The sequence below is a fragment of the Marmota marmota genome, unplaced genomic scaffold (assembly GCF_001458135.2).
Source record: "Marmota marmota marmota unplaced genomic scaffold, marMar, whole genome shotgun sequence".
NCBI lineage: Eukaryota > Metazoa > Chordata > Mammalia > Rodentia > Sciuridae > Marmota > Marmota marmota.
In genome coordinates, this window is record NW_026000075.1 from 10,070,578 (window position 1) to 10,132,475 (window position 61,898).

Below are 61,898 nucleotides of genomic sequence, written 5' to 3' on the forward strand. Positions count from 1 at the left end.
CTCATGATCCTCCTACCTCAGGCTCCCCAGAGCTGGGATTACAGGTGTGTGCCAACATGCTCAGCTCCAATATTTTTTAATGAACATCTTTTTCTTCCTTTCACAACTCAAGTGTGTTCTGCATTTTTCTTAACAGTGAGATTTCTGCTATGTTGAATAAACTGTTTCAAATGCCCCCAAAGAATGATCTATATAATGTTTCACAAGTGTTTCACGGAAATCAACTGAAAGAGTTTGAGAAATTTTAATCAAAGAAATTCTCTCCCTTTTAGGAGGCTACCTTCCCTCTGTTTTTTGTTGTTATTTGTTTGTTTGTTTGTGCTTTGAATAAGAACACTGAACTACACTGCCAACCCTTTTTATTTTTTAATTTTGAGACGGAGTCTCACTGAAAGGAAAGTGAGGGAGACAGGCAAGAGAGAAATGAAAGACAGAGACCAGGCAGAGGTAGACATGAGAGTTTATTTGTCAGAGCTGACAAATAAAGGCCATCTCTCCATAGACAGAGGCAACACAGGCTTGGGGTTCGTAACTTTTATGTGGCAGGTTCAGGGATTAGAGCAGGGTGGTTAAGGGTGGGGTTGGTATGAGGGAGTGGTGAGCCTTTCTCAGAAAGGCTCTTGGGCAGGAAAGTGAAATTTTTTCTTAAGATGGTGGCTGTCACTTAAGATGGCCATACAGATGCTAAGCAAGGACCTTATGCTCACTAAGTTGCTGAGGCTAGTCTTGAATTTGTGATCCTCCTGCCTCAGCCTCCTAAATTGCTGGGATTACAGGTGTGCGCCACTGTACCTGGCTATATTTTCTACGTGTCTGATGATATGGATAATTTTCCACAGATTTTTTCTGGCCCCGTACATTTTTAACCTTATTGTTTCCTCCATTCCCTTCAAACTTCCAGTGCTGGATGCCAAAGAGGAAGTTCATCCTACAATATATCCGGCCTTGCCTTCTGTAGAGAATAGGATGTGGGTTTTCCCAGAGACTCCTCGCTGGCTGAGCCAGCAATAACTTAGATGTAGCAGCTGCAAATTGCATAAATGTTTTCTACTGAAACAAAACTAAACGTATCTCCAGCTCAATTTTCCCTTGACAGGCCCTCCAAAATGCCTGCAGCTGCCTCCAGCCAGCGCCACGTGAGGAGTCCTGATAGAGGGGAAGCTGAGATGGAGAGAGTCATCAATATTAGCCCACTGCAGGTAAAAGCTATTCTGATTTTTGTGTATTTTTAAAAATCAATATTCTTTTTTTTTTCTTTCTATCTTTGGTGCCTCATGCATACTAGGTAAGTACCCTCCCACAGAGCTTACTCTCCCAGCCCAAGAAAAGAACTAACCTTGAGTACCTATGAAGGGGGTCTCTCCCATTCCTTGATAAAAGTCTATGCAAATGAGGGACCCTTAAACTCAAGTTTTATGGTAAGTCTGTCCCTGTCACAATTCTTTGGATTCGTATGTTCAGCCTCCTGTGCTTCCTGTGGGCATCCTAGAGCCCCACCAGCGCAGCAAGTCTCAAACCTAGTGCACTACCCTCTCCCTGCTGCTGGCAGTGATATTGTCCCTGTAGCATTTGATTGTCCACTTTCTCCCCAGTTACCCAAGTTAAAATTATGACAGAATTCCCTTATTTTTTTTTTTTTTTTGGACCAGGGATTGAACCCAGGGGCACTTAACCATGGAGCTACATTCCCAGACCTTTTTTTGTATTATTTACTTAGAGATATGGCTTTGCTGAGTTGCTTAGGGCCTCCCTAAATTGCTGAGACTGGCTTTGAACTCACAATCCCCCTCTCCCCTCGTCTCCTGAGCCGCTGGGATTACAGGTGTACGCCACGGCACCTGGCAGATGCATTTTTTTTAAAAATGGTGTATCATAATTATATAGTGGGACTCTTTGTAACATATCCTTGCCTGCACATAATTTGATCAATTTCATTTGACAATTGCCTTTATCTCCTCCAGTTCTCCAACCTCTAATCACAAAGTCCCATAACTTAATTCCTGTTTCCTGAATCTATTCTCTTCTTTCCATCATCCACTACTCTTGTTGAGTCTCTCATCATTCTTTTGCCCAAATAATTGCAATAACTAACTGCTTTTCTTCTCTCCCTCCATCTCGCGTCCCTCAATTTCATCCACTCCACAACTGCATACTCAATGAATTAAAACTCAAACCTAACTATTTATTTCTTTTTAAAAATTTATTTGTGTCTTGTTTTGTTTTGGGGGTGTTAGAGATAGAACCCAATGCCTAGGCAAATACTCTACCACTGAGATACAACCCCAGCCCCTAATCATATAATTCTAAGCCTGAAATCTTTCAGTCTGCTGGCAAGGTTTAGGTCACTTAATATGACACACACAGCTGTCCATCATGACACTGCGGCTGCTGTGATAGCTCCTCAAGCGTGGATTGGGAATCCACTAACTCGAAACTGCTTTCATATTGCTAATGGAATTATTTGCCTTTGCACCATCTTTCTTTCATGAGCATACAGTGGAGTCTTCAGCAGTGACAGACACACGGTGTCCAGTGCAGGAGCAGATAAGAGAAGCCAGCTATTCCTACTGTGTACAGTAAAAAGACTCGTGAAGATGTTGACCACCACCACACTTCTCATTAAGTCATATTCAAGAAAATTATTTTCCCCATAAAATAGAAATTAAGGTAATACGTATTTAAATAAATAACTGTTTTATGTTTCTCAGTTTTTATTTCTAACATGAAAACATAAATAAATGAGGTTTATATAATCAAAAACTCTTGAGAAGGAGTCCTCAATAATTATTTTTAAGAGAGAGAGAGAGAATTTTTTTTTTTAATATTTAGTTTTTAGTTTTCAGCGGACACAACATCTTTGTCTGTGGTGCTGAGGATCGACTTGAGCCACATCTCTAGCCTCCTCAATAATTTTCTTTCTTTTTTTTTTTAATTTTTTATTGTTGGCTGTTCAAAACATTACATAGTTCTTGATATATCATATTTCACACTTTGATTCAAGTGGGTTATGAGCTCCCATTTTTACCCCATATACAGATTGCAGAATCACATCAGTTACACATCCATTGATTTACATATTGCCATACTAGTGTCTGTTGTGTTCTGCTGCCTTTCCTATCCTCTACTATCCCCCCTCCCCTCCCCTCTTCTCTCTCTGCCCCCTCTACTGACATTCATTTGTCCCCCTTGTATTATTTTTCCCTTTCCCCTCACTTCCTCTTGTATGTACTTTTGTATAACTCTGAGGGTCTCCTTCCATTTCCATGCAATTTCCCTTCTCTCTCCCTTTCCCTCCCACCTCTCATCCCTGTTTAATGTTAATCTTCTTCTCATGCTCTTCGACCCTACTCTGTTCTTAGTTACTCTCCTTATATCAAAGAAGACATTTGGCATTTGTTTTTTAGGGATTGGCTAGCTTCACTTAGCATAATCAATAATTTTCACGATTATGAAGTCCAATACTAAAATGGTAGAGAGCTGCTACTCTGCAGCGCCCTCTCTTGGCCACCCCTGCATATTATGCTCTGCTCTAGCCTGCCAACGCTGAGCTTATTACTATGGTTCTGCACACATCCTGCACATGCACCATGTTTTCTCCCCCCTCCTCCCCCTCCTCTTCCTCCTCCTCATAATTTTTTAAATACCTTGCTTTTATTTATTTTTATGTGGTGCTGAGGATCATCGAAGCCAGCACCTCACACGTGCTAGGAGAGGACTCTATCGCTAAGCTACAACCTCAGCCCTTGTTTTCTCTTCTTTCTGGAGCCATTTGTAACTCTTCAGGATGATTTAGGTTTCACATTGCATTCAACACATAGTATGATATATCTGTTGATGGATCTGACTCCTCATAAAACTGGGATTTTTTTTTAAACTAGGGATTGAACTCAGAAGTGTTCTTCCACTGTTCTTCTACACCTGCATCCCTTTGTATTTTTTATTACAAGTTGCTAAGGCTAGCCTCAAACTTGGAATCTCCCAACTCAGCCTCCTGAGTCACTGAGATTACAGGTGTACATCACTGCACCAGGAAAAACAGGATCCTTGAATGAGGTATTATGTCAGTATCACAGAGATGACCCCTGTGCCTGACGTGGTGCCTCTTACCAAATAAGCACTCTGTAGTCTTTGGCAAAAAAACTAGTTGTCTTGTTCTTTGGTTCCCACAAATAAAAAAAAATTATGCCTGATGCTATATTATGTTTATAATATATTTGATTTTTTTTTATTTCATTAAGATAAAATCTCTGGAAATTTTCCCACAAATACTTTCTTTCTACTAATGCATTGAAGAATCTCATTTGATCAAAGAATGAAATCCCAGCCTGGGGATTTAGCTCAGCTGGTAGAGTGCTTGCCTCACATGCGCAAAGCCCTGGGTTCAATCCCCATCACAAGGAAAGGAAAGGAAAGGAAAGGGGGAGGGAGGGAGGGAGGGAGGAAGGAAGGAAGGAAGGAAGAAGAAAAGAAAGAAAATCCCTGTCTACAATGGAGGTTTGAAATTCAAAGCTTTCGCCTGTAGAGGGCGTCCTTAAGAGTCGATGCCATTAGTCACATCCTACACTGCTGTTTTCTCTGGAATTAAAAAAAAAAAAAAGGAAAGAAAAGATTTCTCAACAGCTTTCTGATACTTACTATAAAAAGTGAATGTGCTGTTTCAACGCAGAATAAATTAAATTTGTTGGTTTTTTAAGTAGAGAAAATTTAAAATTTAAAATCCTCATGAGGACCTGAAAGAAAAGTGAATTCTCAGACAAAACAGAACTCCTGTTGACCCTTTGTTAAAACATGACTCATCTTTGTTAAAACATTACTCATCACTAGCTGCTCTAGTGTTTTGTCTTTTTTTTTTTAACATGCTTTTATTCAAGACCTATATTTGTTACCTATTTGGAGAAAGACTGACAGAAAAACAGTGTTCCGCATTTTAAAGGACCATTTAGTGCAGCAGGAAATATAGGACCTTCATCTTTTTACTGTGTGTGCAGGCAAACCCCATGCACCCAGCAGTGCACAATGCTAGATATGAAGAAACTGCCTTTGGAAACAATGAGTAATGTAGGGCTAGATGGCCTTTAAAAGCCGAAGCACATGTCCAATTCAAACAATATTCAGCAGGGCCGTTTGTGAGACTGCCATGCTTTAAACAATAGATACAATACGGTCCATGACTGAGAGAGAAACTCATGGCACTCAGCTCACATGGAATACAGGCAACTGCATGAACTAAAATTTGGCAAACTAATCCAAGTTCCAGCTTTGCCAGCAAACATCTCAGTACATTTAGGTAAAGTCTTCATCAGTGCCTCACTTTCCCTATTTTTAAAGTTACATTTATCAAAATCTCTTCCTTATACCACAAAAATGCTTAAAACAGCTTATAATTAAAATATACAATGAAGGTGTGACATAAAAACATCAGCTCGTAGCCAAGAGAAAGAACAAAAAACTGTCAACTGAAGAAATCAGCTTCTATGGAGAGACTTCTGGTTTGGATCTAAGCACTTGCCAGTCAAGGAATAAAGTAAAAGCAAACAAACAAGCTGGACACTGTGGTGCACACCTGTAATCCCAGCAACTAGGGAGGCTGAGGTCAGGAGGATTGCAAGTTTGAGGCCAGCCTCAGCAACTTAGTGGGGACCTAAGCAATTTAGCGACACCCTGTCTCAAAAAAAGAAGATTCAAAGAGCTGGGAATGTAGCTCAGTGTTAAAGTGTCACTGGGTTCAATTAAAAAGAAGCAAAAATATGGGGCTGGGGTTATGGCTCAGTGGTAGAGTGCCTGCCTCGAAAGTACGAGGCCCTGGGTTCGATCCTCAGCCCCACATAAAAATAAATAAAGTAAAGGTATTGTGTCCAACTACAACTACAAAAAATAAATATTAAAAAAAGAAGCAAAAATATCACCACTGATCTATCCTGTATTTCAGAAGACATCTTCCAGTTTCTCAGGAGTGACGGTCTTTCTTTAGCACTGAATTCTAAAAGAAAATTCCTACATGTCACTTAATAAATAATGTCTTCAATTATGTTAAAGCAAATGCAGCAGGAACTTTCCCATAACGACTTATTTGATGAACTTCAATGAGAACTAAGACCTGACCTTAAACCTCCGTGTATCATACATTAAATCAAATGGAAATAATAGTGCTCATCGGCCTGCCTGAAAGATCATTAAAAACAAAGACAGAGAAGGGCAGTATTACAAGTGCTATCAAATGTATCCCTCCAGGTGGATGATAACAAGATCTGCTTTCTGTTCTTTTATGGGTGCTAACTGGAGGGGAAAGGCGACGTTTTAAGTACACAGGAAAATTACTAAAGGTTATTTAAGAAACTATTATCTAGTTATCTGTGGGGAACGGGAACAGAATCCTGGGAAAGAAAATCTTTTTCCCTACCTTTGCTCCCCTCTAAAATATTTAAATTTTTGATAATGGCAATGTATTATTATTTAATACTTTTTAAATGGGAAAGAAAAGCCCATAAGTACTATCCTTTCACTGTTATTTTAGTCATGATATAGTTTGTCTCTTTGCAGGTTAGCTCTTGCCGAAAACAGACTTTTAGTAAAGAGGGAGTTTAACTGTAAAGGTACAATCAGGAATCTCCTGGATACCCAACATCAAAAAAAGAAGACAGTCTGCCCTCAGAGAGCTCAATACAGAAAATTCAAGAACCCAATATACTTCCTCTTTCTTTGTTTATATTCTTTCTGCTTCTTTCTTTTTATCTTCCCAAATTCTGTCAGCTGATAGCTGACTTCAGCCGGATACCAAGACTGTGTGATCAAATATGACCACGGATGCCGGGTGTGGTGGCACCCTCCTGTGATCCCAGTGACTCAGGAGACTGAGGCAAGTTTGAGACCAACCAGGGCAACTCATCAAGACCCTCTCTTATATCAAATAAATAAATAAAAGGTCTGTGGATATAGCTTAGAGATAAAGTGCCCCTGATTCAATCCCCAGTATGGGGGGCGGGGATGGGGTGAGAGAGAAAGTGAGGCACATTCGGGTGGGAAAGCACCTCAAAATACAGTTCAATCATCCATCCTTATCTGCATCCAAATTGGCCACAAACATGATCCAGCTACATACAGCAGAAACCTCTCTCTCCCTGTTCCAAATACGCAACCTTCCAATGTCAGGTCCAAAGGCAGCCCTGCTTCCCTCAGACCTGCTTCCTCCAGGAGGTGCACAGTCTACCTCCAGATTCCTAGATTCCTATCCAGGTGTAACTTCTCACTATCTCGAGCTGATGCAGTAATCAAAGGTTTTCGATTTTTAGATGCTGCCCCAGAGATTCTGATTCAGGGTCCACTGTGGGACCTGGGCATTGGGAATTTGAACAGGCCCCTGGTCATTTAGTGGCAATGAAAAAGAAAAGATTACTCAGCATTGGGGTGGGGACTGGGGTTATGGAGGATGAAGCTCCTTACAACAAAATGAATATGTAATAAACGGTTTTCAGACTTTAGTGTGTACTAGAATTTCCTTGAAATACAGATTGTTAGCTTACTCCTGAAGCTGCAGAATCATTGCGTCTGGGGTGCGTTCAGCAGTCCTTCACACTTTAACAGGGTCCCAAGTGGTGGTGGTGCTGCTGCTCCTGAGCCAATTGCTATGTGACACTATTACTGATGATCACCTACCTCACAGAGAGGCTTGAAAGGATGTAAATATTCAGGGAATAATTTAGGGCTATACAAATGTCACACAGCAAGGGGGATTACTCAGAGAAGTGGATAGAAGATGGTTTCCATTCTGGCCTTTGCTAATTTTTAAGGATCTGCCACACAAAGGCCAGATTGCGCTGCAAAAGTACTAGACATGGACTCTCTGCGCATGTAGCATGTCGGTCAGGCCCTGACAGGAGAGAAAGGGGTTCGTCTGAGGAGCATTTAACAAAGGGGCAGGGTTTGCAGAAATCAGCAAGAGAGTGAACAATGCCCTGGGTCTGAGAGTAGCCACAGGGAGCTGTTAGCTCATCTAGATAGGAGAGGAGTTTCCCACACTAAGAGAAGGTAGCCTTGTGAAGAAAGCCTGGCATCAACTTCATCCTCTGGTGGTTCAGCAGAGAAGGAGCCAGGGGAAGAATTTCCCCAACTCCATTCTCTGCTGTTCTTCATTCTCCTGCCTGTGCCTCCCACCTTCTGAACTGGAAGTGAGAGAATCCTTCTGAGCCAGATGTAAGGTCAGACCCTGGGCCCACAGCAGGGTAGAGAGGGTGAAAAATGTAACTGGAGGGCAAAGAAAGACACCAGAACTCAGGGTCTGGTGACTGAGTCCCACACCTAGAGTATTTGCAGCCTCGGATGTAGCAGTACATATAATGAGGGGAGGCAGATGGTGTTCATTTCCATTTCATACAGGTAAATTGTAGCTCTTCCTGCTGTCTGACGTACTTACATTAAAAAACAAAATAATAATAGAAGTGATGTTTAATTTAAAATGATACCAAGCAGGAATAATTGGTGTAGTTCTATTACAACATCTATGTCCAGTGGTTGTCCTGGCTCAAATTCATAACCATAGTAACTAAAAATACACTACTAGCTTTCTCTCTTTCTCTCTCTCTGTACAGGGGATTGAACTCAGGAGCACTCTGCCACTGAACTACATTCTTTACCCTTTGTATTTTTTCATTTCGAGACTGGTACTTGCTAAGTTTCTGAACTCTAACTTGTGATCCTCTTGCCTCAGCCTTCTGAATAGCTAGAATCACAGGCATATGCCACTGTATCTGGCTAGCTTGCCCCTTTTTTTAGGAGTTTTAGGTTCAAATAATCTTTCATGCCTAGTTCTGAGCACTAATTTTGACTTTGGGAGGGCAATAAAGGACTTCATAAATAGCATTTATACAGATGAAAACTTCACATAAACTAAGAGTCTATTATTGGTCAATCAAGGAAGATAATTGTACTTCTCTTACATGTCCAGGCAGAGAAGAGAGACAAGGATGATACAATGGGTAAAGTATTGAATCTCAGAATTCCCATTGCCCCCATGGTCTGTCATTCAGACATTTGTTCACTTAATAAGTGTTGTTGTGTCCCTACTAAATGCCTGACCCAGGGCCAGTGTCTGGGGGAACCAGTGCTAAGCAAGGCACATCCATGCTCTCAAGGAGATTATAATCCTTTGAGGACTATGGAAAACAGAAAACTTAATGACAATGATCTAATTATGAAAAAACTGTGAAAAGTGTTTATAACAAGCCAAGGTTCACTGGAGTATTTTAAAAAATAGTCTTTTTACTTTAGAGCAGTTTTATTTAGGTTTACAGAAAATTTGAGCAGAAGGTACAGATATTCCAAAATTTTCCGTCTTACATATGCACAATGTGTTAGTCAGTTTTTCATCAATGTGACCAAAATACCTGAAAAGAACTACTCTTTTGGACTTGTGGTCTCAGCAGATTTCTTTGCTCTGGGCCAGAAGTGAGGCAGGATATCATGGCAGAAAGTCATGGTGGAGTAAAGGTACTCAGCTCATGGCAATTGGGAAACAGAGAGAGAGAGAGAGAGAGAGCTCAAGGAGCCAGAGACAAGATATAATCCTCAAGGACACACCCAGTTGCCCATCCACCTCAGCCATGTCTTACCTGCCTAGTTACCACCCAGTAGTTCATTCATCAAACAGATTAATCCACCAAATGGATTAATCCACTGATGAGGTTACAGCTCCCATAACCCAGTCTTTTCACTTCTGCACATTGCCACCCACGTTGCCTAGCACGTGAGCTTTTGGGGGGACATTTTTAGTTCCATCTATAACACACAGCTTCTCCCAATATGGTTATCCCATCCTAGGGTGATACATTTGCTATAGCTCATGAGCCTATGTCAACACCTTATTAATACCCCAAATCTACAGTTTACATAAGGGTTTACTTTGGTGTTGTATGTTCTATGGGTTTCCACAAATGTGTAATGCCAGGTATCCACCATTATAGCATTACACAGAGCAGTTTCATTACCTAAAGCATCGTCTTTGCCCATTCTTTCCTCCTTTCCCACCAAATCCTTGTAATCACTGATCTTTTTACCATCTCCACAGTTTTTATTTTTCCAGAACATCATATTGTTGGAGGCTTTTTAGTCTGGCTTCTTTGACTTAGTAATAAACATTTAAATTTCCTTCTTATATTGAGAGCCATAGTGAAAGGGCCCTCATAACCGGGCCTCCCTCAATTTTTTAATTCTCAGAGTTGTCCACACTGAGCCTCCAGCAATTTCCCTACCCTGGTTATGGTTCCTATGGAGGTTGATGAGTGCTGACCTGGCAAACTGTGATTCTCTGTATTTGCTCATTGGTTTCTTCAGTTTGGAGGGGACAACAATTTACCCTGTAACTTCTTTATGGATCTAAGAGGAGTTGTTGATTTTAAGCTTTGTTCAGCTGTTTACTTGTTAGAATGGAGTGACTGGAGTGACCACTTGGTACACACCAGACCAGAAACTGGAAGTCCTACCAGAGCGTTTGTTACAGATGTTATTGTGGCACTGCAATTTAGGAAGTAATTTTTGTTGTCTTGATTTTACAGATAAGTAGCTGACACTCAGAAAGTTTAAGTACTATGAGAACAGGAAAGACAGTAGAATAAATCAGACATAATTTTCCCATGTTCATATGTAATAATATCACCAGTGAGACTCCACATCACATACACCACAAGAATGGGATTGTAATTAGAATAAGTCATACTCTGTCTACATAAAACATGTCAAAATACACTCTACTGTCATGTATTTCTAAAAGAACAAATAAAAAATTTTAAAAAGTTAAGTACTGAAACAATTGGTAGAGATGGAATTGAAACAATACATAGGTTATATATTCCTATGCAAGGCAATGCTCTATAACTGCCATCTTTATTTAAAAACCACATATATCTGGAAGGGTAAAATAGTAGGTTATTAATTTATGAATATAAATCATTTTTAACCCTGATAGGGAAAGAACATGTTCAGAGAACACAGAAAAACAAACAGGTATATAATAAAAGTTTTCCCGGAAAGGAGGAAATTAGTATAAAAATAGGAAATGAAGGTCAACATTCACGGCTCCGCGACTTGACTCGGGTCTGGCCCCATTTCCTACATGGGTTCTGTGACTGCTAGCCTCAAGATTTGTTTCCAGGGTTGAATCAATAGCCAGGTCATTTATGATCCAGCTTGGATTATTTGTTCCAGCTTTACAGAGAGGGAGCGGAATAACAGGATAATATAATAAAAAGTGTTCTATTTGCCCTCACGGTCAGCATTTGTTCTTTTCACTGGGGCCATAATAAATTTGTGCCCCAAACAGCACATGAAATTCTGTGTAGCCAAATAAAATGCCCTCTAGTCCCCACACCATGGGTTTTTTTTTTTTTTTTTTTTTTTTTTTAGTCCTTAAATTGGCATGACCTAATAGAGTGCTGTAAACAAGAGGGAACACTTTGTCGTCCATCAGTGGAGAGGCATGCCCTACTTCCTCCTTGGCTGGGCTGGCAAAGTGTGATACACCAGAAACCCCAGGAAGATTCAGGATGCCTCAAGATTAAAGCACCTAATAGAGGAATACAGCAAACATAAAGCAGGAATATCCCAGTGCATTTTAACTTTTATTTAAAGTCTTAGATACATTTTTGTGATTTTAAAAGAAGACCAAACACACCTTTAAGAAATATTACATTTAAGTTCTTTTGACTCATTTTCCATTTATAAACTCATTTCTGGGTTACCTGAAACACTAAGTAGAAAATAATTATAATTATTTTTTGGAAAATACCACGTAAATCCTGAAGGGAACACTAACAATAATAGATATGATGTATCAACTGCTTGTGAGTGTGACAAGCACATCACAAATGTCTTCCCTAACCGTCTGCAATATTTCATGCTTTGTGAATCAGGAAATGAAAGGTTAATTCACTTATCCAAGATGACACATGTTTTTAGCCTTCGTTCCTCAGGGAAAAGAGAAATATTCATTTAAAAATATTTATGATAAGGAATTGGCTCATGTAATTATGGAAGTAAGAAATCCCCAGGTCTGCAGTTGGCAAAGCTGGAGACCTAAGAGAGCTGATGATGTAAGTTTCAGTGTGAGTCTGAGTCTCTGAGCCTGCAGGCCAGAGAAGATTGATATCCCAACTCAAAGACAGTCACGCAGAGAGTTTCCCCTGACTCAGCACTTTGTTCTGTGGTGGATTTCAGTAGATTAAGGCTGGCACACATTGGGGAGAGCAGACTGCTTTACTCAGTTTACAGACTCAAATGTTACTCCCATCTAAAAACATCCTCACTACCCACCCACAATAAACAAATTATTTTTGTTTAAGCAAATAGATAGGCACCCCATAGCCCAGCCAGCTGGATACATAAAATTAACCATCACAGCATATCTAGAGAAAAGTGACTGAGACGGGGACTTTGAACACAGGTAAATTTAACTCCAGAGTCCTGTCTTTATCACATCACAATGTTCTTCCTGAAAGAAGGTGGCTTTTCTGATGTCAAGCTCCACTGAGCTCTGGGCATTGGGGAGGTCCTGATGAACAGTCCTTCTCACCACATATCTCAGATTCATCGGTTATTATTTCAGTAACATCTGGTCCAAATCCAAGCCTCTGACACACTCCTCTTTGATAATAGTCTGGAAATTCCCATTATATTTCCCTGTTGGCACATTTCACACCCATTTTCCCATGGTGTTACTAAGAATTTCAGGAAATAAATGGTAGCTCATTATGCAAAAAAAAAAAAAAAACTTCTTTTTAAATTAAAAACAAATTTAAACATAGCTTGGTACAGTGGCACATGCCTTTAATTCCAGCTTCTAGAGAGGCTGAGGCAGGAATATTACAAGTTGGAGGCCAGCCTGAGTAACTTAATGAGACCCTGTCTCAAAATAAGATATAAAGGGCTGGCAAATGTAGTGTCATGGTAGAGTGCTTGTTTAACATGTGCAAGGCCCTGGGTTCGATCCCCAGTACTGCCAAAAAAACCATTTTAAGCATAAAAATAATAATTTTTAAATTAATAACAATTTAATAATAATAAAAAATATATGATTTTTCAAATTATTTATTTCTTTAATTTTATTGTATATATTTTAGGTGTAAAATATTTTAATAGACATCTACATAGTGAAATGGTTACTACAGTGAGCAAATTTAACATATTCATCTTTTTCCATAGGTACTTTGTTTTTGTTGTTGTTGTTGTAAGAGCACCTAAAATCTACTCTCTTGGCAAATTACCAATATGCAACCCAATATTCTTAACCTATGACCTTCCTGTTAAATATGAGATCTCTAGATTTATTCATGCTAAATAACTTGTATACCCTTTGCGAGGTATATCTCCCCACTTCTCGCACCCCCATTCCTGAATTATTTTATAAAAACAGTTTTCTTTGATTCAAAATCCAAATTTAATTTTACATTTTTAGCTTGTTCAAGACGTCTTAACAGGTAAAATCTACTTCATAAGGTTTCTCAAATCATATGAAACATCTTTTAAGTAAGAACATTAAAAAATTGAAATGCATACTTCATGCAAGTTCTGGAATCATATTTTATGTTATCTGCTATGCCATATCCTTTTTTGACAAGTCTCTTTTAATCATATGAAGGAGTATGAAACAAGTCATCTGAATATGATGCAGCCCTGGGCAGGAGCACCCTGAACCACATGGGAGAGTGGCTGCATCTCTGCCAACAGTGGACACCAGACCTTCCTCTCAACCTATGTGACATTCAGGAAATTTCCTATGAGCACCTGATCCCTGTGGTCTACAGGAGGGCATGTGCTTGCAAGGGAGAACAAATTCATTTCTAGTAATGAATGATCCATTAATGAGATCAGACCCAAAGACAATGGAATAAGAATCCTACTTTTAGAAATCTTAAAAAAAAAAATCATTTGTGAAATGTAGATAAAATCTGCAAGTCATTTGCTACAATATCCAGGCAAATGCAACTATTTCTGCATATTGTCACAAGCTTCCAAGGTTGTTTTAAAATATTTGAAGATGTATGCTTTTTTGCCTGCTACATCATTAACTCATTCATTTAATGCACATCCATTAGGTATCTCCCACTTTTTAGACTGAGTAGTTTAAGAAGTTTTAAGACAAGTAATTGTAATGCAGGGGGAAGGGTCAATACCCAAAAAACTGAAAAGCAAAAACTGAGCCTTATAGTGCTCAGAGGAAAAATAAAAGGTTATCAGGATTCAAAGAGGCTAAAGTAAAACAGAGCACCACATGGAGTAAGTGAGGAAATTCTATATGAAGGACAAAGAAGATGGTTTGAGCTTCTAGTAGAGGGCCAATGTGAGCACAGGCCTGTCAAAGGAAAGGTCATGGAACAGCAGAGTTTGGTCCATGGAAGGACCTGCAGAGATTGAGTGGGATGATGGACCCACACAGATCGGAGCAGAGGCCAAAGAGGCCACATAGGAGTAAAGAAATCCATCGCTGGTGCATCCATGGTCACTGTGTTGTCCACCACCCCAAGCCATCTGCTCTGCTCTACTCTGGCCTTCTCTGCATCTTCTGGGGCTCAACTCACCTCTCTGGGCCTCAGTGTCCCTGTATGTAAAGTAGAAGTACTACTCTACTTTCTTCAGGGAGTGGTTATGGTGATTAGATAGTATAGATTATTACTGGTTTCTCACCTAGTTGGCAAGTGAGTTGGTTACAGGTATGCTCTTCAAATTTTGAGAGTTCAGAACATATTTTTTTTAATGTAAAATATTAAAATTCTCATTAAACAATTTTGCAAGACCCATAAAAACATTTAACAAAAACAAGTTAATGGTGATAAAAATTGCTGTATATCTTATGAGCTTTTCATGTAGATACTATTATTTTCCCTAATTTAAAGAAAACTTGAGAATTACAGAGGGTAAGGCAGTTGCCTGAAATTGTGGATTAGAAAGTGGTGGAGCTGGGTTGGGAACTCGAGAAGTGAGACTTGCACTCAATGCTTAACACCAGGTAAAGTGCTTTCCAATAAAGCAAGAACAATACAATCTTGCAGATGGTTTTAATACGAGAAATATAGAGACACACTTTTTCAGTGTATATTATTCAAAATAGAATTAGCCCAAAGAAACATACTTTTATTTATTTCTCACCCCCACCCCCTTTTTGTACTGGGGACTGAACCCAGAGGCACTTCACCACTATATTCCCAGCCATTTTTCAAATTTTTAAAAAATTTTGAAACAAGGTCGCACTAAGTTGATGATGGTTGCCGCAGTCCGGCTGCAGCAGAATAACCGGGGGGTGACGAACAATTTGTGCAGATTGATACAGCAGGATTGGGAGTCGTTTATTGTAGGACAACAGAGGTATTTATACATTCCACACAGCTTATCTTAATTAACATAAACTAGATACAGCAGTCAACCAATAAGGAAGCTCCACACTTAATGGCTCACTGGCCATTTACATGTTTTTCTGATTATGAATTTCATAGATAATTGAAAAAATATTGAATAGCATAAAGATGGCAATAAAAGCATCCTACAATTCTACTATTAACAATTTATTAAATGTTTTTCCAGTTTTTTAATTTTTTTTATTAAAGCATAGTATTTTTAAGCTAGTTAAATGTGCTACAATATTAAGAACAAAAAACATTTACATTCAAAGTTAAAGGTTCTTCTGCAACAGAATTTTCACTTACTGCTAGCTTTTTCCACTTTATTATATATTTATATAACATATAATTGATATATAATTTGCATACAAAGTTCACAGGACTTGACAGTACAGCCATGGAATATCTTCAACACCGCAGAAGGTCCACATGTGTCACCTCACAGTCAATATCTCTCCCACCTAGGATAACTGTGGTCTCCTCTCTACCACTGTTGATGAAGTTTTCTCTGCTTTTGAACATTGCACAGGTCATGCATTATATATTGTGATGTCTGGTTTCTTTGGTAGATATCTCAGTAGTTCATTTTCACTTCTTTGTAGTATTCAATTGTATGACTATCATGAAGTTTATCATCCATTCTATTTACTGAATTGTTTCAAGTTTTGTGCTATTATTAATAAAGTCCCAGGCATTCTCATACCTGTTTTGGTGGACAAAGGCCCTTAGAGTAGTCCCCTCATTTTCTACAGGGGATGTGATCTGAGACACCCCTTCCCCACTGGCTGCCTGAAGCCACCAACAGTACTGAACCCTACAATGTATGTATATATACTGAAACCTAGAGTATGTTACAGATTCATAACCTTATAGTATATGTATACATATATGTATACATATATGCATACTATATATGTTTATGTACATACTGTTTATATATATATATTATATATATACCTATGATAAAATTTAATTTATAAATTATCCACAATAAGAGATTAATAATAATAAATAAAAAATATTTATTATAATTTCCTGGAATAAAGTTAGGTGAATATGTGCTCTCTGTCTCTCAAAATACCTTAATTCTTCATTACACTGTAGTAATATTTTCAGACCACAATTGGCTGTGGGTGATTCAAATGATGGAAAACAAAACCGTAGATAAGGGAGAATGACTATATTTCTGTTAGGTATATATTCAGGAGTAGAATTTCTAGGTAATACATATTCATAGCAACACAATTCAAAATAGCCAAACTATGAAACCAGCCATTCATCAATGGATGAATGGGTAAAGAAAATGTGGTAGATATATACAACTGAGTTTTATTTAACCATAAAGAAAAATGAAATTATGTCATGTGCAGGAAAACCAACAGAACTAGAAACCATTATGTTAAGCAAAATTAATCAGACTCAGAAAGTCAAGGGTTGAATGTTTTCTTTCATATGTGGAAGCTAGGGAGATAAAAGGAAAAGAAAGTAGAGAGGCAGGGATCTCATAAAATTCAAAGGGACATCAGTAGAGGAACCAGGGGGTAGAAGGTGGGGAGGGAGCAGGGATGTCTGGGGTACGACATCAGCCAAATTATGTTGTTGTATTTGTACATGTACAAATGTGTAACAACAAATCCTGTCATGTACAACTATAATGCACCAATTGAAATGTGGAAAAAAGAATTACTGGGTAATAGAATATACATATATTTATCTTTAAATACTACCAAGCAGCTTTCCCAACTGGTTTTACAATTTGTAGTCTTATCAGCAATTTCTGAGAGTTCTAGTTGTACCACACTTACACCAATAAATGCTATCCGCAGTCCTTTTGATTTTAGCCATCTGGCAGAGGTATGACGGTATCTCATTGAAGTTTGAATTTGCATTTCCTTGATGATTAATGATGTCAAGCACCTTTCCATTTGTCTAATAGTCATTTGGATACCCTCTTTAGTGAAGTGCCTGTTAAAGTCTTGCTCATTTTTAAAAAATTACATTGAAATCCGGATACAAGTCTTTTAATGGATATATCTATTGCAAATACCTTTTCCCAGTGCATTAGTCCTTTTGCATTACTATAATAACATACCTGAGGCAGACTAACTTTATTTTTAAAAAGAGATTTAGCCTTGTGTGGGGGTGCATGCCTATGATCCCAACTACTCAGGAGACTAAGGCAAGTGGATTGCAATTTCCAGGCCAGCCTGAACAATTTAGTGAGGCCCTGTCTCAATACATACATACATACATACATACATACATACATACATAAGGGGCTGGGGGTGTAGCTCAGTGGTAGAACAAACACTTGCATGGCATGCATGAGGCCCTGGGTGGAATCCCTAGTATGGAGAGAGGGTGGGGGATGGGAAGAGAAGAGAAAGGTTTTATTCAGCTCACAGTTTTGAAGGCTGAAAGTCCAACACAAGGTGGCCTCTTTGGTTTGGTCTCTGGTGAGGGTCTAATGGCAGATGGCATCATGACAGGGTGTACAGTGAGCAAAAGTTCATATCACAAAACAGGAAGCCAGAGGGAAAAGAAGGAGCCAGGCTTGCTCCTTTTATAACAACCCTCTCTCAAGAACTAAGCCAGGCATCTCAGGAGAAATATTGTAATCCCTTCCCGAGGGCAGCACCCTCAATGGCCTATGGATCTCCCACTAGGCAACACCTCTTAAGGTCCACAGCACCCCTCAACACCACCACCTTGGGGACCGAGCCTCCAACACATGAGTCATGTGGGGACAAACCACATCCAATCCATGACACCCAGTCTTTTAATCTTACCTTTTGATTTAGGTACCATGACAAGAAATAAACTATTCTCTTTACCCATACAAATAATGGATTTAATGAATCATCACTTTTCAATTTTGTCTAATATTAAACTACTAAAAATATCACATTTTCCATATATTTGCAGCATATTTATAAGAAGAACAGCACAGAATGGTGTTTGACAGAGGAACATATTAGTGAAACTGGTCTTAAGAGGCAAAGTAAATATCCCTTCACTTGGACTGGGGAATTACAAGCAAGTGCTCCTCATTTAGGTGAGAGTAAATGAGATTCAGACTAAATCCACTACAACTGGGCCAAGAAATTCAGAAACAAATTCTGTTAGAAAAAGTAGAATTAGGGATTGGGGTTGTGGCTCAGTGGTAACGTGCTTGCCAAGCATGTGTGAGGCACTGGGTTCGATTTATACAAATAAATAAAATAAACGTCCATCAACAACTAAAAAATATTTAAAAAGAAAAAGGAGAATTATCAGATTTCCTTCATATCCAGTTTTTATTACCCAAATTCCTTTATGCCATGATTAAACATGAAGAAATATATTCCATGGTTATACAGAGAGGAAAAGTTTGTCATTACTTGAAACTATTTATCAATGAACCAAATACTCACACAATTTTTCCTCTCTGAAACAACCTTCCTGCTTAGCTTGAATGATCATCTCTGCCCAAGACAACATTTTTCCAGTCTGTCTTTTACAAGCTGCAGGATATTTTAAACACCAATCTTATAGATAGCAGAGTTGGATTCTTGCAAAATATGCAGAATTTCGTGAAACTGGATAAAATTTATCTTGTGGAACTGCTTCAATTTCCTGACCTGTATCAAAGAGACTGAGTAAAAATTGAAGAAAAATAAATAGATAAGGAATCAGAAAAATAATCATTAAACAGAAAAATGGGTTAGGATCATGACACACAAATGCTTCCAAAACAGGCTGGTTAAATAGCAAAGGAAACTAATTAAAAACATTGATTTTAATTTTTTAAAATGTTTTGATAAAGGGCTGGGGCTGGGGCTCAGTGGCAGAGCCACATGCCTAGCATGTGCAAGGCACTGGGTTCAATTCTGGGCACCACACATAAATAAGTGAATAAAATAAAGGTCCATCAACATCTTTAAACAACAAAAAAAGAGTATTTAAAAAAATGTTTTGGTTAATACAATCCATGGTTGATAGTGTTACACAAGGGTAACATGATTTAAAATGATATTGCAATTTTCTGTCCTACAGTTTTATTCAAGAAAGTGTCTCCTCTCCATGACAAATCAACTCCTCAACATTCTTTGGACTAAGAATTAGTGCATAGCTGCAGTTAATTATAAAGATTTTGTTAATTTTAAAATAATTATATTCAGTATTTACCTTGAAATGTGCTCCTATTACAACTTTGGCCCTTATGGCTAAGGAGTGTCTTCTATCTCTGTTTTTTTGTGAAGAACTTTAGAGGTGTAAGTTATTTACTGTGTCCATACTCTTCATCAGGCATTTTGCAAAGAGATTCTTCCCTTTACAGATAACATCATAGAGCACAGAGCAGATACGAGATCTGCAAAGTGGTAGTGTTTGGATTCATGTCTGGCTGTTCCCAGAGTCTATTCTTTTTAGTTCAGTTTGCCTCCCACAACTTCAAAAGTGCATTCAGAAATGCACTGTGATTTCTTTTACTCTCTACTCCTCAGTCCTTTGAATGAGAAAATGATGTCTGGGCTCTTTTAGTTGGCAAGTGCTATATTAATAATCATGCTTTGTGTCCACATAGGGCATACATAAGTGGCGAAACATCTTCACATACATCAAATTTGGCTCTCACTACCACTGTTTGAAGTAGCAGGAAAGCAAGTAGAGGTCTGAGGCTCTGGGAGCAGAGATGGCTTGTCCAAGGACCCAGAGTTTAGAAGCAACTGTGCTGTGCCCAGGGCTACCTCCTTTATATTATGGTGCAGTGATTTTTGCTCTATGCCTCTGTGACTTTTGAGGTTGAAAAGAGGGTAGGAGAAATCAGAAAAGAAATTTATTAGCAAAGTTAAGGTCTAAATATAAGTCCTCATATTATGACATTTTCCAGGTGAAGTATTTTGGTGTCTCCCTTCTAAAAGTCACGCCCACCACACCAGCAAGAGAGAGCTTCGTGATCACGCTTGTCCTCACTTTGGAGAGGTTTCTGATGTATGAACTCTATTGGGAAAAAAAATGCCTCAGGGTTCTCTGTCCCATAGAGCGTGATATTTGGAAGAGCCATAAAAGGCAGTTAACTAACAGATTCTGTGAAAATCAGCCTGAGTTGTTTTCTTTCAGTGGCTTTGCTAGTTTGACTTTCTATTTCTTGGAATTAAGTCTTTATTGTCCTTCTGTGTCCGGGAGGGCTAAGACCATGGCAACCACTCAGCCGAGACCTTTTACCGTTCTCACAGAACCAGGGGATCTTCAGACCTATACGATTTATTCTGACAAGGCCTAAAATGATTGGATTTACCTCATTCCTGCTCACGTTGCCCCTCTTAACTCACCAACACACGTGTCCTCCTCCACCTGACAGGACAGATAATAACCCAAAACAACAGGGTTAAAATTTGGACCCAGTAATCACAGGGCAAGGAAAAAAACAAACAAACCACAAAATCCTTTACTTCTGTGCAACTAATAAGGAAAAGCAGTAACCATAAATAAAAACAAAGTACTCAAACCCCTGGCTAGAAATTCTGAACTTAGAGCTCTATCTCAAGCTGGCTGTTTTATTTTTGTGTCCTTTCCCCTCATCTATTAACAAATGAATCCATTAAGATATCCTTTCCATGCATGTAAAGATTTTTTTTTTGTCTTTGTAGGCTTCAATAGCTTCTGTTCAGTTAATTAGTTGCATATGATAATAAGCTAGCCTGTCATCTTGGACTCAGTTCAAAATTCATCTGTAATGTATTCCACCCAGTTTCTGGGAAATTCCAAACTAATTTTCTGCCAGTTTCACTTTCCACTAATTCACTGATGGCCGCTCAAGTGAGCAGTTTCTAACAAACCTGCACAGGTGAACTCAAATGGCTTCACTGCCCCCTGAATTGGCACACTGTCTCTTCCACCTGAGGAAGGAAGAGGACGAGGAGTACATGGCTCTTACCTAAGAGAACAGCAAGATAGCAAAAACACTTCTGTATTTTAAGACTCTGTGCTGGGCCAGGTGCGGTGGTGCATGCCTGTAATTCCAGAGGGTTGGGAGGCAGAGGTTAGAGGATCACAAGTTCAAAGCCAGTCTCACCAATTTAAAGAAGCTCTAAGTAACTTAGCGAGACCCTATCTCAAAATAAAAAAAAAAATTAAAAACAAGTGAGGATGTGGCTCAGTGGTTAAGCACTCTGGTTTAAATTAAAAAAAAAAAAAAAAGAATATGTCCTGGGCACAGTAGCACATGCCTATAACCCCAGCTACTCCAGAGAATGAGGAAGGAGGAGCATAAATTTTGAGGTCAGCCTTGGCCTTGGCAATTTACCAAGAACCTATCTCTAAGTAAAAAGGGCTTGGGATATAGTTCAGTGGCAAAGCACCCTGGGTTCATCTCCAGCACTGCAAAACAATAACAAACCAAATATTGAAATTAGGACATGCCCATTTTATGTTTATCTTTTTTTATTTCTTCTACTAGGAATTGAGCCCAGGGACACTTTACCACTGAGTATTGTCCATAGTCCTTTTTATGTTTTGAGTTTGAGACAAGATCTCCCTAAATTTATGAGGCTGGCCTCAAACTCCTCCTGCCTCAGGCTCGCAAGTCACTGGGATTACAGGCATGGGTCACTGTACCTGGTTATCTTGGTATTTATTTTGCTATCTAGTTGTTAAAGTAAGATTTCTTTCTACTAGTGTTATGGTTTAGATATATGTCCCCCAAAAGCTCATGTGTGAGACAATGCAAGAAGGTTTAGACTGAAATGATCAGGTTATGAGAGCCTTAACCCTATCAGTGAATTAGTCCCCTGAAATGGATTAACTGTAGGCATGTAGGGTGTGGTGGAGGAGGGGGGCACGCCTTTGGGGAATATATTTTGTCTTTGTTGAGCAGAGCTCAATTTCTGCTTTTCAGTGTGATGTCTTGAACCACTTCCCTCTGACACACTCTTCTGCCATGATGTTCTGCCTTACTTGGAACCCCCAGGAATGGAGCCAGCTGACTATGGACTAAAATCTCTGAAACCGTGAGGCCCGAAATAAACTTTTCCTGCTCTATTAATTTTTGTCAGGTCTTTCAATCACAGCAGTGAAAAAGCGGACTAAAATATCTGGAAAACCCAGAGTGTTTTCTATCTGCATTGTCTTTGGGAGGGTGTGGAAAATTGGAAAAGGAAGAGGAAGAAACTAATGGGGGAAAAGTTCATTTAAAGTCTCTTGATGAATTGGAACAGCTTGAACAGGAAATCCTACCTCTGTTAGACTTTGAAACTGATAGAAAAACACCACAAATTGCAACTGTAAACAACCTTCACTGCCTTAAGTCACATAGAGTGTTTTGCTTGGGTGGAATTCTGCAGTTTCTAGAAGTTTAAGGTCAATTTTTGCTTGGTCTTTGCTGTGCTCAGAGCAAAGCCAGCACCATCCTTACATCTCCAGGGATATGTTAAAATAGTTTTCTCCACTCCAGCTCCAGAATGCTCCTTCCACAGCACACACCACCATATGCATTACTGTGGCTCAGACACATGGACCCAGATGCTCACTTTTGTTGGGCAGGAAAAGGAAGAGGAGCAACCAGTCTCTGGCTTCTGAACCCCTGTATATCTTTCTGCTGAGCACTCCAAGCTCGGAAAGGTAAGGGCTTTAGGAAGAGTCTGCCATCTCAGGCTCCAGTGTTTAAGGAAATCCTCTGGGATATTTAGTGGACATGTTGCCAAAGCTCGGTCCTTGTCCCCAATGCCAATCCAATAATGAGGATATGGTTTTGAGAAAAGGGAAAAAGAAGGTTTATTGCTTTATTAACAAAGGAAAAACACAGGGAACTCCTGTCCCAACGGCTGTGATTCTGCCCATCAGCAGGAACAGGGAGCTTTTAAAGAGGTGATTCAAAAACTTCGTTCCACATGTTCTCTGTCTAGAGTTGTAATCCACTTGTAAATTTGGGGGACAGTCATTTCTGAGATTTTCTGGTGCCATCCCCAAAGTCTGGATTATTTAGTTCCTTGAGTGTGTACTCAAGGACAGATAAATCTGCCTAGGATGGGGAAGAAAGGTAATCCTGTTTCCCCTGAGATTAGGGAGGGGGAAAGATCAGGGAGGAGCGGGAGAGAGGAAGAGAAAAGAAACATGTCCATTTTAAAAATAAGTTGCAGCAGCAGAGCAGCAAGGCCTAAAAATTCAAAGCATAAAGTAGACCACTGTTCAGACAGAACTTGACATTTCCTTTCTATTTCAGTTTTAGATCCTCAGGACAGAATACCCTAGGTAGCTGCTGCTGCTTAAATCCGAAGTTTTTAGTTCTGCAGATATTCTAATGGAATTGACACAAGTGCAGTCAAATAAATTGGAAACCACAATTTAAAGCTTATCTATATTATTGTATTTATTAACACTAATTAATATTATTATAGTATAATCACTCTATTATGATTATCTTCTTACTATTACACAATTGCATGTTATATAATATATAATTACATTATGTATTACATATTATATATTATATACTGTATTTAAATTTTTGCAGGGATTCCACATCTGTGACAATGGGACAGAATGGGTTAGTTAAGGCTACTCTGCCTTCCTGTAGCAGGAGCTCTGAGTGCCAGAAAGCCCTGCTTCTTCACCAGGGCTGAGCAAGACAGTGATAGCTACATGTAGGAGAAAAGTAGAAGTATTGATCAACTGTTTTCTGTTTCTACCCAAGCAAATAGGAACTAAAATTGTATTCTTTTAATGCTTTGCCTTTCCTGTCAAGACATAGCACCTTCTTCTTTGTGAAAACAAAAATGTCACAATTAAAAGGATTCAGTTCTAATATTTTTAACACTCAAAGGTCTCTCTGAGAAATTATTATTTCAAAGAAAAAAGTGCACTGAGGGAAAATAAATAAGTAAATATTTTTTCTATGTCAAGAAGAAAAGTAGAAGAAATGTCTGCTTTTTTCTGAAGAAAATTTACTATATTCTTGCCATGTTTTGTATTTTCTAGCAAATACATTAAAGAGGTGTTGTTCACAGACACAGAACTAAATCCTTACCTTGAATATTGTCTTTTTATTTCTTTATTTCTTTACTCTCTTCTCTACTTTCTTTAATTTTCATCTGTCTCTAAAAATAGAGTCAGAAAGGGGGGGGGGAAAGAAGAAGAAATAACATGGATACACGTTAGCCACACTGGTAAGAATTTCCAGAATATGTGTATACTAGAGTAAGCAAATACATAAACATATAAGCTTGGGCATGCCTAGATAGGCAGGCAAAACCCGCCTTAAATATTGTCAGCCTGGTCTGAAAAGTTTCAGTTACTAAAAGTTCATTTTCCAGGGAAGATGCCAATAACACTGTCTCACGCTGAGTTCATCAGACCTACTTCACCTGAAAACAAAGGGCTTTTCACCAGTGTGTGTGTGTCTGAGTGTGTGTGCGCAGGTGAATAGTTATTTAATTAACTGTCTTCCTTGCCAAGTTTCAAGGGTGTGCCCATTTTCTGGGATTTACATGGCATGCTTTACAGAAGTGTATTACTTTTTACTAGTACTTTCATTTTCACTTTTCCTTATTCCAAACAGATCATAGAAATTTAGAGCTCTAAAGATTCCAACCCTCTCATTTTATATAAGCAGAAAATGAGGACTAGTGGATCAATCAAGCCTTCCTGAGCTCCACACAGCGGTTGTTTATTTATGACTTTATTCCGGCTTAAACATTAGATAAAATGCCATATTTTCCCAATATTTGATTAAAGTTTAGATGTATAACTACCCTTGAAGCCATACAGGAGTCAGTTATATATTAAGATGATTGTCCAAGAACCAAAAAAATATATTCAAAGGACAACCTAGACAAATATCCTCCTCCCAATTAGACATGATGTTCAAAATATCTAACAACTGGCAGAGCATAGACCTACCTGCTCATGCAGACAACAGCTGTAAATGCTCACTCCACGTGAATCATGCACACCAGGGAAAGGAGAATCCGATTTCCAGACTTCCCCTGAAATTAAGAGTGTGGTGAAATGAATCAGAGATGGCTACTTCAAAGGAATTGACAGAACTCTAAGGAAGAGAGGATATACCAGGAAACAAGGATGTATTGGGGACTAAAGAATCAAACTTCTCTAGATCTCAAGTTTCTATTGGTTCATGATTTCAGGGTCTCAGTCCATGGCCAGCTGACTTACTCTCTGGGTTTAAAGTGAGGCAGCATGATGAAGAAAAGCTACTCACCACATGGTACCCGGAAGCAGAAAGAAAGAGGAAGGACCCAAGGGGCAGGAGATATAATCTCCAAGGTGTACCCCCAGTGACCCACCTCCTCCAGTCTTGACCCACCTTCTTATATTTACACCCACTAGTCTTTTCAAATTATTAACCCATTAAATGGATTAACCCACCCATTAGGTTACAGCTCTCATAATGTAATCATTTCACCTCTGAACACTCCAGCATTAACATGGAACCCTAACGTGGAACAACAGGAAATTTCATTCATTGTTGATGGGATTGCAAAATGGTACAGCCAGTTTAGAAGACAGTGCGATGGACTGAATGTTTATGTCTCCCCAAAATTCATGAGCGTAGATCACTCATAAACGGAATTATTGCTCTTATAAAAAAATGACCTGAGAGAGATAGCTAGTCCATGCTGCCATGTGAGGACACAGTTAGCATCTACTATCTATGAACTAGACCATAGACCACCAGATACAGAATCATCCAGTGTCTTGATGTTGGACTTTCTAGCCTCCAGAACTGTGAGAAACAAATTTCTGTTGTGTGCAAGCTACCCAGTTTATAGTATTTTGCTTTAGTCGTCAAAAAAGTCTAAGAAAGACAGTTTATCTGTTTCTTACAAAACTAAACATGCTTTTGCCACCTTATTAAGTATTCACGAGCTTGGTATAACCCAAGGAGTTGAAAATTTATGCCCACGCAAAAACCTGAACACAGATGTTTAGAGCAGCCTGATTCATATTTACCAAAAGGCAACCAAGATATACTTCAGTAGGTAAATGGATAAATAAACCGTGGTACATGCAGACAATGGAATATTGTTCAGTGCTAAAAGAAATAAGCTATTAATTCGTGAAAAGACATGGAGGAAATTTAAATGCATGTTAGTAAAAGAAGACAATCTGAAAAGCTTACATACTATGGATTTTCAATTATCTAACATTCTGGAAAGGCATAACTATGGAGACAGTAAAAAAGATCAGTGATGACCAGGTATTAATAGAAGGGGATGGATAAATAGGCAGAGCACAGATGACATTTAGGGCAGTGAAACTATTCTGTATGATACTATAATGGTTGATCCATGTCATCATACCTGTCAAAATCCATAGAAATGGATAGTCCCTAATTAGTGAGCCCTAATGAAAACTAAAGACTTTGAGTGATAATGATATGTCAATATAGGTTCATCAGTTATAAGAAATATGCCACTCTAGTGTAGGAGGTTTATAGTAGATGTGTTGGCTTTGCACCACTGTGATCAGAATACCTGTCAAGAACAGGTTAGAGGAGGGAAAGTTTATTTTGGTTCATGGATTTAGTCCATGGTCAGTCAACTCCATTGCTCTGAGCCCAAGGTGAGGCAGAACATGGCAGAAGGGCACAGTGAAGGGAAATGCTCAGCTCATAGCAGCCAGGAAGCAGAGAGAGAGTAAGGAAGGGGCCCCAGGGAAGATGTACCCTTCCAGGGCATGCCACCAGTGACCTACCTCCTCTAGCCACATCCCACATGACTACAGTCACCAACCAGTTTATCCATTCGAACTAGAGTGGACTGATTACGGCTTTTATAATCTGATCATTTCACTTCTGATTATGCCTGCATTAACACAGGAGCTTTGGGGGAACACCTCATATCCAAACCACAACAATGGGAAATGTTGTACAGTCATTGAGGGCAGGAAATATACGAGAACTCTCTCTACTTTCTGCTCAACTTTATTGTGAACCTAAAATTGCTCTAGAAAGTAAAGTCCAGCAAAAAAAACAGCAGGTAATAGTTGGTTACTTTGCTATCACCTTCCAGGAATCTTCCCTCTTCATCCAGGATAGCCATTATTTAGGGTCTGGCTCAAATAAATCCTCATTTTCATAGACTAACTATGACCTTTTGAGATATTCAGAAATTCAACTGGGGGCTTAGTCAAACATGTATTGGCTCATGTAACTGAAAGGTCTATGGATGAGTCTGGGCTCTGGCTTAACTAAATCCCCAAACAAAAGATACAGACAGACATCTCCCACCTCTCTCTTTCTCCCTACCCCCCCCCCCCCCACTCCTGCTCCACTTTCTCACCCTCACTTTCTCTTTTTCTCTCTTCATCTATACCCTCCCCCATCTGTGTTGACCTCATTCTCATGAGGGCTAGCTCTGCATGGGGTGACCACACGAATATCAGCATCTCTAGAATCACATTCCACCAGTGAGGCCATCCTTAGAAGAAAGAATGATTCTTTCTCAGCAAAATTCAAATTGCTTCTTTCTCTTTAGAATGACTCTAGCCATTTGTCCATGGTAATCACAACCATTGTTTCCCAAAGTTCATTTGCAAGTCATGGGTGTTCTATAAGATGATTGGGTAGTAAGCAAATATTTATTTAGATAAATGGAAGCTATTGGGAGGAGAAAGGCACAAACAGGCAGAGCACAGTGAATATTTAAGGCAGTAACATTCTTTATGATGCAACAACGGTGAATACATATCATTATAGATTTGCCCAATATGTAATTCCTTGTAAATTTGCATGTACAATCAAATCAACTAGTGCATCAAATTTCTTTTTTGTTTAGGATGATGCTGAAATAGTAAAGAAGGTAGTTTAAGGAATCTGATTTATATAGCTAGAGTGAGCTTCAGGTAGAGTGGTCAGGTGTGTTTATGAACATCTTCAACTTTGTCTGAATTGCCCACCCCACCATGACTTAACCTGCTCCATGTAGGTAAAGGTGTTGCATAGACAGAAAAGTCTGGCCACTATTGTAAAGTGAGAGACATTTTTAGGTTCATTTATGTTCCTCAAGGACTCTGGAAAAATCCATTCCATGTGGTAATTCATAAGGAAATTTTAAAAAGAAGTTGATATGACACATATGGTATTTGATGGCTTCACAATTCCAAACCACAGTTGACTAAAGATTTACTCCTGTAGAATGTAAAACTCATTCATATTGTCAATCTTGCAACATTTTGAGTGTTTGAACCAATGAGATATATAAACCCCTAACTTTGAAAGTCTTTGAGACTGCTATGAGAAGAAAAAGTATAATTTTAATAGCAAGTAAAACTAATTACATGACTATCATCTCCACCATAGGATTCTTTGTAAACCAAAATTATTTATCTGACTTTTGTACATCAGACTTGTTTTGATTTCATTGCTTTCTAAGAGGAAGCGGACTTCCTTACTAAATTATTTAACTCAAATTCTATTCCAGGAACAAACAGAAGCTAAGTTTCTTTTTCAAGTTTTTTTTGTTGTTGTTAAGGGGTATCTTTTGTTTCTCTGTGGTTTCACTATAGGAAGACAAAGAGGAAGAAGTTGTTATTATATTTCTATACTCAAATGTGTTCTTAAAATATTCTTCAAATAAGAATTGTGTGTGGCTATTATGTAATTTTTACTTGTATGCAATAAAACAAAACTAGGGGAAGATTCTGTGAAGATGATGGAATAGGAATCAATTGAATTGGCAGAATCATACATAACTTTTTTCAAACTCTGAAGTGGATTGGAAGTTTCTGTTATGGTTGTATGGTTTAGATACGAAGTGTACCTAAAGGCTTATGTGTAGAAGTCTTAGTCCCCAATGCAACAATGTTTGGAGGTGGGGCTTTGGGGAAGTGACTGAATCATGAGGACTCTGACCTTGTCTGTGAATGAATCCTCTGCTGGATTAGTAATTTGGTGGCATTATGGAGAGGCAGTGGAAACTATCAGAAATGGGGCCTGCTTGCAGCCAGTAGGTCACAGGGGGCATGTGGTAGAAGGGTAAATCTTGTCCCTGGCCTCTTACACTCTCTCTTTATTTTTTATCTTTCTCTCTCTCTCCCTTTCTCCTTCCTGGCTGCCATGAGCCGAGAAGCTTTCCTCTGCCATGTCCCTCTGCCATGTTCTGTCTCTTCTTTGGCCCAAAGCAACAGAGCCATACCACCATAGACTGAAAATTCTAAAACCATGACCCCAAATGTCTTTCCTCTTCTAAGTATTGATGTCAGGTATTTCAATCATGTTGATGAAAAGCTGACAGACAGATTTCAACTTCTAAAAGAAGGTTTGGGTGGTATATTGTACCTCATTTCAGTTCTAGTTCCCCACCTTCAGACACTTGGTAAGGGGCTGTATAGGTGTTCTCGGAGCAGCTTACTTATGGGCTTCAGGATCCTAAGTGGGAAGAAAGAACACTGTTTTTTAATCATTGGGATCTGTGCTCTGATTGCTGATTGTGAATAGTGGAAAGTATCTCTTAAAACTGAAAGTCTATACAAACATCATTTATTTATTCATATTTTGCTCTTACCCAAGCATCCTCTGTGTAACAAGTTGTAAAATCCAGTGTGGAAATAATCTGGGGGCCAAGCAAAGGTACATCTTAAGGCCTTCTGTATATACATAAGAGCAAAGAGCAACTATTGGCTGAAATTCTGTAAAGGCCATTGACACAGAACAACAAAGTGCACATTGAGTCTGAAACAAGGAATGGTATTCCCACACCTGGCAATACGTCCTGCAGAGGTTGTGTGGGCTCCTTAACTCTTGTTGATGAAGACTTTCAGACCCAAGGCTCATTATTATGTGACTGAATGAAATTGGAAGATGGCATGTACAAAGCTGCTTTTGCCAACAGTCCAAGTCTGACCCTTGCTCAGATGAAGAAAGAGCAGATAAAGTATATCAAATGTGGTAGGATCATCAACCAGCTCTGAACTTGGAGGCAGAGTTGGGCTCCATGGGATCCAAGAGTAACCTGTATGGATCTGGTTTGTCCCAGAGCCTCCCTGTCAATTGAGACAGCATTTCATTAGAGTTACTAGGAAAAGCAGGCCAATCCTGAAGAATGGTCTTCAGCCAGAAACCCCAAGTACCTGGATACTTGCCAAGGACTGTAGCCAGATGAAGAGGCCCCAAAAATGAGTCAAAGGGGGACTGTGAATACACAGCTCATCACTATTCCATCTGAGCATGGATCTTTTCCAGTCAATCTTGTCTTCTCTAAATTACTGACATATGCACAAGAGGTGTTGGCTATAGCACAAAATGTCACGCTGTTCTGCCAATTAAGGGCTATTTGGTCTTCCATCACCACATTGGCTGGTGAGTGTGGGGCATCTCATTGGTGTTGAGGAAAGTCCAAGTTATTTTCACTGCCCAAGCCACTACAATGGGTGTGTTGGATAAAAGGGACATCAGTCTGAAATCCCCAAATTCAGAGAGGTCTGAATTTGTCTCATCTTGTCAGAGCTGGGCTGATTCTTATCAGAGTGTTATTATGCAAGGCACATCAGAGGCTTCTGTAGGGATGAGAAAAAGAAAAGATAATGCTTTCATCCCCTCTCACCCCACAGATCTCCTGGGGTTTCAGATGTTCTCTGCTCAAGAATACAAATATTATCTGTCTGGCCTTACCCAGGAATTATGATTCTGCCAATTTTTACTTCCCAGTCGTATGTGGTCACCGAAGCCAACTAGATAGGTGACATTGGTAACTACCTCATCATGCCCCATGACTTCAACTGTTACTTTGGCTGCATAAGTGATAGGTAACCTCCTCTCCACGACCCCTTGAAAGTCCCTTCTAAGAAATGAGAGGTCACTGGGGATATAGCTCAGTTGGTAGAGTGCTTGCCTGGCATGCACAAGGCTCTGGGTTCAATCCCTAGCACCACCAAAAAAGAAGTGGGAGGAGGAGGAGGAGGAAAGAGAGGAAGGAGAGGAAGGAGAGGAGGGAGAGGAGGAGGGAGAGGAGGAGGGAGAGGAGGAGGGAGAGGAGGGAGAGGAGGGAGAGGAGGAGGAGGGAGGAGGAGGAGGAGGAGCAGGAGGAAGAGAAAAAATAAGNAGGAGGGAGAGGAGGAGGAGGAGGAGGAGGAGGAGGAAGAGGAGGAGGAGGAGAATTCCTTAAGAAGTGAGAGGTCCAAGTCAGGGAGGTTCTACTGGGTAACATGACTTCCAGGTGGGAGCCTGGTCATCATGTAGGGTAGCCATTCAGACCACTTGCTACTCTTCAGATTTCCATTCCAATTGGAAGAAAGAGAAAAGGGTGATGAGGACACATATAGAATATCAACAATAAGACCCACATGTATACAAGGTGCTTTTCTCTTCCATTTTTATTATTTTCAAACAAGTAATTTCAAGTTGTGGTTTCCTTCTGCTGCATGTTTGTATTTAGGGTCCAGACAACTTTCTTCAATCTTGTTGTCAAGCCTTCAGGGATACCCTGTGTAATCCCTAGTTGCTTCAGCCTCCTGTTTGGGACATCTGTCATGACACTGGCTTGAGGATGATGTGGGGCTTGTATCATCATCTATCAGATACCATGGGCTTATGTCCATTGTTGAGTACCTCTACTATGAAGAACATTCCCTGGTCCATTTTTATGCTATGGGGTATGCCAATACTTGGCACAGGTATTTCACAATGGCTCAGATGGTGGTCCCCATATCCATAGGGCAAACCACCTTTCAAATTTGGAATAGCTGTTCACCACAGTAAGACATCATTTAATTTCCAACTGGGGATGGGAGTGAAATGAGCCTAATGTGGTTCATTTGTTAAACTTGGGTGAGAGCTAGGCCAGGTAAGATGTGTCCCAATGTGCTTTTATGGGTTCTTTGTTTTTCTTGGAAGGAGTTCCCCGTGACCACTGTAACTTTTGTTTTCACAAATGAAAGCCCTCAGGTGTGTGTCCAGTCCTGCATGTGGGCTGAAGTTTCACGCTCTGTTCATTGGTGAACCCAACAAGTTACAGTGGCTAACAGTCTGGAGCAGCCTGCATTAATCTGCTTGTTTTAGTTGTTCTTGGTTTGATAAAGGCCTTTATTATGTCTATCCACTTGGGTGACACATATTTTGCCACCTCACTGGATCAATTTTTTTTTTTTGCCATGAATCTTGTCCCCCACATCAAGTGTTTTATTTAGTTTGGTTTTTGCTTTTTTGTTTTCCATTTTCCTGACCCTATGGCAAGGGCACTGTCCATGACACAGGGAGAAAGGAAAATGCCCAGGTATGGATCATGTTCTCCCCGGTATTCAGATAGCCTTACCAGATATTGTGCTTTCTATTTAGAGATTGGGAACACTCATGTCAGGAGTTTATTCTTAACTTTGGTTGGAATTTCCCAAGACTCTGGCTCAAATCATGTCTGAAACAAGGTGATTTGTTAGTCTGGTCCTTCCTTGTTGGTCTGATCCCTGGATCTTATCAAAATACATGACCAAACCATTTAAGGTCATTTCCGGTATCACATTGCCTGGGTTTCCTCAGATGTTTTCATCTGAACCAACCAAAATAGCATCATAAATGTAATTTAGACAAAGGACCTTGGCTGGATTTCAGCCTTATGTAAGTCCAATCATACTCACTGGTGACAGATGGCGGGAAAGCTCTGGGGGAAGACAGTAAATATGTGCAGCATCCCCAGCCACATTAAGGTGAAATGGTCTTGGCCAGTATTCCTTAAGGAAATGAGAAGAAAACATTGGTTAGGTCAACAGCAGAGTACCAAGTGCAACTATATTTGAACAAGCACTCTCTGAAATAATGTCATTAAGGTTGGAGTAAGTGGTGACACAGACAGCTCAGTTGGCAGTAGTTTGTTACAAAACTTTTGTGTCTTGGACACTTTTCTTATAGGCCCAACTAGGCTTTCAGTTGGGAAAGTTAGGAAATTGTGGGCCACGAAAGACCTCAGCCACCACTAACTCAAATCAAAATAGTTTAATTTTTTTTCTGTACATGAGATGTGACATTGTCGATCTAAAACACTTTCTGTGGCAGAGGCAATTCATGTGGTTTTTTGAGAGGTAACATATTCCTTGATGATCACCCCAGTGAAACCGTTTGGTGGAACCTATCCCCAAATCAGTGATGTGTGCCTTGTGTACAGGCACTTAGCAGTGGCAACCACAGTCACTGATATGCTAATTGTGCCAAGGAAACTCCAGTGCATAGTGACTTTCCTTCCATGTGTGATAAGGTTGGTTCTGAATCTTTCATGGTCCCTTGACATCTTGGGCCCACAGAAGAGGGCAAGAATGATAATCATGACCTGAGTTCCTGTGTCCAAAAGACCCATAAAAATTTGCATATCATAGTTTCCTCCTTCCATACTCAGGCGTAGGCCATTTGTCCCTGGTAAGGGTCCTAACCCTCATCGCCATCCCTATTCTGTCTCCTTAAAAAGAGTCAGATATGGATTCAAGGTGTTTTTCTCTCTCAGGGATCCTCTGTGGCAGTGGCATATAGGTCTGCCTTTGTGTCCCTATAGGGTGTTGGCAAGGACATATAATGCAAAGACCTAATCAGCAAGATCATTCCAATCAAAGGAGCATTCCTCCTGCCATTTGATTGTTCAAAACTAAGCATTTATCTTTTTTAATTAAATTTTTATTTTTATTTTTTTTAGTCACACATGACAGCAGAATGTATTTTGACATATAATACATATATGGAATGTACATACATCAATCATATTGTCTATTCTATTCTGCTGCTCTTCCTATCCCCCCTACTCCTCCCCTCCTCTCCCATCCTTTCTCTCTATCCAATCTAATGTGACACACTTTTTTTTCTCATTACAACATCATAAATGTATTCTGTATAACAATGAGGTTCTCCTTCCATCTTCCGTGCAACTCCCCTTCTCCCTCTTTTTTTCCCTCCCACCTCTCTTCCCTATTTAGTGGTAGTCTTCTTCTCATGTTCTTCCTCCCTATCCCATTTTGAGTCACCCCCCTTATATCAGAGAAGACATTTGGCATTTGTTTTTTAGGGATTGGCTAACTTCACTTAGCAAAGTCTGCTCTAATGCCATCCATTTGCCTGCAAATGCCATGATCTTGTTATTTTTTAGTGCTGACTAATATTCCATTATGTATAAATGCCACATTTTTTTAATCCATTCATCTATTGAAGGGCATCTAGGTTGGTTCCACATTCTAGCTATTGTGAATTGTGCTTCTATAAACATTGATGTGGCTTTGTCCTTGTAGTATGCTCTTTTTAGGTCTTTTGGGTATAGTCCGAGAAGGGGAATAGCTGGGTCAAATGGTGGTTCCATTCCCAGTTTTCCAAGGAATCTCCATACTGCATTCCAAATTGGCTGCACCAATTTGCAGTCCCACCAGCAATGTATAAGTATATCTCACCCCCTCCACTTATTGTTGTTTGACTTCATAATGGCTGCCATTCTTATTGGAGTGAGATGGTATCTTAGAGTGGTTTTAATTTGCATTTCTCTGATTGCTAGAGATGGAGAGCATTTTTTCATGTATTTGTTGATTGATTGTATATCCTCTTCTGAGAAGTTTCTGTTCAAGTCCTTGGCCCATTTGTTGATTGGGTTATTTGCTTTTTTGTTGTTTAACATTTTGAGTTCTTTGTATACTCTAGAGATTAGAGCTCTATCTGATGTTTGAGGGGTAAAAATTTGTTCTCAGGATGTAGACTCCCTATTCACCTCACATATTATTTCTCTTGCTGAGAAAAAAATTTTTAGTTTGAATTTGTCCCATTTGTTGAAAACTAAGCATTTATCTTGAGCTCAGAAGGTACTCCCTCAGCTTAATATTGGGAAAATTTAACAGGGAACCACACTTAGCTCATTTGTGCTGAACTATTATGGACACTAATTTGTGAAATATTTAAAAATGTGGAATACAAAAATCATAAACTCAAGTTATAATTTTCCTTTGATCTTGAAACATCTAAAGAAAACCATCAAAATTTTTTCTCTTAAATATGTGTGTGTGTGTGTGTGTGTGTGTGTGTGTGAGAGAGAGAGAGAGAGAGAGAGAGAGAGAGAGAGAGAGAGATTTATGTGTGTTGGGGGAGATGAGGCTTACTACCAAATATCCAAGACCTCACTGGGAACGTTGAAAAAAAAAAATCTTAACAGATAGCCTCCACAGTTACTGTAAAATATCTCTGGAAAATGAACCAGAGACTTACCCTGGTCTCTCCCCACTCTACACTCCCTTGATCAGGGCATAAATCTGATCACTAAGTGTCTCTCCTCCTCTGCCCTTCAATCCCCTACAACCTCCCTCCACTGAATCTTCCTGAGCCTCTTAATTCTCAATCTTCAAAACTATCAGGATACTATTCATCAGGTTGGCTCATAATAAGATTGAGTCCTTAGGCATGTGGATAAAATCCCCTTAATGAAGACCCAGTCTGGAAATAATGAACTCAATATCCAGAACATTTGATCTCTGTAGATGGAAATTTGAAACATGTCAACCTGAAGTAGCTCTGTCTTAAGAATAAACCTAGCTTGCAGAAGGCAAAGAATAAAGCAATTGCTTGTATTTAAATCAAAGAAACTTAATCTAGTAGGAAGTATTGGTATTGAAATTTAAATTGGTGTAACTGGAAGCAATTTGGTCCATATATGGGGGGGTGAAAGGCAAACTTTTCTTTAAAATTTGGTCTTCTTTTCCAAATTTTTATTGGTGCATTGTAATTATACATAATGGTGGGATTCATTGTTAAATACACACAATACAACAGTACCATTTGGTCAACGTCATGTATGTGTGGGTGAATTTTTTTCTAGATATAAATTTTTTTATTAGTTATATTTGCACTTATCCAAATCCAGTTTGTGAATTATATTTTCATTTCCTGATGATGAACAAAACTTAAGATATTGTAGTTTTATTTATTAATCTTCTGCTTTATGATTCATACTTTTTATGCTTTGTACATGGAGATGTCCTTCAATTTATCTTTAAATATTTGAACCTTTGCTTTTCACATTAAAATCTTTACTAATCCTGAAATTGGCTTTTTGTGTGTATGTTATGAATCAGGGATTAAATTTTGTCTCATTTGAATTTCCTATTACCTTAATACCATTTCTTGATTAGAATATATATATAGATAGATAGATAGATAGATAGTCATAAATCACTCCACTGATAGTCATAAATCCACTGTCATAAATCAACTCATTTATGTGAGTCATATTTGTGATCTCTATTCTTTAAGTCTACATATCTTTAATACCATATCATTGTAATTAATAGAGTTTTAGAATAGATCTTTTAAGATAATCTAACTCCAATTTCTTCATAAATATTTTCCCTTCATCCAATCACATTTTAGGAATCTACCTAAGATTACATGTTCACAGCTATAAAACATGCAATAAACCCCATTTGATTTTGTTGCATGGTACCCAATTTAGCTCTTTTTAATTTTTTTATTCTAATTTGTTACATATGAAAGCAGAATGCATTATAATTCATATTACATATATAGAGCACAATTTTTCATATCTCTGCTTGTACACTAAGTATATTCACATCATTCATGTGTTCTTCATACATGTACTTAGGGTAGTGATATCAATCTCATTCACCATCTTTTTTTTAACCCTCTTGCCTCCTTCCTCTCCCGCCCTCCCCTTTGTCCTATATAGAATTTGTCTATTCCTCCCATGCTCCCCATCCCAACCCCACTATGAATCAGCCGCCTTATGTCAGAGAAAACGTTCGGCATTTGTTTTTTTTTGGCATTAGCTAACTTCACTTAGCATTATATTTTCAACTCCATCCATACCTGCAAATGCCATGATTTTATTCTCTATTATTGCTGAGTAAAATTCCATTGTGTATATACACCACATTTTTTTTTTATCCATTCATCTACTGAAGGGCATTTAGGTTGGTTCTACAGTTTAGCTATTGTGAATTGTGCTGCTACAAACATTGATGTGGCTGTGTCCCTGTAGTATGCTATTTTTAAGTCCTTTGGGTATAGACCAAGGAGTGGGTTACCTGGGAATAATGGTGGTTCCATTCCCAGTTTTCCAAGGAATCTCTATACTGCTTTCCATAATGGCTGCACCATTGTGCAGTCCCACCAGCAATATATGTGGGCTAATTTTTAAATTCTGTGCCATTTTTTCTATATGTCCATTTTTATGCCAATATTACATTGTCTTCATTAATGTTAATTTATTGTAAATCTTGAAATCAGGCTTAAAAAATAATTTGGTCAACATTATTCCCCAGATTTTCCTCTTTTCCTCTTATCCCCCATCCTTTTCTCTACTCTACTGGTGTCCCTTTTATTTTCATAAACTCACACACACACCTTTCTTTTCCTTTTTTCTCCCTAGCTGATAATCTTGACTTTCTTTGAGTTTGGCTTGTTTTGCTTTAGGTAATGTTTTCAAGATCCATCCATTTTCCTACAAATGACATGATTTTATTTTATTTTTTTAATTTGGAATATAAAAATCAAAAATAAACTCAAATTATAGTTTTTTCTTTGATTGATCTTGAAAAAGCTAAAGAAAACCATAGAAAATGCTTCTCTTGTCTTTAAAATAGATAGTGTATAATCTGTGTGTGTGCATGTAGTAGTAACCTGAAGGTCTCCCACCAGCCATACCTACTTGGGGCTTTGTCATTTGTTCAGGTTTTTTGTCCCCTCTATTCTTTGCCTTAAAGTATCATTGAAGTTTGAGCACTGGTAATTTGTGTGTGGAGCAAGTTATGCTGTCTTGGCTGAGTTTTGGATACATCTCAGTAGCAGAGTCTCTACCCTGTGAATTTGTGTTGTCCCAGTAGATTCCCAGAACATCTCATAAAAGGAGCAACAAACAATAGGAACAATAGCAGTGGACAGTATTCAGCATTAAAATAAACTCCCATTGCCAACTAAGATCTTTACAACATTAATTACCTCAAAAACAGGAATGGCAGGGCCAGGGATTTCCAACAGCAACAACAATGGAGAGCTATTAAGTAGATCTGGCATTAAAGTAAACAGCAAGTATCAACTATACAACAACATGAATGGTGGGAGCAGGAAATTTACAAACCAAATTATTCTAAAAGAGACTAAAATCACACTTATTGAGAAAAGAAAATGTGATGGGAAAGTTAAAAAAAAAAAAGAGTTAAAATATTCCAAATGTGAACAGAGAGAAAGCAGAAGAGACGTAGCAAGTGATGGCTGTGAAGAAGGAGGAGGAAAAAGGGGGGGAGGTAAATTAAAAAACAAAATAAACAGGGAAAACAAGGGAATTTGGCTATTAGAAGAAGAAAAACAGGAGAGAAAGAGAAACAAACAGAAGCAAAACAAAAAAAAAATCCCCAAATAAACAAACCCTAAACCTCCAAAGACAAGACAAATGACAAACATAAAAATGATAAAATAAGAAGAAAAAGATGCATGTGTATGTATACCCGTAGACCAATCAGCACTGCAAGAACACCAAAAAATTTAAAAAGTGGCAGGAGAGGGAGGCGGGAGAGGAAGGAAGGGCTGGAGATTGTTAAATTCTTCCTCTTTTTGTGTTTTTCCCAAGTTGCCAGGTAGAGAGGCGTAAATCTGAAGCTAGTTGAAATAGCTCTCAGCTTCCCCTCACCAGTATAAGGTATGGGGAGTACGTCGATTGGAGTTTTGTCCTGACAGACTGCATAATGCACTCCTGGAGTGGGGCTGCTATAGTACCAAGGCGGGAGCCTAGCTCTAATCAAGCCTTTGAGACTTTGTTGGGTGCCAAGTTTAGATCAGCATACCCCTAGGGCTTAACAGATGTCAATCTCTCTTTGGTGTCTGGATCTCAGGGTCTCTCCAGAATTCTACTCATCAGGTTGGGGAGCCACCCTCCACAGGTCTTAGCCCTCCCGGGCTTGGTCCCAGTGTATAATCCCTGAGTTTAATCATGCCCACCTATTCCGTTTTCAGACCCCCTTCAGCTGGTGATGTGAGCTACAATACCCAAAGGGAAAGTGAGTTATACCCACCTCCACATCTTTGACTTGAATCCCCTTTGTGTAGTCTTCTCTGTGCCTATTTCAATCATGTTTTGCTATGTACATTCTAGGCCACATTTGAGGGTGCTTGCTGGGATACTACGGCAAAATTTACTATGATCTCTTGGGCTCCTAGCTCACTGTGCAGGCTGTGGTTCAACTAAGCTCAGAGTGCTTTTCTGTTCAATAGGTGTTTCTCTCTGTGTATTCTCTTTCTCCTGTTTGGTAAACTAGTGTTACTGCCACTGCTGCTGCTGGCTAGGCTTCAATGTGTTCTGTCTTTTCCTGTGTTCAAGGTATCCAAGTTTCTGGGTCTCTAAGAGTTTCTAACTGTCCCATATTGAATTTCAGTGAATTCCCTCTTTCACCCACTTTGCCAAGAAGCAGTACCCCTGTTGCTTGAACCCCAAGCCATGGAGACACTGAAAGTGCAGCCTTCCTCTCAAATTTAAAATGTCTTATCCACAGGAGCTTAGATATAATAATAATATATTTTAATATTGTTGAATAGTAGAAGGCAGGATTGGTTTTCTCAGCTCGTGCATTTGAATTTTATTTAGATGTATCATTCATTTAGTTGCTGATGATGGAGTAAATAGTGGCTTAAGTGACATCCATACACAGAATTTTGGAAATTTGGAAGCTGACTTTATTCAGATATGGCCAACTATTCCAATGTGTCCTTTATAACCAAGAAAAATCTTGGATCATGAGGTGCATTTAGTCATCTTTTTTTTTTTAATCATCATTAATATGGAATAGTTTTATGGCCTTTCTGTTCCATCACATTGACATTTTTGAGAAGTACAAACTGGTTATCCTGTAGAGTGTCCCTCAATTTGGGATTTTTTTGGTGTCTCACCATTAAACTAAGGTTATGCTTCTTTGGTAGGAATGTCGCTCAAGCATTGTGTGTTCGGTTCAGTGTGTCATGCGAGAAGACACATGATGCTAATGTGTCTCTAGACTAAGGGATGTTAACTTTAGCCAATTGGCGAAGCTCTAGTAGAAGTTCATTTCTGTATGCTTTCTCTTTATGCTTTAATTTTCTTTGTTGGGGCTTGCAAAAAAGACCACTAATTCACATTTGCTAGGGAGGTAAAGGAAAAAAAAAAAACGAACATACAAAGTATGCCAGAAAAGATTATGTATGAGAAAGTATTATGCACACTGGAAAAACAATTAATTAAATACAAGGGATTGTTTTTCTTATTTTTAACAATGATTCCACTTTTACATTTCCCAGGGGGGAAAAATGACTTTGTGTGGAAAGGTAAGTCTCTCTTTTTTATTCATCTGGATTTTGTCAAGTAAAATAACCACATAAAGGGAATAACAATTCAAAACTCACTAGAATGTCTCACGAAGAAAACTTCCATTTTTCCCAGTTTTATGATGTCAGTTTACACCTGTCAGTTCTTCACCTTGGATAAATTACTATAGTCTCTGAGTTTCAAGTTCTTCTTCTATAAGAGAGAGAAAGAGACCTATGTTATAGAATAGTCATGAACAGATACAAAATACAATGCACTTAGCATAATGCTTAGCAAGGTTAATGTGAAAAGGAAGGTAAATTATTGTGGAAGTGGCCCTCATTCGTATTCACTGTGGGTCCCCATGAAGTGGGTAGGACAAGTATTTATTATTATTTCCATTTTAGATATAATTATCTCTAAGATCACATAAATCAACCCAGACATGAGGCTGCTCGTGCTTTTGGGTTACCATTTTATTGTTTTTTTCTTTACTTTAGCAATAACCTTGTGTGTTCTGTTGGAAGAACTCATTCATATTTAAATGCATTTGCAGTTTTGTTGACATTTCTCATAGATTCCACTCAGATCAAAACCTGACCATGTAAAAGATAATAACAGCTTTTATTTAATATCAATTAAATTAATATGTTCTCTTATCATTTGTGTTGAAAAGAAAGTTCCCAATAGCATGAAAGGTGACCTGAGTATAACTGCAAAACAAAGTCATATATCAGTGTTGTAGGCACTAGCAATAAACATTTTTCTAATCTGAATTCAGGGGCATTCTCACCAATCATCCTGGTAGAATGCAAAGCAACAATTCTTTTACCCAGCATAACCTTCACTTTGACCCGTGACCATAAAAACAACAATGATTCATTCCACTAGAAATATATCACATGATAAAACTCCTAGAGACAAAATAAGTCCATTTCTCTGTCAGTTTTCTAATTGCAACTTCACTTTTTCCCCCCACTATTGGGAATTGAGCCCACAGTGTTTTAACAGGGTTAAATCCCATTTCTTTTAATTTTTTATTTTGAGATGGAGTCTAAATTACTGAAGCTGACCTTGAACGTGTTGGTATTACAAGCATATGTCACTGAACCTGGCACAACTTCATTTTTACCAGACCTTCTTTCAGATCTAGAACAATTAAATTTTAAATACCCATATCAAAATGTGTAAAAAAGTTTATTCATTTTCTTTGGTTGATCATTTTCTTTAGTTAATGTGTTATACAGTTCAGAAATCAAAGAGAATTAGAACATTGTTAAGTAGTTAGTTTAAATTGCAAATTAGTAGGAAAGAATGCAGACAGGAAGCTCTAAAGGCAGGTAGAATTTTCTTAGTCTCAGGAAATCCAAGAAGAGGGTTATAAATTGACACAAGCATAGCACTTGAATTCATTCTCATTCTCTCTCTCTCTCTCTCTCTCTCTCTCTCTCTCCCTCTCCCTCCCCCCTTTCCCTAACTCATACTTTTTGTGGAAACAACTAACATTAAATTTTTAAGAGTGATAAAGCAAATTTATTTTAAAATGTTAATATTTCCAACCCACTGTAAAGCACATCCTTTGTAACTATTTAAACTTGTCAAAAAGTATTTTAGACGTCAATTAAAACATGTGAAGGAGTATGTTGGTTTTTAAAATTCTTTTAGGGTCTAAACAAGCAGATTGTTTAGAAAAGATAAGTTTCTTTTCTCTCAATATATTTTAACTTAACTTTGCATATGACTCAGGTGATTTACCAACTGCCAAAACTGACACTTTAATTTCATCATCGAGAAGTAAAATACAAATCATCTCCTATAAAAAGCATGTAATGACATGAAGACTTGATCATCAGCAAAACCTTCAATAGCTTAAATGGCTACAATATGGAAATCCAGGCTTGCAAATCTTCTTAACTGTAATTGAAATAAATTTTAAGTGAAAAACACAAGCAAAACTCCTAAATTTCCATTTTCTCTTCCAAAACAGTTGATTACAAACTTTTAAAAACTATAATAGCTAATACATTTTTTTTAAAAAATGTGGTAACGTAATATAAAATTTAACATCTTAACCATTTTTTACGTGTACACTTTAGTAGTGTTAACTATATTCCATTGTGTACAACTAATCTCCAGAACTTTTTCATCTTGTGAAAATGAAACTTGAGACCCATTAGACAACAACTTTCCATTTCCTTTTCCCTCAAGCTCCTGGTAACTACTGTCTTTATAAATTAGATTACTTTAGATACCTCATATAAATAGAATCATATGGTTTTAGTCTTTTTGTAAGTGGATTATTTCATTGAGCACAATTCCCCAAGTTCCATCCATGGTAGCATGTGACATGATTTCCTTCTTTTTAAGACTGAATAATATTCCATTGTATGTACATGCTGCATTTTCTTTATCCATTCATCCATTGATAGACACTTAGAGCGACTCCTTATCTTGGCTGTTGTGAATAAAGCAATAATAAGTATGAGAGTGCCAATGTCTCTCTGAAATACTGATTTTAATGTGCTTGATATTTACCCAGTAAAGGAATTGCCAATTCACATGGTAATTCTATTTCTAGTTTTTTGAGGAATCCCCATACTATGGCTACTAGTTTGTATTCCCAACTGAGAGTTTTGTATGAGATCCTCTTTCAGCTTTCTTATCAGCATACATTATTTTCTGTCTTATGGATAATAACCATTCTAACTTGGGTGAAATGATCTGTCATTGTAGTTTTGATTTGTGTTTGCCTATTGATTAATGATATTGAGCATTTTTTCTTATCCATTTTTTCATTCTCCATTTGTATTTCCTCTTTGGTGAAATGTCTGTTTAGGTCAATTACCCATTTTGAAATTGAATTTTTTTGTTTTTACTATTGAGTTGTTTGAATGCCTTCTATATTCTGAAAATTGTTTCTTTGTCATATAAAAAGTTTCTTGTGGCTTCTGGACAATCTTTGGCATTTCTAAATTAGAAACATTATCCTAATCTACAACTTCATCTTTACATGGTACTCTGTGTGCTTATCTGTGTCCCAATTTCCCCAACATCAATCTCCGAGGGTTGGAACCCATCCTAATGATCTCATTTTAACTTAATTACCTCTTAATACTCTCCAAATTACATCACATTCTGAGGTAGTGGAGGTTAGAAGTTTTACATAAGACTTTAGAGGGACATAATCCACCCCATAAATAATAACATATCCAACTGCTTACTTCATATGTAGCAAAGAAAATATCACAGAGAATCCTCTAGGCCAGCTTCCTGACACAGAACATCCTCATTCTCCTTCCTGCTGCTCTGTGTCTGTTACCTGGCTTTATCCCTGTGTCAGCCCAAGGATCCACACTTTGGAGGATCTGTTTGATACTTAGCTTCAGCTTCTGTGGAGGTTACCAGAGTGCAGGTGCATATTCAAACCCACCCACTGAATTTCAATGGATGCCTAACACCCCCATCTGGAAGCTCTAGACCCCAAAACACTCAAGAGGGAATTGTGAAGAAGAAAATTGACAGAGCCACAGGCAGTGATTTAAAATAGCCTGGAAAGCAATAAACAAAGGTGGTGAGGGATGTGGGGAGAAGACACAAAGAAGCGAATACCACCCCAGTTTGAAAAAACTTTATTTTATCCATCTCTGCATCCCATACCCTGCCCAGCAGTCTGCTTTTATGCTCTCTAGGATGCTTAGATGGTGGAGAGTTCTTAGTCCAAAAGCAGTCTCCTGGATTTCACAAGCACAGAAAAACTGTCACCCAGAATTGGACAAGAAGACCAACTCACATTACCTCAATCTTTTGGGAACCCTGGTTTAAGAACTAATTCACTTAACTGGGAAAGCATGATTTTCATTCGTCATTTAAGAGTGTTGGTGCATTAAAAGATAGGAATTGAGTAACGTATACAAAAAGAGATGATTGCTTTTTTAAATTTTTTGATTTTTGCAGAATGCCCTTTTTCCTTGATGTATTTCCAATTGATGTGCAGTATCCCAAAGCACAGTTAGAAATGGTATTTTCCAGAGCCAGCACTGTGGTTACCATGGCAAGAACAATTTTTTTTTTTTTACAGTTACCTAGGGAAATAATAAAGGATCAGGAACGTGTGCAGTTTGTTAAGTTCTAAAGACTAGTGTAGGGGTGTTTTATTTTTCAGAAAAGGAGAATTTAATGAAAAATAAAACTTTCTACCCTGAACCAGGCCTCCCACAAGGGATTCCCACTTCAAAACAAACTGCAAACATATTGGAAGAAATGAGAGCCTGCATCTTGAAAAAGATCAGTGAATATGGCCTGGGGACTGTCACCTCCCTGTTAGGATTTTTTTTTTTTTTTTGAGTAGTTAGAGCAGTTATCTGTTATCTTTTAGGATTGTTGGGGTACATGAAGCCATTCTCAGCTATGTCCCCCTCCCACCTTCAGGCCCCTGTATCTGTCAAGGCTGCTTCTGTTTCATGCTGAGCCAAGCTTGACACCTCTTGCAAAAGAAGATTGATTCACTTGTACAGAGGCATTCTATACTTTCTGAAGATGTCAGAAGGGAAATGAAGAAGATGAGTTTGCATTGCACAATCTCCCCTTCCTCCAATTAAATAAGAAACTATTATTTCTATTTGCTAATGTTCCTTCTTTGGCTGTCATTGCCCCCAGAGACATCTCACAAGGATTCTTTCCTCAAATGGAAGGAGGCCGACAGGCCACTCTTTCTCTTTCTCCTGAATTCCTATTCACTGTTATCCCTCTTCCCATCTACTGTGCAGAATTCAGCTCTGACTAGTCCTACATCCAATTTTTCACAATCCTAACCATCATGAGACCTAGCAAAAGTCCTCTGTTTCATAAGAATTAGATACCCTTTTCTGCTAAGAATCAAACCCAGTCTGCAGGGCACAGTTAGAGGCATCAGTTAGAGAGTAGCAATGATTAGTGTGTACACGGGAATGTGGCTGCAACTCAACAGTCACTAACCACATGCCGCTGTATGTATGTATGTATGTATATATATATATCTGGGGCCAGGCGCTAATGAACATAGAAATAAACATAGGCATGGATAAGCAAACATAAATACCTGTAATTAAATTTTTTTTTCTTAAGAGAGAGAGAGAGAGAATTTTAATATTTATTTTTTAGCAGACACAACATCTTTGTTTGTATGTGGTGCTGAGGATCGAACCCTGGCCGCACTCATGCCAGGCGAGCGCGCTACTGCTTGAGCCACATCCCCAGCCCTGTAATTAAAATTTAAGTGAAAGAAATGCTTTAGGACAGAGGTAATGTTGTAGAATGGTGTTATGGTTTAACTATAAGAGCTCATGGGAGTGAGAGTGTAAGAATTTTCAGAGGTGAAATGATTAGATTATGAGAGGTAAAATTTAATCAGTGGATTATTTCAGTGTAGTGAATTAACCGGGTGGTGACTGTAAGTAGGTAGGGTGTGGCTGGAGGAAGTAGGTCACTGGGCCTTTGGGGTTTATGTTTTGTTGCTGGTCAGTTGGAGCTCTCTCTGCTTCCTGGTGGCTCTGTCCTGAGTTGCTTCCTCTGCCGTGCCCCTCTGCCATGATGCTCTGCCTCACCGAGTCCGCCAACTGTGGCTTGAACCTCTGAAACCATGATCCCCAAATGAACTTTTCCTTCTCTATGTCCTTCTTGTCCGGTATTTTGTTCACCATGACAATGAATTGACTAAAACAATGGCAACACTTAATTTCAGCTAGAGTACTGAGGTGACACTTACCTAGAAAGTGGCATATAAAGGAAGAGAGAAGTGTTCAGTATTTATTCCCACCTGGATGCTAAAGAGACGGGCTTTTTAGTCTATGGGTTCCTGTGTTCCTTCCGTATCCCTTGCTAGTTCTGTTTCTTTCATTCTGAAAACTCTTAGATTTTTTTCCTGTGGCAATTTCTATGCCATCGTTTTGTTCTGGCGGGCAGTTGCTATTCTTGCAGATTGGCATGATCTTTTTGAGGTTGCTTTTAAGATTTGGGGAGAGTGTTGAGTTGCAATTAGCTTTAGAGTTAGATTAACCATAATCCCCAAAGATTGTCTTTCTGCAGTCTCCACTCTGCCCTGAGTACACAGAGAGGTCTCTGCACGCTGAGTAGATGAACTAGAAAATCTTCCAACTCCCTGGTAAATTGAATAGCAATTCAGTTCACAGATCCCTCATGGATATTCTTGCCCCAGTAACAATTACTTCAGCCTCGTGAAGTCAGCGCCAGGGAATGAGCAGAGCACTCTGCAAAGACTCAAGGGACTATGATGTAGATTTCTCTGTGCTGCTCACATCTCTGGTATTTAGCTCAGTGGGATGACCACACTGCGTTTGGATTCCCTCTCTATGTACCCAAGTCAGAAATATGCCTATAAGCAGAAAATTGGGGGACTGCCTTGCTTGTTTCCTTAGTTTTAGGGATCACAGCAATTGACTGTTCCACATCAGAAAAGTTCTTTCACACTACACCCAGCTGTTTACAGTGGGGGCACTACTCCAGTACCAGTTACTTCATTATAATTGTAATAGGAAGTTTTGTTAATTCATGTAAATCTGCATTCGACCTTAATTGAGAATATGCTCTAGGAATTTGTGGTAACTTTTATAACTACAGATCCTTCTGCACTCTCTCATTCTCCCTCATCAATAAAAGACCTAGTTAATCACCTAACATCCAGAAAATAATTTTTTCTCTGGTGGAACAAGTGATGGTCAAGATATTCTCTGGGGATTTCATGTCAGCCTGAACACAGTGTAGTATCCAGTAAGCCCAGTAGCCCACACTCTTTGTAATGGCCCTTCAAGTTCAGGATTCGAGTTGCCCCAAGGATTGTTGTTAACTGATTCTAGGAAGCCAGCTGAATCCCACTGCTAGAATTTTATTATGTTTACCTGAAGTGAAACTTCCATGAAAGATATGGATTGGGCATGTGATGAAACATTTGGATTTCATCAAGCTAATAGGAACAGATAGAATGATCATTGCCCCCAGATGTTTGTGTTGCGGAATCTTTCCTGACCCTTGATTTTATTGAGGTCTGGAAGCTAGGTTGTGAGAGGAGGAGGCTTCTAGTCACAATTTCTTCTAACTATCTGGGAACCTGATTTGTATTTTTTTTTAACGTTTGTCAGTTCAAAACACCCACTAAAATATTAAAGAGTTCAAATTTTCCATCTTTTGTTTAAATCTCCTGGGCTCTGAATTTTAGATGCATTAACATGACAATGGCTGCTTTTTTCTCTTTTATAATTTTGTTCTAGACTTGAGAAGGTCTGTAGGGATTGTAGAGATCCATGACTAATTTCCAGGCCAGTATACCAGACAAGTTCTCAACAGGTTCATTTTCTCTAACCATGTTCCATTGCCTGAGGTAATAAAAAGAGAGGAACAAAACATAACCATCTGTATACTCAGAAAAAGTCCTTTTCCTTAATGTTATTTGGAATTCCTTTCTCAAAAATTTCCTTTTACTTACATATCTTGTATTCTCCAATCCGCCATGCCTTATTTTTTTTATATACCTTTATTTATTTTTTGGGGGTGCTGAGGATCAAACCCAGTGCCTCACAATGTGCTAGGTGTGCTCTACCACGCATATGATTTTGTTGCAAAGAAAACTTGGAGAATTCCTGACTTTTACAGGTTTTTTTTAAGAAGTAGATAACGGTAGTTATTGAAAAAGTTTGATGTAAGTGAGGTTCACCTGCTCCCCACAACCTTGCTACCAGATTATAATAAAAGTAAGTTGCAGACCAAATTTTTATACATGCAGACAAATATTCATTGGCATGCACAGAATGATTCACATATTCTGTTTTGGAAAGATTGATGAAATCCGAGCTTTCTGTTCTGGAACTAATGTCTTATGTGAAAGACTCGCGAGGTGGATGCAATATTCCCTTTGCTCCTACAGTCAGCATGAGGCAACCAGAAATCCTAATGCTGGGCATAAAAATTCAGTGTCCAAATGCATAACTAACAGAGGATGCGGGCTTTGGCACCATCTTTACAGATGAAAGCTAGAGGGCTTGCTAGATTCGTATATTCTTTTCCTGAAAGAATGGTGAGTCTCTCTAAAATACTAGATTTTAGCCAATGCTCAAATCCTAAATACGTTTAATTTTACCAATGAGAACTCGTTTCCTTCATTGATCCTTCTACTTTATCAAGAATATTTCTAAACATTTTCAATGCCAAATAGCAAAGTAGAAGGAAAATTTTGAGGTGCACATAACACAAGTATTTGAAACGACCACTTGTAAAGTTTAGAATGCTAGCTGACTACCTAAATGTCCATATTTCTTTAAGACCATAGACTGAGTGTATGCTAATTATCTGAAAAATTACAGCTATCTTAACATATTTTCAGACCTAATCATAAGTATTTCCACAGTAAAAGCCTGTGTTGAATAAAACTACATATTTCTAGGAGTTCTAAAATGTAATGTGAACAGTAAATTCCCAAGAGGTGATGAGGGGCTGGGGATGTGGCTCAAGTGGTAGCATGCTGGCCTGGCATGTGCAAGACACTGGGTTCAATCCTCAGCACCATATAAAAATAAACAAAGATATTGTGTCCACCTGAAACAAACAAACAAAAAAAAGATATTTTTTTTTAAAAAAAAGAGATGATGATAAGAATTATGGTTTGGATATGAGGTATCCCCCAAAACTTCTGTGTCAATGAAGGAATTAGACTATGAGAACTGTGACCTCATCAGTCCATTCTAATTTGAAAGGACTACTGTGCTATTTGGTAACTCTAGGCCAGTGGGTCATGGCTGGCTGGAAGTAGTGAGTTGCTGATTGTTGCCTTTAGGGATTGTATCTTGTCCCTAGATCATACACACACACACACACATTCTCTCTCTCTCTCTCTCTTTCTCTCCTAGCAGCTTTCCTTCACCACACCCTTCCACCATGATGTTCTGACTCACCTTGAGTACAGAGCAATGGATTCAGCCAACCATCTCTGAGACTATAAGCCAAAATAAATATTTCCTCCTCTAAGTTGTTCTCATCAGGTATCTTGGTCACAGTAATGAAAAGCTGACTAATGTCGTAGGGGTGGTGGTGGGAACAGTAGGCAGTATTTCCTAAACTTAGTTGACCATGAAACCCTTTTTGGTAGAGCATATCATGGGACTACTGTTCCTTAGAAGGCATTTTGGAAAATGCTGGTCTAGCTGAATCATGTAAATATAGTTCAAAGGAGCAAACCTAAGACCAGGGGACTGGGTATGTGTGACAATAAATATGAAAAAATAAGAACCTAATGAAGGGTGAGAAAGTGAGAAATTTCAGAAAATCTAATTAGACATTTAAAAGAGAGAAATAAAATAACTTGATTCCATTCCTGTGGAGACAGGTAAAGATTTCGAGCGATCCAGAATCCAATTTGATATTATTTTTGCTAGTCAGCTTTCTCTTGTTCTGACAAAACACCTGACATAAATAACTATAAGAAGGAAAGATTTATTTTTGGCTTACTGTTCCAGAAGTTTCAGCCCACAGTCAGGTGGCTCTGTTGCTTTTGGGCCTGTGGCAAAGCAGAAAATTTTGGCAGGTAGTGTGTGGTGGAACAAAACTGCTTACCTCATGGCAGCCAGAAAACAAAGAGAAAGAAAGAGAGAAGGGCCTGGTCCCTGTATCCACTTCAAGGACACACCCCCCAGTGACCCAACTTCCTTCTACTGGACCCCAACTCCCAAGAGCATCCCAGGCTGGCAACCAGCCTTCAACTCAATGGCTTTTGAGGGACATGAAAGATTTAAATCATAGCATTATCTAAAAAGCTATAAGTGCTGTGATCTATCTAGACAGGAATAATATGAAAATAATTCACTACAGAATCTAGGAGTAAATGAATTAGTTGAATTCAATCAAGCACTGAAGCTGTGTGTTTGTGTGTGTGTGTGTGTGTGTGAGATAAGGTGTGTTGCAAATTCAAATTCAGATCTGCTCCCTTTACAACACAAGTCCTCAGAAGAGTTGTATATTTTCACTGTATCTATTTCTTCTCTTCCCACCTAAACTTGCACGGAAGGAAGTCTTGTCAGTGTCACTAACTGCTTATGCTGGTCAACTTGAATGGGCAGTTTCCCCTACTCCTCTTACTGAGCTGATCTCTCTCCATGCAGGAGAGGACTTCCCCAGTCCACAGGTCAGTCATTGTAGGAAGGGTGAAAAGTGGCCGGGCATGAGAGATGCTTAGACATTATTATGCAACCCTTAGACAAGCAGCAAGATAGATGGCTGGTAGTGGGATATGTCCAGAACCCAAATTTAGCTCCAGGATGTGTTATGTTGGAGTTCTGGGGTGACAGAGCTGGGAGTGGGGAAGAGATCTTTTGATTAAAGTGATTAAGGCTTCCAAAACATGGGAACACTTCACTTTAGACAAATGTATATGAATTTGTTCTGGTCAGTTATTTGTATCTTTCAGTAGACAGTAGAATGCACTTGGACATATCATACATCAATGGCATATAACTGCTCATTCATCTGGTTGTACATGATATAGAGTTTCACAGGTCATGAAATCATATATGCACATAGGGTAAAAATGTCTGATTCATTCTATTATGATTCTGACCCCATTGCCTCCTCCCGTTCCTTCCCTCCCTGTGCTTAGTCCTATATTCCTCCCCGCCCTCCCTCCCTTATTGTGAGTTAGCATCCACATATCAGAGAAAGCATTCAGCCTTTGTTTCTTTGGGACTGGCTCATTTTGCTTAGAATAATATTCTCCAGATCCATTTGGAAATGCCATAGTTTCATTCTGCTTTAAGGCTGAGTAAAATTCCATTGTGTATATAGACCAGTTTCTTTATCCATTCATCTGTTGAACAACACCTAGGTTGGTTCCATAGCTTAGCTATTGTGAATTGAGCCCACACAAGTTTCTTCTTGGGAGAGTGGCAGAACCAGACTCATTGAAAATCACCCAGCCTGGTTTCTCCTGAAATGCTCTGTTAAGAAGGCACCCTGTCAATCTTCCTCACTAACTGCAATTTTCATTACATTTATGTGGTACCAAAGTGCTCATTTTCACCAAGTTTTCAACCCCAGTATTCCTTTTTTTTTTTTTTTTTTCAGTACTGAGATTGAACCCGGGGCTGGCCTCATGCACAGGAGGCAAACACTCTCCCACTGAGCTCTATCCCCAGCCTTAAGTCTTTCTTCACTTGACTTCTGCAACATGGTCTTCCTCTAACCTCTGCTTCTTCTTTTTCAATATTCTTCACTGGATCTTTCCTTTCTTCTAGACCTTTCCATGTGGAAGGCCCCAGGGCCCCAACCTCTTCTCTCTTCTCAAGCACTTTCTAGGCAACTTCATTCACTTGGAAAAGTTAAAATCTATAAGCTGATAATTCCAAATGTTATCTCTATCTCTGCCTCCTACTTCAGACTCACATATTTAACTGACAACTTACTAGATGCATTATGGGCATCTTACACCTAGCATGTTCAATACTACAATCTTCATAACACCCCCTTACCAAAATCGTCACTCCAAAAATTCAACATTGGCAACAAAACTCGATAGATGGAATTATCATTCATCCAACTACCCATAATAAAAACTTTGTATAATATTTAACTTCTTTTCTTACAGACCATAACATACCCATGAAGAAATCTTGTCTGCTTTACCTTCAGACCCTGCATCATGGCCCTTCCACCTAATTTGAGCCACTGTCGCCTTTTCCAGGTTGCAATAACCTGCTGGTTGGTTGCCTAGCCTCAGAGTTTCCCATCCCTCCCCCAGAGTCTGTGATCCCCACAGCAGCCTGAGAACATCAATCACTTCATATCTTTCATCTGAGCTCGACCCTCCAATAGATTCCTGGAACCTTTAGAATAAAACCCAAAGCCCTTTCCTTGGCCTACAAAGCCACCTGAGCTCTACAGAGCTACCCCACCCCTTCCCCATTGCTCACCACTTTCCCTTACTCTGGCCTCCTCTGATCCTCAGTCTCTCCAGATACACACCTTCCTTGGGGGCGTTTACACGAACTCTTCCCTCAGCTTGGGATTCTTTTCCCACAGATATTTTTTACTGCCCTAGGCAACATAAAATTGGGTGTTTTTATATATATAAAAGGAAAGTGTACTTATAAGATGAAAAACTTGAAACATCACAAGTACTCCTTAGATAGTATTTAGACACTAGTGTCTTTACTTCAGTAGTTTTACCCTTTGAAGTTTAATTCCATGCAATTCAACTAACAATCCAAAGCACTGGCATTTGTAGACAATGATAACGTGGTAGACAATGATAACTGTGTTAGTCAGCTTTCTGTCACTATAACAAAATACCTAAGATAATCACATTAAAAAGAAGAAAGGTGTATTTTGGCTCATGGTTTCAGTGCATGGTAGGTTGGCCCCATTGTTTTGAGATCTGTTGTGAGAAAACACACCTGGTGAGAAGCACTTGATGGAACAAATCTATTCACCTTAAGGGAGACAGGTAGTGAAAGAGGAAAAGGAAGGAGCCAGGGTACCCATATCCTCAGTGACTTAACTTTTCCTGTTATTAAGCCCCACCTCTTAAGGATTCCAATACCTCCTAATAGTACTGGAGACCGTGGACTGGAGACCAAGGCTTTAACAAGGGGACTTTGGGGGCATTTAAGGTCCAAAATATAGCAGTGGCACTTGAGGGCTGGTATGAATGACAAGACACTTCCACACTGGACCCCGGTAGCCACTGTGATCAGGGCCAATTTGCCTCTTAGATAGAGCACAACTTTAGGGCCCATGGTACTTGTAAGGGTCCATGAAAATGTTTTGATTTCTTTTTTTTTTTAAACAGGTTTCGTTCACTTTATTTTTGTTTAAAAACCCTATGTTGTAGCTACAAATGGAGGCTGGGTCCTCTCTACAAAGGCTCTGCTTGGGTTTTCACAAGATGGTTGGTGAATTCCTGATAGGGAGACTTGGTGAACACAGTCTCTTTCCAGAGATGAGGGGTCAAGTAGCTGTATGTCTTGGAGATGGCATCAAAGGTGGCCTTGGTGAAATTGCCCAAGGTGGCAGTGTAGCCCCTGACTAAAGTGCAGCAGTCATCAATACCAGCCAGCAGCAGCAGCTTCTTGAGCACAGGGGCTGAGACAATGCCAGTACCTCTGGGGGGCAGGGATGAGTGGCACCAGCTCAGAACCACAACGTCCTGTCACCTTGCAAGGGACAGTGTGGGGCTTGCCAATCTTGTTCCCCAGGAGCCTCTCCTCACAGGAACAATGTCAAGACACTTGATAGCAGTGGCTACCTCCTTGGAGCACTTTACTCCCAGTCCAATGTGACCACTGTAGTCCCCGATAGCTACAAATGCCTTGAACCTGATCCCTGGCTAGCACGAGTCTGTTTCTGTACAGACGTGATCTTCAAAACCTCATCCTTGAGTGATGCTCCCAGGAAAAAGTCAGTGATCTCAGACTCCTTTCCTTGGGCCAAGAGAGGAGACAGATCTCCTCCAGGGACTTGATCTTCATGTGTCGACCAGGTAGCCCAGCTTGCTGACCAAGATCCACTCCTTGTCATCGACCTTGCCTCCACGAGCCCCACGGCCATGGCCCTGGCCCCAATCATGGCCTCGGAGACCACTGCAGAAGCCTCCATGGAAGCCACCCATTCTAGGCCCCTGGGACCCCTGCTGGGACCTCCAGGACCTCTGGGACCTCCGGGACCTCTTGCTAGACCAGCGTCATTCATCATTTGGTGTTTTCCCAGAGAAGAAGTGTTTTGATTTCTTTTAAAAATCAAAAGAATAAAAACTAAGCTTTTAGGTTGAATAATACATTTTATTATATACTATTGATATATTTTATGATCATTGGTAAAATGATGACTATAACAGTGTTTGTGTGTGTGTGTGTGTGTGTGTACACGAGCATGCGTGGGCACACAGGACTGAGCCCACAATACAAAAGTGCCCTTTAAGCCAGTAAAGCCCTGGCCGTGGCCCCTGGGAAGGAAGTTTTTTTTAATCTGACTACCAGATGTGAGTGCTGTGGAGAGATGGCCTTTTAGGCTTCCTCCTGGCAAAAGGAAAACACTGCTTGGAAAACACCCCCATAAATTGATTCTCAGATTGCAAGGTCATTGTCATAACTTATTGACATAGTGTGGCCAGCCGTCTCCCTCTCAGGCAGAGGGCAGAACCCCCGAGCAGTCAGAGCTCTCTGGGTAGATATGGGGTGTGTCAACACAAACAGAAACCCAGGGCAGGCTCAGGGCAGCAGCATCAAGCTTTTGTGACTAGAGAAACACACTTATATACATAGTGATCTGGCTCCGGGAATTATAGGGTAGGGAGGTTCTGAGAAGTGTGCTGTACAGGAAATAGTATACCTGAGAACGTTGCTGCCAGACATGTCCCTGACTGAATCATTCTATCTACCACCATCTCAGAAATGGAGTGGATATCTAGTCCATCTGTGGAGATTTTAGAAAACGAAAGAAGCCTCTAGGAGTTTAGCATCCCCCCTCCTCCAGAGGAGTTTTTATGACTTCCCCTTATTATACATCCCTGTGTGATAAATCAGGAGAAAAAATACTGATAAGTGCTGATATAGAAGGAAAAAAAAAAAACCCTGAGATCCTGAGAACCAATATTTCCTTATCACTTAACATATCCAGGGACTACATATTTTAATTCATTTATTTCTCACAATATTCTTACAAGGGAGTTCTTACTACTACTGTCATTTTATACATAGAGAAACTGAGGTACAGAGAGGTTAGGATGCCTGACTAAGACCTCAAAGCCTTAAGTGGTGGTGCTGGGATTATAACCCAGAGCCTGATCTGGAATTTGTGCTGTTACTAGTCACTGAGTAGAGGAATCCGTAGTTAAAATGATAACTGCACATATTAAAATACTTGTCCACGTCAACTATTTAGTAAATCTGTGTATTTTATCAATATTGCCATTTATGTTTCCTTCAATTTTTTGCTTTATAAGACCCTGGAAAGAACTCCCTTCATTAAAACTGAATCAGGAATTCTGAAGTCCTGGGTGGATCCAGTCATTTTTCTGATGGTGTCTTGTGACTATCTTGTGTCAGGAAAAACTTGCCAAATTATGAAGTAACTACATTTGTACTTTAAGATGACACGTTTGAAACAAGTCTGGATTTATTCATGTTTTGAATCATTTGCTGTAGTGTTTCAACATGCTTTTACCCTCGCCAGTGGATTATGGAAACCAGCTCCAACAGATTCCTCAGCAGTTGGATCTGTACTTAGGTTCTCAGGATAATACCAAAAAAATTTCTCTAGTTCGCCATTCACGGTCCACTGCAAAAAGGTATTAAAAACTACTGCTCAAAAATAAGATAAAACAGTTTTAAAACCCTATGGCTTTTGTTCTCTTTAAAGTTTTTTTTTTTTTCCATTTCTCTACCATGAACTTGAAGAGGTCTGCAAGAACAGCACCTCCTCTGTATTCAGCCTTCACAGCCCTGCCAAATGCACTGCTCCCACAACAGTCTCACCGCTTGGCCCAGTGGGCCATCCCTGTGTCCTTCCTCAACCCCAGAGAGGATCACACTTCTCAGTGAAGAAGAAGAATGTCCTTTTGAAAGGTTTCCCTCTGCAAAAGGTATTTCAGTCATCTGGGGAGCACAGAAAAGCCTTTCCTGAAGGCACATCTTCTAGTCAACTGCTTCCGGGTAAAGTCAACCTTGACTTAAGGGTGGACAATAGAAGGCTTTACATTCCTGATGATCCACCCAACTGCAAAACAAAACAAACCTGTGACAGAACTGTGACAGGCACTGAGGGGAAGCAAAGTACTTTTTTTTCAGAGCTATAATGGCTGGGGAACATTCTTACCAATTCTCTTTACTGAGGGATGAGTGTGTGTGTGTGTGTGTGGGGGGGTGGTATTTGGTGTATTTTTACAACTGAGAAAATAATATATAATTATCATAGCTATTTTTAGAACAAAGCAAGGTACAAAGATGAATATAAAATAATCCATAGTCCAAAAGTCAGAGATAATACTTGTAAATCAAGTTCATGCCCAGCCATAACCTCCATCTAGTTACTGAACAGATTCATTGTAATCATTGTTTTGTTGTATGGTTGTTTTTCCTCTGTTAACCAATGTAGAGTGATTTTATCTCACACCATTTAGTATTTTTCAACTACGTAATTCTTCATTGATGCATCTCATTTATAGACCATACCCAACATATCTAATTTATAATGTAAAATGGTTACTTCATGGGTTTAAATTGTCAAATGTCATCAACTGTATGTTTTTCAGTTTGATATTTTCCTATTACTGGATTCTTAGGTTATTCCCAATTTTTTGTTGTATAAACAGTGATGCAATGAACACTTTAAACATAAATCTCTTTGTAAAACTATGATTGTTTTCTTAAGATAAATTTCTAGTAGTTGAAATTGCTGGGTTAAGGAAGATAAAAAGTTTTTTATGCCTTTTGAAACATGCTTCCAACTTTCCCTCTACATAGTGCTGATCTATCTATCATCTCTTTGGCATCTTCCTGATTTTTTATTTTTTAACTCAATTATACTCTCCAGCTGACTTTGGTATTAATACCATGAAATCATGTTACTGTTAGCTTCCCAGCATTGACTTCCAGATTATATTTCATCAAACAGTATTTTGCATGGTCAGAGCCCTTAGCAGGACAAAGCTTGCTTGGATCCATTTCCCGTGGCAAGTAGTGATACAGTAATAGAAAGATAACGGGATATGGTATGGATGTGTGTGCCCGTATTTGTGCATATGTGAGTATATACCATGTCAGGGAGTCCCCACTCTTCTACAGGTAACATTGACCGGGTGTAAAGGAATGATATTATTCCTTCTAAAGTACCAAGTGCTAAAACATGAACCAGGGTCACAAACTTGTTTGACAAAACCTGTTTCTAAAGGGTTGCTTGCTTTAAAACCTCTTTACACTTTGGAAATTTTCATATGAGATCTTAAGGACATGATTGCATTTAACTTGAAAAAATGTCATCCAAAATGAGGACATCTAGACAACTTAGAATCAACATCTTGCAAAAAGAGGAAGCAATTTTTCCTCCACATGTTGTCTGGGTCGATGGTACTTCAGTTGCCACTTTCTGGGCTTTCTGAAAACCTTTTCTGCACAAATCATAACTTACCAGCCCCAAATGTCTCATTTTACCAGTGGACCTTATCTAGTAATTGCTAGTTTTATAGTTTTCAATTGCTTTCAGGAAATTACTTTTTGGAGACAAGAAAAGACTGTTACGATCTTTAGACTCAGATTAAACTACTGAACTTTGAAAGAGAAGCCTACACCAGGAAGTTTAAAACATGACAGAAAGTAAATGCATATAATTTGTTTTTACAGTAAATGAACACCATGCACATTATTGAGATATTCAGTTATTTCTTATTATTTGGGATATTGGATCATGTTAAGAAACTATAGTCAACAATCTTTGCCTTTCCTAGAATAGGCTAATTCATACTGGTGTCTTTCTGACAAAGAATGTATTTTAGAAATCATCTGCACATTTCTTCCAGTAAACTATGCATTTGTAAATTGGAAACAACAGATGAGCAACAGCTCTGATCATCAAAGTAGAAATGGAATTTATAAATTAAAATACTTTTAAAATAATACTGAAATAATAACTATCAAATCAGTAAAGATTTTTTTTTAATCCAACAGTGAGATTGGCATTCTTATGCAAATGCTGGGTAGAGTGTGAACTAGTAACACCATTATGAAAACAACTTGACAGCATGCTTCTAATACACTTTAATTTTTTATACCATTTAACCTAGTAGTTCCATTAAAGGGCAGTTAGATAAGTGAGAAAAGACTTGTAAACAAGTGAAACACAATTTCATTTTGATCATAGTATTATTTAGAAGCAATCCAAATGTTGTCAGAGAAATGGATAAAAGAGTTATAACATATAATAGGACATTATGTGGTCATAAAAATGCTGTCCTTGGGTTTTTTTTTAATAAAAAATGAAAATGTGAAGTGGGTAAAGCAGGATATATAATGTGTGTGTGTGTGTGTGTGTGTGTGTGTGTGTATATATATACCTAAATATCTTACATTACCCATTCCTAATTACAATTTTGTTAACATCAACTGAAATGAACAGACAATAATTCTTGAAGGAAATACACCAAAAACAAACAAACAAACAAAAAACCTGTGCTATCACTATTGATGATTATTGCTTTTGGTCTCATTTTTCTGCCTGTTCTGTTTCCTCTAAAATGACCATATATTAACTTTTGTAAAATGAAAGTTATTGTATAATAAAAAAAGAACAAAAGGAGAAAAGAAGGATTGATTGATTTCAGAATGGTTTGGAAATAAGTTATTTTGTCTTTTAAGAAAAATACTATTCTAGAAAAGAATAAAACAAAAAAAATTTTTTGATTGTACTGCTGAATGTGGTCATAGAAATACAGATGCAATTATTTTTCCTTTCAAACAGTTTCATAGTTTGCCTAGCATGCATGAAGGCATAGGTTTGATCCCTGAAACCACACACACACAAAAATAGGAAAAATAATAATAACAAAAATAATTACATGTTTCGTTTGGTTAATTTTGTGCTGGGGATGCAGCTTTGTGGTAGAGCACTTGTCTAGTATGCACAAGGTCTTGGGTTCTGTTCCCAGAACCACAAGTGAACAAAACTACTGTTTGGTGTAGAAGGAAGAAAGGCCGATGAGCAGACAGACAAGAGCTAATCATTCACAGAAGGTGACCTTAGACTCTGAAATTCACCAACAAAAGATAAGGGAGGCAAACATGATGCCAGGGTGGTTTGGTATTTTCAGTAACTGTGGGTATCAGTCACTTTAGACCTAGGTTCAAGTCCCTCTTCCTTAGTGAGGCCCTTCCCTGACTGGTGAGGTTATGTGAATCCCTGTCCCACGCATTCATCTGACATTCTGCTTACTCTGTCTTGCCCTGATATTGATCTTTCTAGGACCATGGTTTATATTTTTCTGTGTCTGTTGCCTGTTACTATCTACCATGTCAACTGCTTGATTAATGATAATAAATGCATATATATTAGTCTGGGCTCTTTGTTGCAAAAACAGAAACTCACCCTGGATGACAATAAGGGGGAAAAAATTAATGGGAGAGTCAGAATCAGAGAAAAGAACAGAGATCAGGATTCTAGTAGGAAGCAAAGGAGGCTCAGCAGAGCCAAGAGTTTTCACATGAATGGCCACTTAGGACATCATTACTATGGCTATTGTAGTGGTACGCACAACCCCCGCCAATAAGAGTCTTAATTGAGTTTCTCCAGAGACCCTCACCATAATTGTTCTTATTAACAGAATATCAGCAAACTCAGTGTGGTTTAAAACTTCCTACTTTCTGTGAAGACTAAATTGCTCTGTCTTGCTAAAGCTAAATTTGAGCAAAAACTTGGTGATGTTATTTTTGCTTTTATGGTAAAACTTGTAAAACCTCTGACTAATCTAAAAAATGAGACAAAAAGCATTTTCTGTGAATTAAAAAAAAGACTTTTATGTAGACTCCTACAAAAATGTAGACCTCCAAGCCTCTCACTTCCCAGTGGGTATAAAGTTCTAAGAGTTTCCAGACTCATGGTTTAGAGAATTTTAGGCGATAGCCCCCTGTGGACCCTGAAGCTAATAAACAGGCTTCCTGAAAATTCCTTGGGTGTCCAGCCTCTTCTATCCTACATCACTGTCAGCTGTGATCTCACTGTTGCTGCCCTCACAGTCATGGGTGTGGGGACCATGCCTTCATGGATGCAGCTACAGTGATTAATGGCTGACTGATTCCATCTTGAGAATCCAGAAATGGTGAGGCTTCTGCCATTCTAGCTGCTGGGGCCCCAGCAAGACAATATTCATCTTCTCTGGCTTTTGGTATAGGCCTGACCTCTCACCGTTGTTGGGAGTCTCCCCAAATAAGAATTTTGTGATGGTTGGCAGCCAAAATGTCAGATATCCACTATGAACAGTAATGGTAACAGGGCATCATTCCGTGAAGGGTCCTCCAGCTGCTGATGGGAATTGATTGGATGAGATCCCTCATCCTGGAGAGGGCAGTATTTCTTTCTGACTGGGTAAGGATTTGCCTTTTTCACCTGTAGAATCTCAGTCAGCATCACAGTTCAGCAGCTAATCTACCAACGTGGGATCCGACAGAGCATCACCTCAAACCGAAGGTCTCCTTTATAGCATAGAAGATGAGTTGGTAGAAAAATGACAGTGGAATCCACTATCACACACTGCACCATCCACAAGATGCTGACATGATAGAATGGTTGCCTTGTTTTTGTTATATTTGGAGATGTTGCTCAGACTAGCCTTGAATTCCTGAGCTTAATTCATCCTCCCTCCTCAGCCTCCCAAATCACTGGGACGAGAGATACACACCACCACACCTATCTTCAAGTGGCTTTTTGAAGATGCAGCTGTGGCAACAGAATGGAGATAACACCCCATGATGATGTGGAACTGAACTCTAAAGTACAGCATGTACCTTAAACCAATGACTGATATATGATTCTGAACCAAATAAGTAGAATACAGGAGTTCTGGAGGTAGAGGTAGGGAGAGGCCCCACTAAGCATCACTTTTCAGTGGCCCTTTGGGAAATTCCTACTTCTTATTCCTGCAACTTTAGTCTCTGTGGGTCTTAACATCCTGGTTCCCAAAAAGGGTCCAAGATACCATGCACATAGTAAGAACATCACTAAAAAGCAAAGCAAGATCAGGTTGCTTGTTTTAATTGTGCAGCAGATGCAGCATACCATTAGGACAAATTGGCTCTGATGATCACATGAGGGTAGATCTGATATATCTAACAAGGTAGGGAGAAATATATTAGATTCTTAGGTGATCCACTGGGCATATAGCAGACTGTCATGTACAGTTTTAGTCTAGATGGGCAGGTGTGGCAACCATAGCCTGGTAAAGCTATGGTAACCAGTGGTATGGAGAACCCACATATGAAGATCAAGGTGATTTCACCAGGAAAACAATATAGCATAAATACTTGCAGAGACCGTAATACAGTGGAGGAGGAGAAGAAGAATTGAGCATCAGTTATCACTCCACACCCAACTGCAGCAGTGTGGATTAAATTCATGCCATCAGTCTACTCTAATAAATTTCTCCAGAAACTGACCAATGAAGATCCTGAAGAATATATGCTTAAATGAAGTGACCGACACATAGGAAGCTAGTGGATCTGACTAGTACATGGGGAAGATGTAGTGGATCAGTCAGATCCCCCACCCACCCACC

The 61,898-nt window shown here is 39.0% G+C and overlaps 1 pseudogene; it reads right to left on the reverse strand.

Moving 5' to 3' along the window:
• Positions 1–18,649: 18,649 nt before the first annotated feature.
• LOC107149555 lies at positions 18,650–57,530 on the reverse strand (annotated as a pseudogene).
• Positions 57,531–61,898: the final 4,368 nt, after the last annotated feature.